We start from the raw sequence: 62582 nt of genomic DNA on the forward strand, positions 1-62582 counted from the left end.
AACACAACTTTTGAGCAGTGGAGTGAGTTATCCAAACAACATAACATATTCTTAATGAGAATCTAGGACCTCGGTCATGTGTACTAAGCGCCTTATCCTCCAACCTGAAGCCTCCTACTGGAGGGCTATGCAAAAATACAAAAGTGTTCCACTACTGGTACATCACTTCAAAAATTTACATGCCTTACTTGGTTCAAGCAATCTTGCTGACATTAAAAACTAAATAGAGTATCAAATCATTAGGAGAGTAATGCACCTTGAATATGCTAACTCGCTTTCTGATGTACACATATTTGGTGTAGACTCGGAAAGAATCTTGCTTCTTCTATTTGATTCACCAGGGAAACCAGCACTGGACATATCTTTATTCATGTTTGGTGTAGATGAGGGTGAATGACTTTCACGAAGGATGTTCCCATCAGACCATGATCTTTTGAAAAGTGACCTAGAAATGCAGACCAAGAGCGAATGTCATCATAAAGATTAGCACCAGCACATTACGCATGATATAGTTACAGAAAGTACATCTTGGACATTTCATAAGGTGTTTACTTATACCATATTGATTGAAGATAGTTCTTGATTTGAAGACATTAAGATACTCACAACTTGAATACCTCTCCCCACTCATTAAATTTCACCAATTAACACCACACCAAATGAATGGCATGACACTCTTTAAGATCAACATACACACATCATATTCCCTCTTTAAACATCAAGAACCGTATTCAAATACAACTGAAAGCAGATAATACAGGGATCCAACTATGGTCAGTGGCCTGTGGTTGATACTTCTAACTGTCGTTAAAACAATAGTGTAGCATACTGAACATAACTGTAAGAGTTGTACGAGTGATAAAATAACCACCCGCATACCAACGTTTAACTTGATAATCAGCTTCACCGTGAAATACATAGTTTGGATATGAAATTTTGTTAAGATTCCGCATCAAATTGGACTCTCAAAGAAAAGAAACGTCAAGTCTTAAATTCCTTCGTGAAATAACACTAGAAATAGAAGGATAGCTTCCATTAATAATTTTTTCATTCTTGGCGAAGGTCCAGCATTTTTATCGATTTGAATTCATACAAGTGTACTTACCTCTGGCAATATTGATTAGTAATTAGTTTAAGAATTCGCAATCAGCCACTTACTAAAAGTAATTAATATCTGACCTGATTACCATGTCTAGAAGGTATAGAAGAATTTTTAGCACTGGAATTGAAGAAAGTAGTCCACCAAAATGTTCACATGGGGATAGGTGATGTTCACCATAATATTCTAGCAGATATGTAGCTACCATTACTGGCTATACCTTCCATGTTGATCTGCATTTGATTGTCCATTTCTTCCCACATTGTAATGCTGATCTGAATCAAGCTCCCATAAATCAGGTCTATCAGGATGTGGTTCGAAATGCCCCAAAAATCTGCTCGATAACCATGACAGTGATGACACAATCAGTTAAAATTAGGTGAAATTGTGATGTAAACCTTGAAAAGCACACCAACAGACAGCTGACACAAGAAACAAAATATTGAAAGATAACGACATGAAGTAAATTATTTACTTTTTATGAAGGAAGTCAGAAGCGAGAAAACTACCTAATCAGCTATAATATGAAATCTCCAAGTACTCCGCCATCTAATTACCTATTTAATCTCTAAACATACATCAATATCTTGAAAATGCATAAAAATATGACAACTGTTAACTCACACATTAATTGCATTTTGTTTCTCAGCATCCATGTAGGCATTGTTATAATATCTCTGCAGTGTGCGCAAAAACTCCTGTGACTGTGTTGCTGCTTTCCATTGGCCTCTTCTCTGAGAGAAAATCTATGACAAAACACAACTTGGACGTGTTAATAGGTAAATCATTGAAGTCCTAACTGAAAGAAAGTTCTGGCTACAAGAAAAGAAATCCACAGAGTTCTGTTTTGTTTCCTCCCCTTGTGGAGCTACCAAAATCACAGAATAATTTTGTTTTATTGAAGGAATAGTTTGGTTATGGGGACCCCCAATTCGAAAAAGTGTGCAAGTACAGGGATTCAAAATCGCATATTCCTTTAAAGAACACAAAGGTTACATATATATATAAAAGAAGCTTGAGTAAATGATCATATCTACAATTAGATTCTTGAATGTCTCAATTCTAGTAGCCTTGATCGAAATGCTACTTAGTTGGAGAGGCTGGAATCTGTATTGATATAAGTCGTGATGTTTAAGTACATCTTTATAAAAGTACCTAATGTATGGGCATATACCCTAGTTAAAGGTTGATGACTGATATTAGGCCCCTTCCAAGTATAAGAATCTGTAGACAACCATATCTTATAATAACATCTTTATAAGTCAGGATATAAGTCGTGATGTTTAAGTACACCTTTATAGAAGTACCTAATGTATGGGCATATACCCTAATTAAAGGTTGATGACTGATATTAGGCCCCTTCCAAGTATAAGAATCTATAGACAACCATATCTTACAATAACATCCTATGGCATTCAACCAGTTATAAATACATAAGCTTCCATCATCGCACAAATAACTCTTAAAGAACGATTAACAGGATTGAGGAAAAGAGCTATTAACTTACCTTGTTGTGAGCAGCAGATCCACCATATTGGTAAGCAAGAGTATCACCCATTCTCTCATAAAATCCCATCAATTCTTCAGCCAAAGGATCATCAAGATCCATCTTCGTCGAGGTTATTACTCCTAAGGCACGCAGCTGTTGCCCTAAAGCAGCCAAGCCATATGCATACTGCGCAACATTTGTGCGATCCAAACAATCTATGCAATTAGTCCGAAGCACTCCCTTTTGGATCATTGGTGGCTTGACAGAAGGATTACTGTTCGTACTACTATTGCCGGCACTGGATTTTCTATCTGAGTTATCCGAATCCTCAGTCTCCTCATCATTATGCTTTCCATTCTCAGCATGAGAACTTGTTGAGGTAGCCATGCCAGGAGCAAAAACATTCCTGTATAAAATGCAACAAAGACTCAAGTTTAGCATCTATACTGGGTGCCAGTAATCACTGTAAGAGTAGTCAGATTATTCTGTTAACTATCTTGGGACTTCATCTTTCTTCACCACACTGTTAAGCCATCAAGAACTCTATTTTTATATACAGGTTACAATTCTAAATGCATGAAAAACTTGTAGTGGAATTTGGAACAGGTAAATGAACAGTAACACATTACATTGAGCATAAGTACTCCAGTACTAGTGTGAAGATAAGAATGTTATGTATTGTTATTATGGTCTCAGTAAGTTAGAATAATTGCATGAAAATCTTCATTATTGGAACAAGCAAATGAAACATTAACACATTACTTTGAGCACAAGTACTCCAGTACCTCGTGTGCAAATAAGATTATTATGTACTGTTTATTATGGTCTCAATAGTTAGAAGTAATGGCCATAATCAATAAACAACAGGCTGGCAAATTAATGATATCCAAGAATAACATTGGTACGAAATTTCTACAATAACGTACCAAGTTGGTAAGCAGGAAAATAGAAAGTCAAAGAGAACATAATAATTTGGTTCCATGTGGAATGTGCTACTTACTCATAACTAGGGCATTTAAGTTGCCCCCCTGATAGCATCTCTGGTGCGGCTTGACAATAGAAAAAACCTGTTAGTGTCAAAGCATATGTAGCCACCTTTCCCAACAGTAGCAACACATTTGTAGCTTTGCTGGTGAAAATCAGTAGTAGAAACATAAATCAGATCTCCACAAACATAAGTACATAATCAAGAGCAATATAAAAAAGAACATTAAATACCTTCGGGAATGTTTATGCAGATCCCAGTGGAGAAATTTAAGACGGTTCTCCTCAGAAAGATCTCTATTGATGACTTCTATAGCATTAGCAAACTCTGTGCGAAGAATGGATTCTCGTGGCTTCTTTTCATTTGTCTGTTAATAAAAAATTTGATATCAGGATCTATACTTGTACACATCCATATATTCCCTTTAAATAGAGGTTTCAGCAAATACAGATGATAAGGCAGTTATTAAAACTTGGCCTTGCATATTCAAACAAATAAAATTATGTCCATCTTGTTTCTGCAAAAGACTTGAATGTCAAAGCCGAACTAATTAAATTCTCTTGCCTTAATCAAATTCAAAATTATGATGGGATTCCCATATCTCTTGACAAGATTTTCAAAATGAAGCCTTGTAGCCTCATATGTTTGGTCCCTCTTTGACACTGCAAAAGAGAAGTCACGGCTTAGAGGATATATACATCTCGTAGATATGAAAAATGAAAAAATATAAATAAAGTAATTGTGCAAACATACATATAATATCCGGTTTGATATTTAGGCGGGAGGTCTCCTGTGACCAGAAGAGTGGTATTGACCCACGATTTTGGACCACAGAACTAATTTGCAAAGGCAGTCCTTCTGGAACATCCTCAATTAAAATTTGCTCAGTCTCGACATCATTTGCCACTCTGCCCCTCTCGTTGACACCTCGCTTCAGATATCTGCATTAATTATTTTTAGCTTTATATGGATGACTGAAAAGGACAGATATCTTACAAAAACTCTACACTGACCAATTTAGAGATCAAAGGGGCAGAGGGCAAAACTCTCAGAGAGAATAACAAGCAGGAAGTGGAACATTCATTTAATATGACCTAACTAAAAGGGAAAACTATAAGTTGATAAAGCCCAAGTTATGCAACAAACATTTTTCCAGTCAGGCAAAGCAACACCATAAAAGCTCCATTCCAAATTCATGGCGTTCATTGTATCTCAACTGATAGGAACAGTCGTATATATCTTCTATTACTATGTCATATGGACCTCCACTGTTTATAAGATTTTAATAACCACCAATGAGAAAATAATAATATTGTTCCTAGAATACTCTTTAGACCAGATAACCAGCTAGCGAGTGTCAAACCATTAAGAATCCAAAGCTCCTTTGTCTTTGACACAGCCAGAATGTGTAGTGCAATTTAATTTAGTTTGTTTTGCATTTTGATTGAGATTTGAGATTTCTCAACCCCTTTATAACACTTCACTTTATAGCATTAGATACCATCCAAACACAAACATGTTTCAAGCAGCACGTGCAAAAAACATCTCTATGCATTTCTTTACTGGCACGCCTTATAGACAAATGAATACATCAAGACAAAAAAAACTTTAGCAAAGAGCCATTTCTGTGTTGGTTTATGTATATACATACATATATATATATATATGTGTGTGTGTGTGTGTGTGTGTTTATTTATTTATTTTATTATAATAAACAATTTCCCATACTTTGAAGTAAATATCATAGGAGTTATGCATACTTCAGGAAGAATAAATTTAAGATGTGCCATGTTCTGCATTCCAAGCAGCAGAGTTTGAAGGTCCCTCGAGGATACAACTAATGCATGTTTGAAACAAAGTTCCATAAGAGAATATGTAACTTGGACTCAATTTATATACTCCAAAATTTTGTCACATTTACAATTGCAAAACTTACCTAGTACCAGCATAATGTCGTGAACGCCTGGCAATTAGAGTCAGCTTGAGATCCCTCCCTGATATAGAAAGCGTAGCCTGGGTTGGGTTCATCAAGATCATGCAATCACAATCAGATTCTAAATACTTTGAAAAAGTAAGCAATAAGCACAATCATTGTGACAAAACGGACGTGAAAAGCATCACCAAATTAATGTTATATAAGATTGATGAAATCTGGAAGTATATATATTTTAAGCCGAAGCATTGACTTGTGAATTTTATGCAACCTCACCTGCTTAAAAAAGCCATAGACCAAGGCAACAGTCCATAAAGTGTTCTGAAGAATATTCCGTATTCCACGAGTCAGAAATTCATTCCACACAAACATAGTTTCATACAAGACTTGCCCTGTCTCGTTATCACACATGTTCCTCTGGAGACTTCTCATCACATGGTAGGAGTAACTAAAGTAGAAATCCTTAGTAAGATCCACCATGCACAAGAGCTTCTTGTATCTATGACACCAATAAACTTACAATATTCAATAAACAATCAAGCAAAATCTCCTGAAATGCATACTAGATATTCAAAATCGGCAAGGAAAATTTGTAGAACCATTAACACCCATAATTTTTTCCATTTGCAAAGCATGGAAAATACTGTATAGAAAGTAAAAACAAAAAACATAGAATAGAATAAGGCATTAAGTTTTTATAAACTGCTTGTAAGAACTTCCGTGAATAATAGTACAGTAGTACTCTCTCCGTCCCCCTTCAAGTGTCTTGTTTTCCTTTTTGGGCCGTCCCACTTCAAATGTCCCATTTCTTTTTATGGAAAAAACTTAGACTCAATAAGTGAGAATCTTTGGGGTCCACATCTCCTTCTTAACTCTACACCACACCACTTAATAATCTAATTAACCTCCTCCTAAATAACCATGCCCAAAAGAAACAAGACGCTTGTAGTGGGACGGAGGGAAAATATTATATTCAAGAAAATTTCCATGTTGCGCAATCAAACAGCAGGCTACAATTTAGGCGACGCAAGTTAAGAGCATCATTTTTTGGCCTAAGAATCTTAAATGGAAATAAAGCAAACTGTGGATTACTAATCATTTAATAGGATTTGAACTGAGACTTAGAAGTACAAATAGCGTAGTGCTTGAAAAGTGGGGTAGACTCGCATTTAAATGCCCAAGTTCTAATACATGTCCAAATTCAGAAACTAGGGGAACAAGTTTCAACTAACAAGATTCCGACATCTTTGGTCTTGATTTCCCAGATTTTGAGAAAAGTAGCCAAAAATGTTTGGGAACAACAAATTAAGTAAAATCATTGGCTTAGATATCAAAGATCAAAACCACTAACATTCCCCCAACCCACCCCCACCCCTCCACAGAGAAAAAGAGAGAGATGCATATACATTGATGATCCTAAATCTCAATTCCAATACAATCAACAATTTACCATGCAGGTTATTTAGTTGCTGCAACCATTGTCATATCGGTAATGTCTTGTCTAGGGAGAGTGGTCGACTATCTGGTATAGAAGACACATGTCCAACCTATTTGGACAAGAAGTACTCTCTTAATACCATGCTCAATGTTAGTAGCTTCCAGAATCCATGAATTAAAAATTGGACAATTCCAATTATGATGGAAACGACTACTTTGAACTGAAGATGGACAAGATACATTTTATGTTACTACTTTAATAAGACATACTTAATACTTAAGTATTAGAAAACACCTGTTCCAACTACAAAAGTGCACAGCATTCTCGCTTGACAATCCCAATACCCAAAGCAATAACATCGTTTCTTAGACAGAAATACTATAAATACTTATAACTTTTTAATAAGGAGTGATCAGAAAATAAAATAAGTAGTGACGAAATGGCTCACAGCTTCTTTAAATTCAAAAAAATAGTTTTAACGAGCATATTACAAATGCAGAGAAGATATAACCTGTACTCATTCTTATAGTCGACCATGCCGGCTCTAACTGCCGAATTTGGCAAGGGAATTATCTCGCTTTTGGATATAGCATACACATTGTGACCACATATTACACCTATCTGCCTCCTTTTTGTTATGAGCACCATGTAATATGGCCCTAGAAATTTAATGAATCCTGAAAATTAAAGTAAAGAGAATGAGATTATCAGGACTATCAGCCTTAATCTGAATAGGACACAATTAGCACTAGAACGCACCAACGATGCCATAACAAGTAGTAACAAATTTAAGTCCTCCTGTAGCTCTGTTTCCTTCATGTATTCTTCTTAATAGATCTGAGCACTCCCGCTCAGTATATGTGGCAGAATCTTCACGAATGTTAAGCTCTGATGGTTCCAACCTATCAATTTTCAAAATTTTCCAAAAAGTTCTAGTTTTGTCCCTTCCTACCATATAAAAATTCTGCAACCAAAATTAGAAACAATCAGATGAAAATAAAAACCTGTTGGTTAGAAAGTTAGGTAAAGAGATATTCAGTACGGAGATGCTGGCATACATTAAATTGTAGTAACTATAAGGTACAATATTTATAATGTGAAGAAGATGTACGTATTATATTTAACATGGAGTTTCAAGGGGATAAGAAATTCGATGCGTGTAATGATAATAGTATGTTTTCTACATTGGCACAGAAATTTCATTTTGTCCAACAATGCAATCTAACAGTTTTAAATATGATCAGAGGAGGAGAAGGTAAATATGTGATGACAAAGTGCACTTCTAGTAGCCCTTTCTATTTCAGCACATCTGAAGGATCAAACTATATTCTCAGCAACTGAAAACAGCAGGCATTAAATAGGTTACAAAACCACATGGTTCAAAATGGTCAATTGGTACTCCAAATGCTAACAGAGAATGACGAGTTCTAACTAGTGAACCTAGCTCGCAGAAGGAAATATAACATCTTTTCATTTTATACTAAAAAAAGCTCTCTATGAGGGGTTTAAGCAAGACAAATATGCAAGTTCAGTCATGTCAAGACCACATCCAGAAATTCAATCAATTAAGCATATAGCTAGACATTGAATTGATTGACATTCATTCAACTTCGAACTTGTGTGTCTCGAAATCGGGAACCAAAACCCAGCAACCCAAAAAACATGTTTGATATGGCAATCCATCACAAAGATTTAACAATAACAAACAAAAGCTTCTAAGTAATCTCCGATTCATTTAGAGAAATCTCACAGCATGACATATAGCATTCCCGGATCAATATAAACAAATGATCAAGCTTTTACTGGATATGCCAACAAGAATCATCAACTGAAAAGACAATACCGTACCGATCGAGTCTCATAGAGTCTGAATTTCTGCATAAACCCCTCAGCAGGCGGAGCAGGAGGTGGAGAATCAGGCTGAACTTCATGCTGTTGTAGCTGTACAATTTCCGACACATCTTCCATTGCTTTCCAAATATTCTTCGCGATCCCCGAGCCTCGGCTCGGGAATCAATCACTCTGGCATTCAATTCAAACCAAAGTTCTTTCTCTACTTCCTCTCCCGACCTCTAAACCCCATCACCACCACCGTGGGTTGCTTCAGGTATAGCATTCCCCGAGAAAATCAAAATCAAGCCAGCGTTTGACTTTCTTCCCCAGCCTTTCTACTATCCAAACCCTAAAATTCAACAACTGTAGAAACGTGAATTACAAAAAAAAAAAAATCAGTAGCTGATCTTTAACCGAAGTTATCAAAGACTGAAACTCGCCAAACTTTGAACAAATTCACGCATCATTTTCCCGAAAAAAGCACCTAATCTTTACAAAACTGAAGTAGCTGAATACAAACGTGCCTGTGATAGTTGGAGCACACAAAAACCGAGGTTTCCAGAAGAAAGTCGGGGCCGAGAGAAGGAACAAAAGGGAATTGGTGGACGTGATGCGAGAAGAAAATTTCTGTTTGATGCAAATGATGATGATGATGATAATGATAAATGATGATGATGTACAGAGAGAGAGTGGTTATAGTTTTTGATTGATTCCAAAAAATTTAAGAGAGATAAAGATATAAGAGAGAGAGAGAGAGAGAGAGAGAGAGAGAGAGAGAGAGAGAGAGAGCAACAGCTTGGATCTGCAGAGGCAAAATGAAAACCACAACTTATTTAGTTGATGAATAAAAGAATATGCCTTTGCTTATATCTTTTGAAAACTTTTCTTCCTGCTATAATATTTTCCTAACTTTGACGATGAAGCGCAGTCTGTTGGTAAGACGCTTCCCCTCCAACCAATAGGTCGGGGGTTCGAGTCACCCTAGGAGCTAGAGTGTGAGTGGGTTTTTTCCTTTCTTTGGTTGTAACAAATTTAAAAAAAAATATTTTCCTAACTTTGTCTATCTTCTCTATCAATTTTGGCAACAATTAATGATTAAAAAAACAGGTTTTTCCCCCAACAAATACATTATCATGATAACTTTTTATGAGCACGAACACGATCCCTTCGATTTTCACAAATGTGAATGGATTGAGTCATTGAGATAAATTTATAATAAATTACAATATAATTTAGTTATTCGCCGATTCATAATTAGAGTTTCTTACTTGGAAAACTATTTTTTGCCCTCACTGTACAATGAAAATGGTTCTTATCGAATTCATGTTAATGTGGTGTCGTAAATCTTCCATCTATTTATATAAAAAATTATATACATGTAAGTTGGATTATATTTTACAACGATTATACATGAACCATGAGATTTAAAGTTGTAAGAATTAGTCGGATAATTACATGGACCATGAGATTTAATAACTTACCTACATATGTGTCAAATATATTGTGGTAAATCTTACATTTGCTATGATATTCACCACAAATTTGCTCGTTAGATAATATCCATGCTACAAAATTCATTAAGTGGATACTTTATAAAATAATGCGAAATCATAGAATCTATAAAATTTTAGACTACAAAAGTGATGTAATTTGCATATTAAAAATAACTATTCCATTATATGATCGTATATGGTATTAAAAAGAAAGCAGAATAGCAACTGATCAGTTTGAGATATGCATGGAGTAATTATTACTAAAGTAAGCCTAATTATTTTATGAACAATGTGGGGCTTATTACACTCTGAATTCCACATTAATTGGCTAAAAAAAATGGACGTAATTGGAAATAATTTTGAGATAAGCAACATTTGGGAATGAGGCATGGAGTAATAAATGTGAAATGTTTCGAATTTGTACAAATGGTCGCTGTTTCTATTTATCTGCACATGTATACTATTTTGATTTATTTTTTTTTATAAAAGAACCATTCAAAACTTAGACATTAAAATCCTTCCCATTCAATTTTGGACATATATAGTATTTATATAAATATTACAAAATATCGAATTATTTCCAAAAATTAAGAACATTCCAATATTTGTTAATTGATATATATATTTAAATAATAGTTTACGCGCATAATAGAAAATATGAGCAATTTCCATCAACTATTTGTTTCGATCGGAACTCAAACTGCATTAATCTATATATATTCAATATTTTATTGTCGATTCTTTGTGGTTATAAATACCAACTTTTTGAATTTTTTGTATACACGCTGGAGTGTTTTACTGAGCTTATAAGCTTAAACAATTTATAAGATATTTGAGAACTTATAGCTTTCGAAAAGTATTTATTAAAATAAATTTATAAATAAATTATAAATTATAAAAATAAGCTTCAATTAACTTCTAATTAAGCTCATAAAAAATAAGTTTCTTAATTCAAAGTTATTTTTTCAAAATCTCATAAGCAACAATTATTTTACATAAATATCTTTACTATAATTTCCATTGTATACCCTTCTAAATCCATCTCTTTTTAATTTTTCTCTATAATCCATAATTTTCTCTTTAGATTATAAGCTGAATTATTCAAATATTTTAAAACTTATAAGTTCTTAGACATTATATTATAAGCTCTTGAATCAAATTATAAGTTATTGGAGCTTATAAGCTATCTAAAATAAACTTTAGCTAAACACCCCCCTTAATCAAATTAAACTCAAACAAAGCTATATATATAATCTCGATTTTATATACGTATTTGTATGTAAGGGTGTGTTTACTTTGATGGAAAATGAGAGAATAAGTCTATTTTCACCCATTTTCACCATTTTCACATGTTTACTATGATGAAAAATTTTATCCGAATAGGATGAAAAATTTTCTCGGACAACTCCTTTTCACTCATTTATAATTCTCTCTAATGTTGGATAATATTATCCTAAGATAGATATATAAAAATATTTTCCAACATTTTCTCATCTTTTCATCTCTAGTAAACATATGATAAAAAAGAAGAAAAATATAATATTTTCTCATCTTTTTTTATACATCATTTTCCAATGAAAATTTTACAACCAACGTGAACACATCCTAATACTAATCATGGATAACACTAGTCACTGCTTATTAATCATAGTATTTGTATGTAACACTAGTCAGTGTATTAATTATTGATAATCTTAATATCCTATAAAAGGAAATTTTATATTCCTTTTGTCCATATATTGTCGATATCATTTTTTTTTCTCATACTTTTATATATCAATTACTATGATCCATCCACCCAAAATACCTATTACCTACCAACCAAACAACATTTAGGGGGGTGTATTCATTGTGGAATTTGATGGATTTCTATGGATTTTAAAAGTCTGGGTGTATTCGTTCACGACTTTTAAAAGTCTGCAGAAATCTGGGTGTATTCGTTCAAGACTTTTAAAAATCCATATAAATCTGGGTGTATTCGTTCAAGACTTTTTAAAATCCATACAAATCTAGGTGTATTCGTTATTCCATTGACTTAAAATTCATAATGACTTTCATGGATTTCATCCAAAAAATACACACGACGAAATCCGGCCAAGAACCACGAGAATTGAAATCCATGAAATTTTAAGCGAGCGCTGAGTTCCAGCGCCCGCGGCCAAGAAGCCAGCGAGCGCTGGAACTCAGCATCCGTTGAGAAAGTCCAGCGTTCGCTGGGTTTGAGCGATCGCTGGAAACACATAGAAATTAAGTTAGTAATCTGCACAAAGCAATTTTCTCAAAGTCCAGCGCTCGCTGGTACTTTGCTTCTGTCAATTGGTTTGCTCCTCTTGACTGATAGAAGAAAACTGAATTAGCATTCATATGTTCTTACAATAGGCTGACCATACACTCAATACGTCACGGAAGAGATGGGTCTGTGGCCCGGAATTTTCTTCTTTTTCATTGCGCTGATTGAGATGGGTGTGCGCGGGCGTTGGGTGCAGGATAGCTTGATCTCCCTCAATCGGAACAAGCGATCAACCTCGATCTCGAGCTGCTTCTGCAACATCCCTCTGTCAACGATCTCCTTCATCTGGGAATCCAGAAAGAGGGATCTCTCTCTCAGCATCTCATCAGTTCTCTCCTTATCAATCCGCAGTCTCTCGAGCTTCTCGCGGATGGCGCTCAGCTCCTCCGCTAGAGATGCATCCAACAACTCGATCTCAAAACACTCTTTTTTTACAGGGGTGGAGAAAATATTCTCCTTGTTATTCTCATCTGCCTCGAAACAAACTGCAGCTGCAGCTTTTATATTTGGCTTCGTGTCCAAAGGATTCGACCACGAGTTCTTCGGTTGGAGCGGTTTGCGGCCGCTTCTCGGCCGCTGATGCCCGGAGATTGGAGATTGAACTACCAGCATTTATTTTTCTCTTTGGGAAAAACAAGTTAAAAGGTGTGTGTGTGCGTCTGTGGGTGTGTGTGAGAGAAAGAGAGAGAGGGAGAGAGAGAGAGAGAGAAAAAGTAGAGAGAGAAGAAGGCAGTGGCATCTCCTAAGAAATTCACTAGAGATGTGGGTGAAGAATCCTAGCTTTTTGGCGATGCAATCTAGAAACGAAAATGGGTCACAGGATTCATCTTCCATTCCAGAGTGGAAAGAACTAAAATCTCCATTCTCTGAATCATTTTGGCCTCGAAAACATAATTGGAGTCCTCCACCTGCAAATTAATTCATGAGAGAGAGAGAGGAAGCTGAAATTGAGGACCTCGTTTCCAGCGCTCGCTGGAACTCAGCGTCGCTGGGTTTCCAGCGGGTGCTGGGACTCCGCGGGCGCTGGGTCTCTTCTAGCGGGCGTTGGTTCTCCGCGGGCGCTGGTTTCATGGAATTCAATTCCAAAATTATCCCGTAAAGTCTTCGAAAATCAGTGAAAATCGGGGTGAAATTCAACCACGAATTCTTTGAAAGTAGTCTAGAATCTATGTGAATTCCATGGAATTTAAATTCCATGGACTTTTTAAAGTCTGTGGAAATCCACAACGAATACACCCCCCTTAAACTTCATAGTGTGCAGTACTTTTCTCTATCGTGGCAATTTAAATTTTATAATAATTAGAGTTTTTTTTAAGTAAAAAATGTTTATTGTTGCAACTCATAGCTTTACAACACACCCTTTACCAGGAACTGGTCAGACAAGTTAGTAAATTAAACTATGGAAACGTGTTAATATCTCCAATTGACCATATCCAGCTATTTATTTTGAAATGTCTCATAATCAGAATCAAAATCAAACAAAATTAATAATAGTAACAATTATTAATATTATTATTAATGGAGGTCAAGGGCCGACCACCTGCAGCAGTGTTCCACGTAACAGCTGTGAAGATACGGGTGTTTTGTTGGGGCATGACTTATCAACTAGAACTAGAAAAGCTGATAAAATAAATAAAAAGAAAAGAAAAGGTAAAATATAAGATCATAAATATAAAAATGTGATTGTTACTTGTTTAGGTTTGAAATAAATAAAAAGTCTATTTCAATGATTGAGGGTTTCTTTATTTTGGGTGTCGAAATGGAAGATGTGAACATGAGCCCACGTCTAGAAACTTGGAAGGGTAATATGCTCTCTCTCTCTCTCTCACACACACACACATCTCCAATAATTGTCCTCTTAATTGATAACACGATATACGAATTGTGGTTCTTAATGAATGTTTTGATAGTATTTATTAGATCGGAAAGAGATTTTGTAGATAGTGTATTACGAAGGCTACTTGTAGGTCGAATTGTTGTTCATTAGAGATTAGAGATCTTATTATATGCATATGTAGTTATATAGGGTAATATATAGTGTGTCAAAACTAGCTCAATATTTTTTTTGGGGTTCGCATTTAATAATGTAGGATAAATTCAGTGGTTTCTTTTCAAAATTAAAAAATAAAATGTTTTCCGAAAATGAAAATGTATATATATTTTTGCGTGTAGATGGAAATTAAGTACATTTGTACGAATAATTGAAAGTGGTTTTTTTTCTTCATTTCTTTTCTTTTACTACCGTGTGTGGTTTACCTTTATTTTAGGTTATACACACCTTTTATTTTAGATCATATGTATTTGTCACTATGTAATAAGAATATACCACGTATGAGGAATACATTAATGTAAAAATTAACTTATTAGAACGTATACAATTGTCATTTTTCTTTTATTAAAAACAAAACATATACTTAGATTCCTAGTTACGTTAATGTCTCCCTTTCTTTTTATTCAGTTTGTCTCTTTTCTCTTGCTTATCGGGAGAGGTGGTGGGATGACAAAACCTACGTAAAGACAAAATGTTAACAATGTGAAAAGTATGACTCATACTAAATCGAAATACTACAATGAAATTTTATTCAAATGTAAATTCAAGGATCTAAAGTTTGCATGATTTGTTTATAACTTTAATTAGTGAAAGTGCAAAGGCTTAAACTAAAAAGTAAATAAAATATTACTCTCTCCCTCCCTAAAAAGTATACATTATTTTTTGTGACTTAAGTTTTAATAAATGTTAAATGACTGTGTTGTGAGTGAAAAAATAAACCTATTTTATTAATAGTGTTTGTGGTGTAGTAAGTTAAAATGAAAAACACGCTCTTGTGGGATATTGAAATGACAAAAATGCACACTCTTATGCGACATAAATAACATATATTATTACTAGTATAAGTTATATTTAGTTCATAATTTGGTTATCTCTTGTTTATAATATATTTTATGTGTTTATGCACATCAAAAGATGTGATTTTCATTGGATCACATATATCTATCTATGTATAATATTATATGCAAAGAGAGGTTCAAATGAAAACCTTTAAGTAAAATGAGAACATGTGATCAATTTTAGTCCTTCGATCATAAAGATCTGCAGTGGATGCATTATTTAAGTGGATGAATGTGTTAAGGGCCGGTTTAGGTTCAAGCATTTGTCGACCCTGAACCGCCGGTTCGGGCGCGTAGGCCACTCAATTTTAATATTTATATTTAAATTGAGCTCAAGCCCTTAATTATTATTATCCCCCCCCCCTTTAGACAACTCTCTTTTGGAATTATTATAATGAATTAGTTATTTAGTTAGTATTAGTTAGTTTACTTATTCAATTTTGAAAATTGTAATTTGTATCCTTGTAATATTTTTTTTGTACATAGAATAAATTCAATAAAGATATCAATTTTTATGCATTATTTTGATTGTCAATGTGTTAGAATTATTTTTCTTTTATTGTATTTCAATTTTCAACACAAGTCATTTAATTTAAAAAAATATTTTGATTGTCAACTTTATAAATTTATAACTTGTTATAAATTTAAAAAAAATGACATGATATTAATTAAGATGACACGAGTATTACTTAAGAATTAAGATGACATAAAAAATATTATTTAAAAAATATATTAATTGTCATGTTTATAAATTTTCAACACAAGTCATTTAATTTAAAAATATGACATAAAAAATATTACATGTTTATATTTTCAATTTCAACCCATGTTATATTTTATATTTTAAGTTGAATAAAAATTTTAAAATTTCATCACAAATCATTTAATTTCATTAAAAAATACAAAAAAAAAATTAAAAGGAAAAAAGCCTGTGAACCGCCGGTTTTCGGCTCGGCCCGGAACCGGCGGTTCAGGGTCCGAAAATCGGTCCTTCAAATTTTAGGCGGGCTGGTTCAGGTTCATGAAATTTTTGAAACTGAACCGCGGTTCGGGCCCGGAACCGGCGGTTCCTGAACCGGTGGCACCTATGCTTGAGATGCGACAGCTTCGAGGATGATGGTCGACTCCTCCTGATCGCCTCGAGTGTATGCTCATTGCCATGTCGTTGGACAATTCTTCCACGCCCAATGCATGCAATCGAGGCTCCCTAGCATTCCCGGGAAGTCGTGCTTCGCTTCGGGCAGTGCTAAAAGCCTTTGGCAGTCAGCGGAAGTCGGCCTCCTCAAGTATTTCTCGTCGCCGCTTGATGAAGAGGATGCCATTTTTGTAGAGATTTTTTCGATATGGAGATTATTTTTTAGAAGTGAATTGAATGGAATAGAAATGAGGTATATATAGATAATGTAAAAAGTTTTTTTTTTAAAAAGAATGAAAACCCTATACTACCGTTGGATTCAAACGGTCTGATTTTAAAAAAAAAACTATCAAACGGCAGAAAATTTGAAAAAAAAAACATAATTTTTAATTTTTTTTTAAAAGGGCGGACGCGCCAAATCACTTCGCCCTTCGCCCTGTGTCACCGTGGAGACGCGGCCTCTACCTCTCCCAGGTCGCCAGCGCGGACGTGTCGCCGTCAACGCGCATCGACCCGGGGTGCCAAGGCCGCGCTGCGGATGCTCTTATGCATGCGCCCTGGCACACGTTAGTGAAATAAGATTTGAATCTGTATTTGAGATAGAGTTTTGGTCAAATTTAGATCAACCATACTCGAAAATATCATGGTCAATGTTTGGATGAGGGTTAGGGTTTGAATTGGGTCTAGGCCGGGTTCGATTCGGATCCGATCCGATCTGCCCAATTCAACCCGTGCACGTAATGAGGAGACTGCATGAAAGCTTTTATCATAAAATAATAGTACATTTTTAAAGAAACCATGAATATTTGAATTTATTATGTTTACATAGTTAAGAAAATTCATTTATGCTTGATTTAGCTTGCAAAACTTCAATATATTTGATAAATAAAATCAAGTTATAAATCGATAACAAATTAATCGAATTCAAAATAAACAACTCTCTGTTCGATTCAATATAACTCTCTCTACTAAGGACACGTTCTTTTTAATTGATAAATTTATCATGAGAAAATGAGGAATAACAAAAATTTCTCACTTTAAATGTCTCATTTCTTTTCCCTCATTTTTTCTACAAAAGTGAATTTCATCATTTCTTATTCCTTCTTTTCACTATAAGAAGGGATAATATGAAGTGAAAAGGAAAAATGAAAAATGGTGAAATTCTCTTATACAGAAAATGAGGAAAAAGAAAATTGAGATTTAAAAGAGAATTTTTTATTATCCCTTATTTTCTCATGATAAATTTATCACTCTAATAGTATAAAACATAAGAACTCTTATTCCCGTCAATTAAATCATGATTTCTTAAGATGGTATTCAAATTCAAGTGGCTAAAGCAATCAAGTCCAGTCCAATATAATTAGTTAATCCTAACCGGTCCAAAAATTACAAATTGCAATTTGTAAATATAGTAAAACTTCTATTGAGTCATATCTTCGACATTACAAAAAAATTATTCCTAAATGAGGGTAATTTTAAATAGAGGTTTTAGATGAAAACTTTTTCTTTTCTTTTCTAATTTTAAAGTGCATGCAAAATCTGCACAAGTTATAATTTTAACAAACATAATATTGTTCATCCAAAAAAAAAAAAAAACATAATATTGTACATGCATCTACGTGATCAAATAGAGACATAATTAACTCAACCACTTAAAATAGTGCAGATACATGTATAATATGTTATGTGTGTCAAGTGTCAACCACTTAAAGTAGATGCATGTAACTTTTCATTAATTTGTTTTTTTCTTCACATTTTATAAATACTATGTACATTATACAATATTTGATCAATTACATCAAGTCAAACTTTTCCTTCAACCATATAATATAGCACCAAAAAGTAAAAAGGGAGCTCAAAATGAGTGAAAAAATTCGTGTCGAGTTGTGCAAAATGAAAGAAAATCAAAAGGATTTTGCAAAATGGTCGGAAGATATTCATAATCTCAAGTCATTGTCACATGTACCTGGGAAAAAATATGAATTAAGACAATGTAGAATTTATTTTTATTTATAATTAGTTCCAACTTGGGTCCGTAAATTTTTATTCCTGAATAAAATATTCTTTTGTAGAAGTTTTACTGTAATAGCTCTGAAAATTTTCGAAAAATTTCGGTCTGGGCTTATCGGCCCAACCCAAATAAGTCTGGTGTTTGGCGGAATTATAATACCTCCAAAATACAATTCGAAATAAAATATATATTTATTTTATATACATAATTAAATATTTATTAAAATAGATATTAACTAACTCCACACAAGTACATATTTTATGTAACAGTAACTAAAATGCTCCAGTTTTTTCTCCGATGAACTTGGTTTTGGTAAATAGCCTACCATTTTTTAGAAAATAAATCAGTGAGTAGTGACATACTTTATAAAAAACATTGTTAATCATGTGAAAGAATGATTTGTCAGGGCGTTTGGAATATTCATTTAACGAATGAGATATTATTCTGCATCAATTATAATTATTTCTCATTCAAAAAAAGAAAAAAAAATAGAAAAAGAACTATAATAAATACACCTTAATTAGTTGATAAAAACGTTAAACGTAATTTGGATAAATAATTTTTATTTTGAGGCCAGGATATTACCTTTTTTTTTATCATTAAGATGTAATAATGGTAAAATGGATATTCCTTAAGTCAAAGGTTAGAGGCTCAGATTAAACTTCACTATCGTTCGTTTCTATAAGTCTTGCTGTCATACTCATTCTTGGTTTTTCAAATGTGACTTTAGAGGGTGTTTGGTTAAGCTTATAAGCTCCTTAAAACAACTTATAAGCTGTTTAGGAGCTTATAAGCTCCTTCAAAGTGTTTGGCAAAATAAGCTCCTAAACAGCTTAAGCTCCCAAAAAAATAAGTTCATCTACCCCAACTTATTTTTTTATGATCTCATATGCAACAATCATTTTACAATTAATTTTCAACTATAATTTATTATTTTCATCATATATCATTCAAGTTCATTTTTCTTCGATTTTCTCTCTCTAAAAAAAACATTTTCTCTCTTTAGCAAAAAATTCTCTCTCTAGCTTATAAGCTCAATTATCCAAACACTTTGACAACTTATAAACTCTTAAAAATTACTACATCTTATAAGCTCCAAGAGCTTATAAGCTCTTTAAAATAAGCTTGGCCAAACACCCTCTAAGATGTTTTAAGAGTTAAGCTTATTTTAAAGAGCTTATAAGCACTTGGAGCTTATAAGATGTTTCATGAGCTTATAAGATATAATTTTTAAGAGCTTATAAGTTGTCAAAGTGTTTGAATAATTGAACTTATAAGCTAGAGAGAGAATTTTTTTGCAAGAGAGAGAAAATCAAAGAAAAATGAACTTGAATGATATATGATGAAACTTATTTTTTGAGTAGCTTATAAGCTCTTGGAATTATTTTTGGAGTTTATAAGCTGTTTAGGAGCTTATTTTGCCAAACACTTTGAAGAAACTTATAAGCTCTTAAACAGCTTATAAGTTGTTTTGAGGAACTTATAAGCTCAGCCAAACACCCTCTTACGTCTCACGTGATTTGCATATATTGCACAAAAACGTGGATTTACATGTGGACATAAAAAAACATATCTATATTCTTAAAGCCTACAATTTGCATTATTACAACCTAACTACTTGGAGTTGGACTTGAAAGATAAGTGCCCTCATTTGATTTGTAGCACGTGCTTTTGTATAAGTATAATTGGATTGATATGATGATCGATATATTTGACAATTTCTAATTGGAATTGCCATTTTTTTTGTTGCAAAAATGATTAGCATAATAAGGAACTGAAACTCAGTCACTGATCAATCACTTAATTATAGTGATGAATACATACCACTCGGTGAATACAAGGTGAAAATCACTAAGGGGGGTGTATTCGTTGTGGATTTTAATAGATTTCTGTGGATTTTAAAAGTCTGGGTGTATTCGTTCCAGACTTTTAAAAGTCTGCAGAAATCTGGGTGTATTCGTTTAAGACTTTTAAAAGTCCATATAAATCTGGGTGTATTCGTTTCAGACTTTTTAAAATCCATACAAATCTAGGTGTATTCGTTATTCCATTGACTTAAAATCTGGAATGACTTTCATGGATTTCATCCAAAAAATACACACAACGAAATCCGGCCAAGAACCACGAGAATTGAAATCCATGAAATTTTAAGCGAGCGCTGAGTTCCAGCGCCCGCGGCCAAGAAGCCAGTGAGCGCTGGAACTCAGCCACCGTTGAGAGAGTCCAGCATATGCTGGATTCGAGCGAGTCTGAATTCTCTGCCTCTCTCTCTACGAGCGAGTCTGAATTCTTTGCCTTTTTAGTGCCCAATGCATTGCTCAACACTGGGTTTCCATGATGCCTTTTTGGTTTCCAGCGCTCGCTGGATTCCCAGCGGTCGCTGGGTTTCCAGCGGTGCTGGGACTCAACGGGCGTTGGCATCATGGATTTCAATTCCAGAATTATCCCCTAAATTCTTCGAAAATCAGTGAAAATCGGGGTGAAATCCAACCACGAATTCTTTGAAAGTCGTCTGGAATCTATGTGAATTCCATGGAATTTAAATTCCATGAACTTTTTAAAGTCTGTGGAAATCCACAACGAATACACCCCCCTAAATCAGGTATCTCTTTCTTTTTATTTTTCTTTTTGAGAGAGAGAGAGAGAGAGATGGTAACTCATAGCGACAACAATTAATTAAGATAGAGAATAACCTGCGGAGTCAAGGCCCAAAGATAGCGCAATAATGGCTACTTTATTTTTTCATTAAATATGTGTTAGTTTACTTTCGTTTTCGTTTCAATGAGATCATGTTCTTCAAGCCAGATTTTACTATACATGTCTGATCATATATACATAACAAAGTAGGTGCAAAATATTTATATCTTATGTCACATTCATATTCCTATTATTTATTTAACTCCCAATCACCCTATGCCAACCACACATGTGTAATTACTTCATATGTATATAATTCAAATAATGATTTTTTGTCACAGTTTAAAATCATTTATATTTTAAAAAATATTTATTTGTAAATTATTAAATTTTCAAGTTGTGTCGTGCACCTACTTGATAGATAGAGACTACAAATATTTCAGAAAAGAAAATTTATGGTAGTTATATATTCCTAAGTTATTTTTTTTATAAATCTAGAACTCTCACAATTAAATACTTTCTTATCTTTAGTTAATTTATTATCTCCGGAGGTTTTTATTTTGTTGGATGCTGTTGAATAAAGACGATTTATGCATGGTCCATGGATCAGTTATTTAATTATGATGCATTTACTTTGATGAAAAATGAGAGAAAAGATATATTTTCACTATTTTACTTTTAACTATTTTCATATGGTTATTATGATAAAAAGAATTATCCGGACATAATGGAATATTTTCTCGGACAACTTACTTTCTCTCCAGTATTGGGTAATATTTTCTCGGACAACTTATCTTTGGGTAGTGGTGTGAAAATATTTTTCAATATTTTCTCATCTTTTCATCTCTACTAAACATATGATAAAAAGGAGAAAAAAGATAATATTTTTCTCATCTTTTCTTATCCATCTTTTTCCAATCAAAATCTTACAACCAAAGTAAACGCACCTTAGGGGTCGGTACATATTAAACCCCAAAATATATCTATTTTTATCAAAATGTAATAAATTTTACAAAATATTTTTTAATATCTCATACTGTCGCGTTTGTATCAAAAGTGTATCGCACTTATTTTTTGGCCCCCAAAATCGAAATGTGGTTCGTTGAATGCTAATGTATGGTTTTATTTTATTTTTTAAAATGACACATTGCAAAGTGATAATATTATTTTTCAACTCCAGATTTACATAAATGCACAAACAACGTCGTTTTGTCATTTAAAAAATAAAATAAAAATTATACACATACATTGGCATTCAGCGAACCACATTCCGATTTTGAGGGCCAAAAGGGTAAAAGATGAGGGCGAGATGTTTTTGGTACAAACACGATAGTTTGAGATTTTAAAATATATTTCTTAAAGTTTAAGACATTTTTATAAAATTGATATAGTTTGAAGTTTTAAGTGAAATTCACCATTTAATTAGAGCGTATCTCAAGTTGTTCCATTACCAAGAAAATAAATATAACTACTCGCTAAAAATAAATGACAAATATTGATTGTCACATTGATGTTAGTGTGTGGGTGGTGGTTGATATTTTGACATGATCTCAAAAAAAATGCATGGAGCAAACACCTTTGTTATTTGCAGGGGCGATTATGGATTCCGGCGGAGTGATCGATAGTCCCAAATTTAAGATAAAGGGATCAACCTGTTTTTTGCAGCGATCTTTTAATTTCTAAGTGTTTTTCAACGATCTCTCGTGAAGTCTAGAGTAAGGCAATTTCTCTAAAAATTTCAATCGTATTTTATATTTTAAAATTTTTTTACCAACTATAAATAAAAGGTTCAAATTTAAGAATTCGCGTAAACCTATATTTTGTTAATCTTTGATAATTGAAATTTGACTAAATCTTAATTTTAATTTTTCTTTAAGGCAAGAAGATAATACCGTCTCCATCCACAAAAATAGATAGAAAATGTACAAAAATGAAAATAGATTGATTTGTGTGGAGGCCTTAAAATGACAAAAAAATGACTATTTTTTGTGGAATGAGGGAGTATATATTATTACTAAGGGTGCGTTTACTTCGGTTATAAAATTTTCATTGGAAAATGATGAATAAGAAAGTATCTTTTACTCCCCTTCTATGGTATGTTTACTAGAGATGAAAAAAAAACTTATCATATACTACATTTATCCTATACACTTGTTTACTTTGTTGGAAATGAGTGGATAAATTATTAAATTTATCATATTGGCCTCATTATATAAATTGTTGAAAACATATCTTAGACTGATCTCTCAGAGGTACAAGTGAAAACTTAAAAAAAATTAAAATATTGAAAAATATTTTCACACCACTACCCGAAAATAATATTTATCCAACATAGTGAAAATGAATTGCCCGAGAAAATATTTCACACTACTCGAAAAAAAAAATTCTATCGTAATAAACATGTCAAAATTATGAAAATATAATTAAAATATATAGTACTATTATTCAGATGATCTGTTGTACATAATTATATGCACTAAACTTTGTACATTATAATAACAACTGATCTAGATCAACTCAATGTTTGCACACTTTAAACGGTGCAAATATACTATTTAAACAGAAAATTCATAAACAAAGGACTCGACTAAACGCCTAGATATAAATGATTTGATCGAAATTAAATAGCAAGTCAAAAGAATTCCAGTTTTTGCTGTAAACTTTGTGCTCCTCTGATCCTTGCCACAACCCACTCGTCTCTAGGTGAATTCTGGAATACAATTCAAGAAAAAACATATATATAAATCATGGGTTTAGAAAAATTTATACATTAAGAGTGCGTTTACTTTTATGGATAAATTTATTCATATATACATAATATTATCCCTCCATTTTTGGTGTGATAATATTATCCATCCTTGACGTGAAAATAAGGAAGAAAAAATGGTGAATTTATCTCCTTTGTGTAAGATGTAGAAAAAGAAAGGAGACATTTAAAGACATAAATTTTTGTTATTCATCATTTTTCATTGATAAATTTATCCATCAATGTAAAAGCACCGTAAATACAATAAATAAACAAAAAATGGTCAAATTAAGTCTTAATACCTCATCTTTGTTGAAGTATCTATGTACTAATCGATATTCTTCCATTTTCCAAGATGTCTTTTTTGATTTGGAGTTATAAAAAGTAGAGTGAAGTTTATAAGCAAAAACATTTCCATGAGCATCGAAAATGGCTTCTTCTTTTCCATCACATCTCCAGAAGCCAATATTGCCTTCTCCAACTTGTCTCATTTTGATAATTCTTCCGTGAAAATATTGGTCGTGATTAATAAATAAATAGCACTCTGTTTCCAAACTGCATAGGTCTCTCTTGAAGCAAACATTATCAACTGCGTACATCAAAATGGCTAATCAAACAAAAATAAAAAACCTAAAGAAAAAATAAATAACCTAAAGAATATGTGGGTTTAATTCCGGTAATCCTATTCTTATACAAATTAGACAATAGAAATAGAAAATCGAACTAAAACTATTAAAAGACTTCGTAAATAAAAATGTCACCATATATATATGAAGTTTTTTTAAAAATTATGTATGAAATATGTGGGTTTAATTCCGGATATTTGGCCCAAATTAATGGTAAAATCGAACTAAAACTATTACTAAAGACTTAGTAAATAAAAATGTCACCGTATATGAAGTTTTTTTCAAAATTATGTATGAAATATGTGGGTTTAATTCCGGATATTTGGCCCTAATTAATGGTAATCCCATTCATAACAAATTAGACAATGAAAATAGAAAATCGAACTAAAACTATTACGTACTAAAGACTTAGTAAATAAAAATGTCACCATATATATATATATATGAAGTTTTTTAAAAATTATGTAGGAGTATATGATATAAAGTGAGGGGGTGAGCTAAAATAAAAAAACACCTTAAAATAAAAAATAAGAATAATTTTATGCTTTTAGATCATCAAGATCTACGGTGAATTCATGATCCTGAGTTCGAATTAAGATATTTTTAATTTTAAGAGTTGTTTTTAGTCTAGCCCTTCCAAGTTATATATATTTTTTAAAAAACCAAAAGACATATAAATGTATTTTGAAAAGTTTGAATGAATTTACGTGTAAATTCCCCTACTTATATACTACATTATTAATTTTTTTTCCAGAAAAAGTAACGTAGATTATCAAAATAGTATATAAGACTCTAGGCCAAAAGTGAGGTACACGTCTTGCACAAGCGTAAGGTAATTGTTGTTTATTTCGCCAACTTAACCGATCCTTATCCTAGCTAGGGTTTTCAATCGGATGTCTGTGTGGGAAATAATGTTTGATTGGTAGAAAAAAAAATAAAGAAATCTTTAGATGCATGTACATACCAAGATTGTTTGGATGGTGTTTATAAAACTCGGTTGCATCAATCTCCTTAATAATCTGAGCTGGTAGAGATCTGAAAGCCACTTTTCTGGACAAATACGATATGATAAGTTCTTCGTCGGTCGGCATAAACCGCCACCCCATCGGAACCTCCATTATTGAATCTCCGTTGCCATCGACATCGACGCCTACCTTTGCAGACGTAAAACGGCAATCCATCTTCGGAAGTACGGCCATGACGATTCAATTAATTTGAGCGTGACTGAGATTAATGATGTATATAGCTAGGTTAATTTGAGATTCGACAAAAGTTTCAAATCTGTGGAACTATTTGAATAGGTTAATTTGAGATTCATATATATGCATTATAACGGCGAGTGGTTAATTAGTGTTGGAAGTCTAGTTTAAGCTGATACTCTATATTGGAAATGTAGGAGACTTCATCTGTTTGGAGTTGTTATGTATATCATTAATTACTAGCTAATTAGATACGCGCTGGAATCAATACTAGTGTAGTATTTCCTTTTATAGTGGCACTCGCACTATAGTTACTATATGTATACGTTAAATTCATAAGAGAGGGTGAATATTAATCTATGTGCCCAAATTAATAGTGTAGTATTTCCTTTTTTGTTTTGAATGAAGGTTGAATTTTCAAATTGGGAGTGTGTATCTTCAAGATTAATTGGTGAATCGGGAGACGGCAAGTAACCAGTCTCCTTTGCCAAGTAGAAATCGCTATCATGTAGGAGTTAGTTTTTTTTTTTTTTTTTTTCGTTAACTTCAAATTGTTCGTTTTTAATCACATAAAACATTAGATTAAGGTGAATTGTATATATTTATTTTATTTAATACTTCATATACGTTTTCTAAAATTATACTGCACGTATATGTTCTTAATAAATTAACAAACAAAATAATCCTTTCATGTATAAATTCGTGTTCGAGTATAAAAATAATAAACTTGATTTGTCAAAGAAGTAAAGATATTTTGCAAAGAATATTCGAGAAACAACCCAAGATCTATGTTGCACAGGTACGGAGGTGCGGATGCGGGGACGATACAATATGAGTATGGGGATACGGGTTTTTAAAAAGTATAGGGTGCGATTCGGCAATGATACATCTAATTATTAAAATTTTATGATATATAATGCTTATAAAATATATACAATTTAAATTTTCTTAAATTAATTATATGTAATTTACATTTTATTTTACCCAAAAGTTAAGCATTTTCGATTATATAAGTTAATTGAGAAACAATATAACGATTCAAATATTATTAGTCCAATATATAAGTCATAACTGAAAATAAAATTATTAAAATAACCTTGTGTAGGCCTTTCGTGCACGAGATACGTGAATTTCGCCTATGGAATTTGCGAATCCGATTTATTTTTATAAATTATTTTAAAAGATACACCACGTGGCGAATCGGGTGCGAATCCGACGAGAATCCGAGAGAATCGCACCCTAAAAGAATCTGATTCGTCGTACATGCTAAGTTTTGAAGAATCCGTGCATCATAGCCCAAGATGAATGAAAATGACTTAAAATTTCGGAGTATTATTCATATAGTCATATTGAGTAATCACTACAAGAAAACACGCCGTCTGCGACCGATATTAACGACCGAAAATTTCGGTCGTTAAAAAGGCGGGCGTAACGACCGTTTTTTTTTTAAATTTAACGACCGTTTTTGTTATTCATTTTTTATTTAAATGTTTTTTAAAACAACAGCCGAAAAAATCGGTCGTTAACTTTCAACGACGTCTACAACGACCGATTTTCGGTCGTTGAGTAAATAATTTAATTTTCCATTAAATTTAATCTGACGACCGTACTAATCGGTCGTCAAAACGGTCGATAACTTATATTCTGAATTTTTTTATTTCTGTATAAATTTTAACGACCGTTTCCTAAACGGTCGTTCATTTTTATAATTAATTTTTTATTAATTATTATTAACGACCGAAAATCGGTCGTTAATATTGATAAAAAAAATAATATAGTTATTTATTATTTTTAACGACCGAATTTCGGTCGTTAAATATCGAATTTTTTTTAAAAATAAATTAATATTGTCAACGACCGATATTTCAGTCGTAATTTAAATTTTGGTCGTTGAAGTTGCGGGTTTAACTTAGGGTTTCCTCTTTCTTCCCCAATTTCTCCCTTTGCCGATTTCCTTCGCCGATTCTCGTCGATTCCTGCTTGCTTCCCTCCCTGACGCCACCCGCTTCCCTCCCCGACGACGCCCCCCTCCACCGTTAAAATCCTCCGCCCCGATTTCCTCTGCTTGTTTCCTGCGCCGTCGCGCTGCTCACGGCCACCGTCCCCGCCGCGCCTACTTTCCGCCGTCCGACGAGTTTGCTTGTGACGCCGCCGACCCTGCTGCCCTGTTGCTGCCACTGCCGTCCACATCACCGGTGAGTGTGTGTGTTTATTATTATTATCTTCTAAGGCTAATCCCGCCCTAATTCCCAGCCCCTGCCCTTGCAGGACCTTCCTTGCCGTCACTGGAAAACCACTGTCCTCGCCGGACCACCTCTGCCGTCGCGGGAGTGGCTTCTTCTCCGACGAATGAGTCGGTTTCTCTTCCTCTTTCTCAAGTCGCCTCTTTCTCACAATCAATTGAAGAAGAGGGGAAGTGAGCCTTCATCTCATTTCTGAAATCGAACCTGACGTAGCCTTCCTCTCAAATCTGGCGATGCTTGCTGTTTCTGAGGTCCGTCGGACGCCTTGTTGACGTTGACGTCCTCCTCTTTATTTGAGAAAACTCCGGCAATGGTGAGGTGCAAGAGCTCTAATTCTCCAATCCAACCTCATTCAACAAAATGATGTCGTTTTATGACTAATAATTTCAAAGAAACGTGAGGCAAAACGACGTCGCTTTGATTATCGGAATTTCATGCCACGTAGATAAGTCCGCCTGCCAAGTCAGCTTCAATTTTGTCGGAAAACTACATTGAGTGCAAAAACCGATTGGAGGCTTAGTTGTGATATATTGTGGCAGAATTTTTGAAACTGATGCAAAACGCGAGAGGGCATATAGTTATAGGATTTAGCGGTATTTAGCCCTATGTATGTATGTATGTATGTATGTATGTATGTATGTATGTATGTATGTATGTATGTATGTATGTATGTATATATATGTATATATATATGAATGGTTAGGTTCTAGCAAGAATACTATTTTTTTGAGAAAGTATATAGTATTGAATAAGATAGTATAAAATGTTAAATAACGATATTCAATTAATTAATTAATAAAAATTTTGCTCCCTGCATGATTCGAACTCAGATAAAATTTTGTGCCTTCGAATAAATATTAGCCATAGAAATTGAAAATCTAACGTTCTAAATTCATTCTTATTTCTCACCACATTCTCATTAGAACAATTCCCTATATATATATAAGTTAAACAAATTGTCTAAATTTTTTTCGTCCAAACTTTATCAATATCACTATTAATAACGATTAATTTAACTATTAATTACATTAATATATTTATATATATAGATATATGTATATGTAATTAATTCGTTTAAATTTTTTCTAAATTAATTAACCAATTTAATTTAGTGTCAATCAATGGATTTTCAATTTCAATTTTAATAATTTGTGTAGATATTCACATATTTTTTATTTAAAGATAATTAATTTAGATACAAAACTAGCACGCATCTTATAAGTGTAGATATTACTATACGTGTATACATTAAAAAGCAAATTCTCCTGTACAACTTGTACGGTTGTACCATACAATATGATGGTGCAAAGAAAACATATATATTAATGGATGAGAGTAATCCCTAACTGAGTATCTAGCTCAGTTGATTATAACATGCGTCTTGTATCTACAAGGTTACGAGTTTGAATCTGACATGCAACGACATAATTTTTCCTTCTTCAATTCGGTCCAATTCGCCTGGACCATTTTTTTTGTCTAAACCCTTTCCGACCACATTCTAAAGTATCATTTGCATGCATTAAAAATATCATTTTCTGTTATTAGAAGTATCATTACAAAGTATCATTTGCAAATGATCATTTAAGGACCTATGCTAATGCAATCTAATTTCATAACCAAAATAAACCAGACACACATAACAATACCCCTCTTAAGCTCTAAGAATGTATTCTTGCTTTCATCATCGACTCCCACACCAGAAGATGCATTTTTCTGACCAAGTTTATCAAACACAATCATAAATCTATCCTAAACTCTTAAATTCAAGTGATTTTAAAATGTTAAAAAAGAGTTAGAAACAGAATTTCACAATAATGAATTGCATTGCCATCAATATTTCCTCACAACTTGATATTACAACATCTAATCTATCATTGGATCCGAGAAAAACAACTAAAAAATTAGACATGGGAAGGGTGAATCTAAGCAAGCAAGATCGTGAAGAATAAACAGAATTGGATACAACGTATGACGAATTCGAGTGGTGAGCGACCAGCTTTTATAGCGGCGTGGCAGAAGGCTTCTTCCCAGAGCTAGCGGCGCTCCAACATCATCAAGCAGGGATGTCAAAGGCCGCCGATGTGCGGTGTCATAGCCAAAACCCATCTTCGTCGCCTCGTGAGTGGTTAACGATTCCTCTTGAGCTTGTTGACGATGGTGATGACTGAAGATTGGGAGAGGGAAAGAGAACGATATTAAGAGGGAGAGAGAGAGGAAAATAGTGGTTGATATTAGGGTTTAGGGTGAGTAGGGGGAGTCTGGGTGGTTGGGTCTAAGCGGGTCGAGGGCCGGGTCCAACACATTTGTATGGTACAACTTGTTTTACATGATACCACCTCATATTAAAATATGGTAGTCAAATTAGATACTCCCTCCGTCCTATAAAAATATGCATAGTTTGGGACGACACAGGTTTTAAGAAAACCTATAAAGTGTAGTGTAAGTGGAGAAAATGTCTCACATTGATTGTGATGTTTAGTGAGAGAATTATTACTATAAATGGGTTAGCATGTTTTTATGGGACGAACGAAAAAAGAAAACTATGCATGTTTTTATGGGATGGAGGGAGTATATCTTATGTATCTGCTGTAGAATTTATTGCATTCGCTGTCAAATTTACTGCGTTAAAAAAAAAAAAAAGAATCGCTCCCTTCAGGATTAGAACACAGATACTGCATTCATTCACCAAGATGATGTATTCACCGTAAATTTTGATGATCGAATGACTGTAAATGGTACTATGTTCTTATTTTATTTAGTGGTTCTTATTTGAACTTCTCTCTCTCTCTCTCTCTCTCTCTATATATATATATATATATATATATATATAGGGTGCGGTTATAGTGAGAACCACACTTATTGTGAGAACATAAGAATCATTAAAATCAATGCATCTACTATATAAATTAATGCATTCGCTATTAAATTTAATGCATCCGAAAATAATAAATTTTTTGCTCCATTCAGGATTCGAACCCAGGATCTGCATTCATCCACCAACATGATGCATCCACCGTAGATCTTGATGATCGAATGGTTTAAAATGGTTCTCTATTCTAATTTTATTTAGTGGTTCTTATTTGAACCTCTCCCTATATACATACATATATATATATATATATATATATATATAGAGATAGGGAATGACTACCGTGAAAACACTTCTTAAAATAAAAATAAAAATATTTTTTAATGTACGAATTTTATGTAGAACACGTATGAATTCATCCAACAAGGTTACGAATTGTGAAAAATAAATTTTTGCTACCTTTGGAATTCGAACTCAGGACCACAAATTCATCCAACAGGGTTACAAATCAACCGTAGATCTTGATGATCTAAGGGCTGAAAATTGTTTATATTTTATATTTTAAGAAGTGTTTTTATTTTAGCCCATAAAAACACTTCTTAAAATATTGTTCTTAAGTATATACTATATAGATCTAAATTTGGACCACAATTTATGTTTATGTGGCGCACTAAGAACTCGACATATGACACAAGCCTTCCAAGTCAAAATACACGAAGGGTAAAATAAGAATACAAATAAGAATTTGTATTCATGTTTTACCCCTCCATGTATTTGACTTGGAAGGCCTATGTCACGTGTCACGTTTATATATTTGCATTACAACTTTATAGAATTGGTAAAATACTGAAATTCACTAATAATTTGTGAATTTATAGCCAATTAACGTCTTAAAAAAATATATTATGAAATACATATCTATAAAAAGTAATTAAAATTCTTTCAAAATATTTTGGTGAAATTTTTTAAAAAATATCTAAATAAATAATGATCATTAGATAAGATAAAAAGATATTTTGTCAAGATCTTCGTCATTCATTTTATGTGGCACCAACTATAAAATTAGAGCTATTTTATACAATATAAGAAATTTATTGTAGAATTTTTATTTTCTAAATATAATATATTTAAAAAATATAAATTATTTTTTAATTAAATAGGTAATACTGTGCATAATGAATCGCACGAAAATAAAACTAGTTTGTAATAAAGTGAAAGTATTGAAAGACAAAAAAAAAAGTTTTATATTGTTGATTCAATGTCACTCCCATAGTAATAATTATTTTACATTACAATTAGATCATTTGTGTAGTATATTTCTTTCTAAATTTTTAACAATTAAACATTCCTTAATAAATTTTCGACAATTAAATCATTTGTGTACTATATTCATTTCTAAATTTTCAACAATTAAACATTACATACAGGAGATAATGTCAGTGTTTGAAACTAAATTATCCAAAAAAGAACTTACAAACTTGTTATGAACCCAAAATGAATTTTAAGAAATTACGAATCAAAGAAATTTTAAGAGTTATCTAAAAACAAATATTGAAATATATTTCAAATTATTGTAACAAAAAATGTCAACTTAATTGAGCATTCAAATCAATTTTAAATACGCATCCATGTGGTGTATACAAAAATATGTAGTATTATTTTGAAGTTTAAAATTAGCACCATAATCACTAAACATGTCCCTAAACATCATTACAGTAAAAACAAACATTGTCCTAATTTCACATGGCAATTTTTTCAAGGCAAATAAATCTCTTACTTCAGAATTTTAACGGTTGTTCTTCATCAGAGACGAACTTGGTTACTCATGGCTCGATTATAAATAAAGGCTGCAAAAGAAAAATAAATTATAAGAAAGCGATATAGCAGGTATATGGATGATTTTCATATATCGACTTATATTCTCATTACTATTAATTTGTGCATTACTTGAAGGAAATATGACCAGTTTCGATATCAAAGCTTTTTTAGTATTGTATTAGTAGATTCCCACACAACCACACGACTACAACTATGATACGAAATTCAAAATGTAATTGCGATGATACGAAATCCAAAATGCAATTGCGAATAAGGGTGGAAAAAGAAAACGATTTACCATATTCAAAATGGAATTGCAAATAAGAGTGGAAAAAGAAAACAATTTACCATATCTAAGCTGACTGGTTTTCCGTCATCTACAAGAATCTCAACTACGGTGCCAGAGTGATCAGCCTGAAAAAATAAATGAATAAATAAATAAAGATATCCCAAGATTATTGTATCTTGGAATGTCATATAGAAAGAAATTTTTGAAACGAAGATGAGCAATTTTCAACACTCAAAAGACATGTTAGAAATTTTTGAAATGAAGATGAGCAATTTTTAGCACTTAGAAGACATGGAATTGAATATCTGAAATGCAAAGAAAATAGGTATAATTAGCTGAACAAGTTTATATTACTTCCAGATAACAAAATCATAAAGCTGCCACATGTTAATATATTTCGAGAATTTCATCATCGCTACAACATTTTTAAGCAATATAGAATCAACAATCTCTCGGAGCTTATCCATAAACCTTCAAAAGATCCCTCAAGCTGAATCACCTAATTCAAGTATTTCATGTACTTCAAACTTCAAACTACTTATGCAGACATGTATCCACCAATAAACAAGAACATAGAAATGCGAATAAATGCTTTGCAAGAGATTGAAGCTCACCTCAATATCATTCATCAGTTTCATAGCCTCAATAATGCATATTACCTGTCCCTTTTGCACCTTATCCCCAACCTAGAAAATCCAGGAAAAAAGAAAAAGCAAATATACAATCATGTAGTAGCTAACAACCAGAGTTTCATGTATCAGATAAAAATAAAACGGTTTTCACTGTTTTTTTTTTTGTCTTTGTTAACTTAGATTAAAATAAAGTTCAGCAGTTTTAAACATAAAAGTATTGGGTATGTATTATGTCAGGCACCATTGCAACAATACTCAGAAGATAAAACATTAAGAATACTCAGAAGATTTAGATATGGAAAAATGAGAAAGTCCCCTCCCAGACACATACTCCGAGCTCACAACATATACGTCTCTAGTGATATATGAGAAATAGGCATTATTATATATGTAAATATCTACTATATGTAACTTTAGATAGATATCTTCGTGTATGTTGTATTTCATGCAAACCTTCACAAAAGGTGGTGCACCAGGAGCTGGAGAACGGTAGAAGTTTCCAGCCATTGGGCATTTAAATGGGGGACATGATGATTTTGATTTTGTTGGTGCAGGTGCTGAAGTGGGAGATGACGGTCTAGAGGCCACAGATGCTGGAGCAGGAGTGCTTGGTGATAGTTCAGACTGGTATGTAGGAGGTGGCGTAAAGTAAACAGGAGCTGGAATTGATGGCTGCGGCAGTGCTTCCTTTTTCCGGATAAGAATTTCACAATCCAATTGTTTAAGCTGCAACTCCACAATATCTTTTGAATCTACAAGCCTGGCCATGCGAGGAAATGGAAAAGTTTTGATATAGAGTGAATGAGAAAGCTACCAGATTCTAATGCAATTTGGTTAACATACTTGACAAGATCTGACACTTGGTTCATAAAAGTTGAAACAGAAGATGCATCAGGAACTTCATCTGGCTTTTCAGATTCTAGAATAGGCACTCTCTCTAGAGCTGGGGTAGCATTTGAAACTTTTTCGACCACAACCTAGTTGAAGTAGGGAATAATCTTAGCTCTATCCTTGAAGTTGAGGAAACTCAAGTATAGAAGAACTGAAAAGCAAATAAAGAAAACGGAAACTGGCTATACCAACATCACGGTTTATCTTACCTGACTAAGCTGAGCACAGACCTTAAAGGCATCTGATTGGCTGCGGCTACATCCCTGCTGAAAAGGAGGAACTTTAAGCTTATCGTTGTTATCTACAAATAAAACTTCATTGTTTCTATCTTCTCTACACTGCAATGTTCAACGATATTCCCACAACTAAACTTGTTAAAGGACAGGAAATACTCAGAGAAACCCAAGTCCTTCCATCTCCAGCTTAGGTTGATCTGTGAAATTGAACAACATCTAAACACTGGGACATTAATGCAACCTATATTCAACCACTAACTCTTTCAGTTCCATTTAGAAAGCAATGGTTAGATATTAAACTCATGTACAATATTCATGATACTTTGCCACTAAACCAAGAATTTACTTTTCAAATTATGGAAACACATTAACCATCAATTGGATTGTGCATAAATCTGTGAAGAGATCAAGATTGCTATGCGAAACTGAACATGCATAAAAGAAATCTTTATGTGTTATCTGAACAAGCGCTCTCAGATTTCCGACTTCTTTTGAATCTTCATACAGTCTTGATAAATCACTTCATAAAAAGGCTTGTAATTTAGTGACTAATTTTTATTTTTATTTTCCACCGGAACTAATTGAATATCTGGAATGTGTTAATTGTGGGCTGTCATAGTCACTCAAAGGAGGCTACTACATGAATTTATTATTAATTTGAGAATGTCTATTACTGCATCAAGATGAACGTATTGACTTCACTGCTGATGGAGATTGGAGACCAATGGTTAGCACGATGCCTTCTCCTTGTTTTCATGTTGTCGTATTCACATGAAATAGATATATACTGTTTATATCACATGTCAGTTCATACAAACTCAACTCAACTTTATGTTTAAATAGCCGTATGTATGACTTGCAATCAAAATTCACAGCGGAATCAAAGTTCAAGACACTTTAGCAGTTCAACTAAGCTAGAGTATTACTCAAATTCAATCTACAAAATTGCATTCATACATGATACTACTTGCATAACTTAACTAAACAGCTAGAGAAAGCAATTTTTCCAGAACTAAAAAGAAAGGACCTGAAACTGAGTTGTTGTTGTCAGTGCAGGAGTTGATCTGGAATCAGATCGAGGAAAGGAAGCAACACAGTGCCGTCTTTGAGCCGGCTGAGATGAAGCGGGCAGCAGAGGCGAAACCTTCGGGCAAGGGACGCTAAAAGACGCCATTGATGATTGTTGGTTCACCAACAAAAGTAAACAATAAATGAGCGGAAAGAAATTGCAGTGGTAGATGTGAATCCGAGGGAAGAATTAGTAGGGAGAAGTGGGCGATAAGAATGAAGTCGTGAGAGAGGAGGCGATGCGGTCGAGGGTGTCGGAGAGGGAACGGTGTCGTTTTCATGTGGCCGCTTTTCCCTCCATAAGGCCGATTCAATGTGGTGGTTTAACCAACGTGGAACTATCCACATTTTCGGCCCATTTAATAATTGCCGGGGACATTTCTAACTAACACAAGTTTTCTACCTATTTCAAATTTTGGTTAAATACCAAAGACAATCCAAGCTTCTCACCCTTGGAGTAAAAATAATTCTATGAAAATTAATCTATCTATTTAATGGACGTTGAACGATTGTTCAAAAATAAATTTTTATTTTTTTAAATATGTGGGGACCACTCCAACATTTAGAGATGTGCAGCAAGATTTCACCTATATCTCTCTTCTTCATCCTCCCCTTGGCCTGGATGTACCCCCATTCGTACCAGAGCCGCGACAACGATGTGTAAGTGATGGAGCGTCATCCGTGATGCCTCCACGTGCTCCGACGACAGCTGCAGATTTTTCTGTAACTCGTCGATCACCGCCCGCCCCCGATTAGAGTGTAGAGGAAGAGGAGCTGCTCTGACGCCAGAAGTACCAAGGGGATCGTCGTGATGTTCGATTTCAGCGTTTTTGTCGGCGATCACCATCAGATCTTTTGATAGGTTTATGCCGACCTTTCCCTGGGGATCTTCCTACTTGTACACGCACGTGTACGCCTTTGGTTGCGCCGCTTGTTGGAAAGGAGAATGCCAGTGGTACCCATGCGAAAGAGACAATTTGAGAGGAGCACTGCGCACTCCGAGCCCTTCTAATAATTATGGGTAATAATCTCAGTATTGATGACAAACTCGTTAGAATTAGGGTGAATCTGTAATAAATCCCTAGCTATGTCAATTGAAATCAAACCGGCACTACAACCCATGCCGGAGAGGTTGTAGCTCTTTATATTACTCCGAGTTTGTATTTCTTAACAATCATGGGAGATAGAGATGGAATGGGGGAGAAGAGGTTGTAGTTGACTATAAGAATGTCAATGTCTTTAGGCTTGATGGAGGTTTTGTGCATGAAGGAGTCGACGGTGGAAAAGATGATTATTTGAGCCTCTCTGCAGGCGGCTTCCATGGTGGGCGTGGGGGGAAATGTAGTGGATGGCCCTAGGGAGGTAGGTCTCCTGCTAAGATGGAGCGTTCGAGGATGCGCATTTGGAAGTCGATGCTTTTAGGATTGTCTTTGAGACCCCACGAACGACCACTTAACATATGTTATGTAGATAGATTAATTTGCATACTAATAGAAACCCTGGGATGTTAAACGCCACAAACGTCGTTATAGGATTATTTTTGCTCCAAGAGTGACAACCATGGGGTTGTATTTAGTATTTGACCCGTTAAATTTTTATATGTCACAATAAGTATAAATAATAATTTGAGTGTTTAATATGAATATATGTTTTTCCCACCATGTCTATTCGAGTTGGTATATATCTCCCAAAGATATCCTAGCTAGCTTATGCTCACTTTGTCTCACGATTGTTGTATCACTATTTGGACACGAAAATTAAGAATAAGATGTAAATTGATAAGGCGGTAGGACTCATACTATCACACTTTTTAAAGGGTTAATTGTTACTTCTTCTTCTTCTTTTTTTTTTAAAAAAAAAATGGGTGGGGTCAATAATAATGAGACAATCCAAAATAATAAGTGGGGACAACAATAGTGGGACCAAGGGAATATATTAACAATTTTCCATTATAATGTTATTTACCCCATTACAATATGTATTACTATTATTTTTATATATTTTGGGTAGGGTGAAGGGGTGTGCAGAAAGGCAAGAGCAAAATGCAACAACTAGTAATATATTTGTTGTACGATTGGAATTTTCAAATATATTATCTGTGTAGTTGTTGAATCGAATTGGCTCGAGTAAGTATGTTTTAGATTAATTTCGATTTGATCAAATTCTAGATTATGTATTTCCCAGTCATAGTTATCAAGCAAGTAAAATAAATAAATAATAATAATTGATTTAAATTAATAGTTGGTGCATATGTTCATTATTTTATCCATTTATTATTATACTTAGGTTTTTTTCCACCAAGTTTTGAACGATCTTGCTTTATTTCCTTTTTTCAGAGGAAAACGAAAAGAGTTGAATTTATTTAATTTTAGGTTATGTTTATCTACAGAATTTAAACAACTATATTGACAAAAGCTTTGTATTTGCCTATGTAGTAGTTTAGTTTGATTCTCGCGTTCGTGTATATATCAGTTGATTATCAACTACGACGCTTACGACCATATATAAATAACAAAGTACGAACTTATCAAACTTTGTTGAAATTATAACGATGATAACTTGGGGAAAATTGGCAATGATTATTTGGCCTGATAACAATAGAATAAAATAAAAACAATGCCTTGCAACTTTTATTGTAATCTTGCCAATTCTTTTTAGTTTTGAAAAAAATTAAATAAATGTCTTGTGTTGATTTTTAAAGGCTATTAGGCCATATATCGTATTTTTTATTTATGAAGAATTGGCAACGGTATATGAGATCTCGAACGCAAAGTTGAGTGCGACATCACATGTTGAATGTCGCCATGTAGCATTTAAGAAGTATTGCTATTGAGCTTCTAAAACATTGTATTTGACTCTTTATTTTAACTCAACTTTTTGAGTCCCCGTGACTAAGGCCTAAAGTGCAATTAAAGATGTGTTCTCTTTTGTTACAAATTTATCATTATAAGAAAAGTCCCTTTAAATCCCTCCTTTGTTTCCCTCATCAACGCATATATCTAAGATCAGTATTGTTGTGGAATTGTTCGGGAAGACAATCAACGCAGCAAGAACGTAAAAGAAAAGAACACGGAGGCGATTTACGTGGTTCGGATTTTTCAATCCTACATCCACGGTGCAGAAACAATCAATTTTATTTCACTATGAACACTCAAGAACTTTACAATTACAATTGAGAACACTCAACACTAGAAGAAGTGTATAGCCTACAAATCTATCAAGATTGTTATAATTCCTCACTCTCAACTAGTTTACAGTAATGGAAATTCTTAAGCTTCAACTCAACAACTAACCTAAGTATTTAAACAAAAGAAATAGCAGTTGAGAAGATTTGAGCTACGCGCCGACTTCTGGAATGAAGGAACAAATCCGTTGGATTTGTTGTAACTAACCTAAAACTGAACTCCCTTAACTCTTGCATATTTGCTAACTGATCCCTCAGCTATAGACTAAACACCCGCGCGTTTACCAGTCAGAGGACTCGAAGACACCAGAGGAAACAATATGCCAGCGGAGTCAAAGTCAGAGAACTCATGCCAGAGGAATCGAATGCCCGAATGCCAGAGCAGCGAAGTCACATCACCAGAGAACTCAGGTTCAGAGAACTCAAGTCCAGAGCCGTGCAAAGCATCACCAGAGAAATCAAATCCAGAGCAGCGAAATCTCCATTCCGCTGGTGACCCATTTCTCTGGCGAGACCAGAGAAACCGTGTAGACTAATTGTATGTAGATACTTTACTCACAATTCTCCACCTTATCTAATACAATTAGAATACACCGAACTACCTGCAAGAATTAGACAAACAACTTGCTCTCCTCGAGAGAGCTCATACCAATCAAAGAACAACACTTTTGGAACTTAACAGTTGGTAATGCTTTAGTAAGCACATCTGCAGTCGCAGCAAAGATGGAGGGAGAATGGAGGGAGGTGAGAAGGAGAAACGCAACTCCAAAGCGTGCGACGGCGGGAGCCCAGTTCAACACCAAGCTCAACGGTGGCCGTCCAGATATGACGAACATTGCGGAGGTTGACACCTTCTTTTTCACCAATTTCCCAGAAGGAACTTGGTTCGACTCGCTGAGCAGAAGCTTTAATAAGATTGGTAAGGTTATTGATCTTTTTTGCCCCAAGAAGAGAGACTCTAGAGGAAAACCCTTCGGTTTCGTTCGGTTTGAGAAGGGCCAAGACAAGGAAAGACTTCTCGAAGATTTGAATAATACCTGGTTTGGGAGTTACAAAATTAGAGCATACATCCCAAGGTTCGATAGACCTTCTGCAGGCGGAGGGAAGGTGCTAAAGGACTTTGGAAAACAAGATGGTGTCATGGAGAAGACTGTTCTCGCTGAAAAAGGAAAAAAGAGGAGCTCTTTCTACATACCCCCTAGAATGAGGGAGAATGGAAAATCTTATGCGGAAGTCATTGATGGAAAATCCAAACCCCCGCATCCTCCCGCTGATGAGGTTTTAGGTTTCCAATCAAATGAGGAGGACACGAATTGGCTCAAGCAAGCCTTTACGGGATTCGTCAAATCAGAGTTTGCATGGGAAGATATTGAAGAAGAAATTAACAGTGAATGCTCCCCTCTTTTAAAGGTTTCCACTTTGGGGGGAAATATGGTACTGATTCAAAGCAGGAACCTCTCGCCGGTCAGCGAACTTCTGAAGGAGATGGACGAATGAAGCAGCTTTTGGTTCGACTGGATCAGACCATGGAGGTATATCGACGTCTGCGCTCAGAGGTCTGTTTGGACCAAATGGCTGGGAGTTCCCTTGCAGGCATGGAACAATAGGTTTTTCGAATCTGTAGGGGCTCGACAGGGAATGGTTTTGAAGGTTCATGATTTAACAAAAAACAAAGAACGTCTGGACGCAGCCTATATCCAAATCTCTACTGGTCTCTCTTCCCTGAACAAAGTTTTGGAGTGCTTGATCGACGGAGCACATTTTAAAATCCGTATCGAGGAAGTTTCCGATCACCTCCTCCAGGAAATTTCCAACATCCTAGAAGAGACCTCCGAGTCTGAAGTTTTTTCGGAAGAAGAGGAAGAATTGGGCGTCTCTGTTTTTCCGGCTAAAGCTCAGATTCACGACAGCAAGGAATCTCCCGGCGGCGTCTCTTCTGGCCAAAGATCGGTTCAGATGGCCCATCCGTCCTCCCCCAATGGGTTTTCAGACGTTTCAGTTCCCGAGACGGATTGCATGCGGGCAGGTAACCAACAATCATTCGGGTCCAAGGTCCAAGAAACCCCCTATTAACGGTTACGCTGACACCTTGTACGAGGAGGCGCCATCTACAGGTGGCTCTCGCTCGGTTCCCAATGACAACCCTACTGCCTCGCCACATGTCCAACTAGTTGAGCCGAGTTCTTCAAGCCCAAACTTTGAAGTTGAGCCCACAAAGCTCTCCTCGGACGGGCCCCTAAAACCTTTTGTTTGTTCTAAAACTGGAGAAGACTCTCAGCCCATCAATGTTGGGCCGGATACAACCCATCTTCCCTCCGAGACTGCTTTACGTTCACCTAGCCCAACAGGAGTGGGAGCACTTGGGAGTAGACAAGAAAAGAAGGGGTGTAGACAAGCGACTCAAAAAAAGAAAATAAGAGGGGAGATCTCGATCAAATTGGGGCTGAATCGATTTCTGCATAAAAAAGGTAAGAAAATCTCCTCTAAATTCGGCTCTACAAGAATTGGAGAAGACAATGGAAAGGAGAATCAGGAGCTCCCCGAAGCAGAAGAGGAAATCCCGCTGGGAAACGGGGATCGGCCCCCAAGATTAGATTTGTTGGCTCCAATTTCAGTCTGCCCTTCTCAAAATCTTGATGAAGCCTTACAAATTTGGAAGTTCGGGAAGGAGCTCGGGCTACAGAGCAATCAGGAAGATTTAGCTATGGCAAAAGAAATCGCCGGTATTGAAGACGCAAAAAGGGCTCAGGAGACATCTAACCAAGGTTACCAATGAAAGTCTTGTCCTATAATATAAGAGAGCTGGGGAGCAAGTTAAAAAAAAGGGAGATCAGGGAAACAATCCAGAGCAAGGGAGTTGATGTTTGCTTCATTCAAGAAACAAAATTGGGGAATGGAGGCGACCTCGATCTTAAATCTTTGTGGGGCTTGGATAATCTTGGACATGCTGACCGAAAAGCTGAAGGGAGATCGGGAGGGATTCTCACTCTTTGGAATCCGTTGAAATTCACATGTTCCAGCCAGTGGGAAGTCGAAGGAGCTGTCTTCGTGAACGGTAGATGGAATTCAGGTAACATTGACTGTGTTTTGATTAATGTTTATGCGCCTCAAGCTTTTAATGTCAAAGAAAATCTGTGGGATGTTATTGGAGGGGTGGTGGAGCAGAATCGGGATTGTTGCATTTGTATTGCAGGTGATTTCAATTCAGTCAGGTTGGAGGCAGAAAGAGTGGGCAGGGGAATGCACTTCTCACGCAGAGATATTAAGACTTTCGACAACTTCATCAGAACTAATGAACTGGAAGACATTAGGCTGGCGGGTAGGTACTTCACTTGGTACCAACCACAGGGCTTTTGCAAATCAAAGCTTGATAGGTTTCTGGTTAATGAGAAATGGCTGGAGAAGTGGCCCAACACTTTAGCAAGGGGCTTGGCGAGAACGATCTCGGATCATTGCCCGATCGTGTTGGAAACAAAAGAGGTGGAGTGGGGTCCGAAGCCTTTCCGATTCATCAACGCGTGGACTAACCATCCAGACTTTGAGAAAGTAGTGAGGGAATCTTGGCAAAAAAATGGTATTTCGGGTTGGAGTTGCTTTGTCTTTAAAGAAAAATTGAAAAGACTGAAGGAGGATCTTAAGTCCTGGAACAAATCACACTTTGGTATGATTGAGGACAATATTTCGGGTCTAAAAGCTGATATATCCAAGTGGGATGCAATTGACGATGCTTTGGGGCTAGAGGAAAGCGAAATCTCGAAAAGAAATGAATCGGTGGCCAACTTGCTGATACAACTAAAGAATAGAGACATTCTGCTTTCTCAAAAAGCCAGAGTCGGATGGCTGAAGGAAGGGGATATTAATAGCGGGCTCTACCATAAAGCAATAAGGGGCAGAAGGATTAGGAACGGTTTCTCTGGTCTTTTTGTCAACGATAGATGGGTGGATGAGCCCTATGAAGTTAAAAAAGCTGTGAGAGATCATTTTGCAGCTCAGTTTAGACAAAGCTCTGGCCTCCGACCCTCTCTCCCTGATGATTTTTTCCAGAAAAAAATCCCGGTGGATTCAAGGGAGTGGCTCGAATCACAATTTTCTGAAGCTGAGATCAAAGCGGCGGTGTGGGAATGTGACAGCAATAAAAGTCCCGGCCCCGATGGTTTTAATTTCCACTTTCTGAAAAGTTGTTGGAACATCATCAAGGACGATCTCCGAGAGGTGTTCAAAGAGTTTCACAAAAACGGAAAGCTGGCCCGAGGTTGCAACCCTTCGTTCATCGTGCTTATCCCTAAGAAAGTGACGGCAGCCGAGTTGAAAGACTACCGGCCAATATCTCTCATCAATTGCCTCTACAAAGTTATAGCTAAACTCTTGGCTTCAAGGATGAAGCAGGTGATGCACTTTTTGATCTCAGACTGCCAAACTGCCTTTTTGGAAGGGAGGTTTATTCTCGATGGTGTGGTGGCGCTTAATGAGATCATTGAAGATGCGAAAAGGAGAAAGAAAGGCATCACCCTCTTCAAGGTGGACTTTGCTAAGGCGTATGATACTGTTAACTGGTCTTTTCTTGACTCTTTGCTTGACAAAATGAATTTTAGCCCCAAATGGAGAAGATGGATTTCAGGGTGTATCAGTTCAGCTTCGGCTAATGTGTTGGTGAACGGAAGCCCCTCGGGAGAGTTTAAGCTTGAGAGGGGACTGAGACAAGGCGATCCACTCTCACCTTTCCTTTTCCTTATAGTTGCTGAAGGTCTGAATCTGCTTATTGAAAGAGCTAAGTCCAAAGGTCTAGTGGAACCAGTCAAGGTGGGTAACAACGGCTTCAACATATCACATCTGCAATATGCAGATGATACGATGCTTGTGGCGTCAGATAAAAAAGAGAACGCTTGGGCTTTCAAAAGCATCCTTAAGCTTTTTGAATTGTTATCAGGGCTAAAGGTTAATTTTGACAAAAGCTGTTTCTTCGGGGTGGGAATTGACAAGGAAATTATTGTAGAAACAGCGGCGCAAATCAACTGCAATGTCGGGGTGCTGCCCACCAATTACCTTGGAGTTCCGATTGGGTCTCGCTTCTCTCGCACAACGGATTGGACCTTCGTGGTGGATAAGATTAAGAAGAAGATCGAGAAATGGAAAGATCGAAAGCTTTCCTTTGCAGGAAGGGTCACCTTAGCGAGATCAGTGCTGTCATCTCTTCCGATATTTCTTCTTTCCTTTTCTCTCCTCCCAAAGAAAACCTTGGCCGAGATTAGATCGCTGATTTGTAAGTTCATTTGGGGTGGAAGAGTTGAGGAGGCTAGGAAGATTCATTGGGTCAAGTGGGAGACACTTTGTGCAGATTTCGAAGAAGGGGGGTTCGGCCTTAAAGATCTGGATAGCTTCAACAAAGCTCTTATGAGTAAATGGATTTGGAGATTCTTAACTGAGAAAGAAACCTTTTGGGTTAAAGTGGTCAGGAACTGCAAGGGAGATATTGAATGGGACGAAGAAGGTTTTCGAATCAAAGGGAACAGGGGCAAGAGACCGAGCTGGTGGAATAGGGTGCTGGAGCTGAGCAGAGGGGTGAGGGGGACTTGGTTCAGAGAAAATCTGGAAAACCAACTCGGGGACAGAGAGACGATTTCCTTTTGGCATAATAATTGGGCTGGGGATAAGGCACTGAAGCAGCTCTTCCCAAGACTATTTCGTCTGAGTAACAATAAAGAAGGGACAATCAGTAGCATGGGGGAGTGGATTGACGGGGTGTGGGTCTGGTCTTTGAATTGGATCCGAGGCTTACGCGCGAGAGATGAAGAACAGGTGTCCTTCCTCAAAGCGCATATCAATAACTTTGCCTTGGTGGCTGGGAGAAACGATGAGTGGAAATGGAAAGCAAACTCCAATGGTGAGTTCACAGTTAAAACGGCGTACAGAGCTATTAGGAAGGCAGCTGCTTCGAACGAGACTGGGGGAAAAAAACTTGAGTTCTCTCTCATTTGGAACACTCCGGCAGCACACAAAGCTAAAACAACGGCGTGGAGAGTGTTGATGGGAAGAATGGCAACATGTGAAAATTTGCTGAAAAGGAACGTTATCATTCCGACCCAAGATATCACATGTGTACTCTGTCAAGAGAAGACCGAAGACTCAAATCACCTTTTCTTCTCCTGTCAAAAAACAACAGAAGTATGGTATGATCTCCTTTTGTGGAATGGGAAATCGGCAGCTTTACATTCAAGTGCGAGCAAGCATCTGATGGGCTTCTGCAATATCGGTCACAAGAAGGATATTCTTTCTCTGACTGGTATTTGGATTTGTACTGTCTGGTGCATTTGGAAAAAAAGGAACGAGGTTCGGTTCAACCATGGTAAGTGGAGCAGGGATGGAGTAACAGCTGAGATCAAGTCACACATTTGGAGTTGGAAGCAGGTGTTCTCTAAGTATGGGAGCTCAGCTGATCTTTCCTTCAGAGATTGGTTCAAAGCTGTTTCTCTTGCAAACTGATGTTGGGCTCGGTTCTGTCTAATCCCTCTTGTCCTTTTTTTTTCGGTCTCTCTGTGGGCTGTTGTTTTCCTTTATTGTGGGGGGTACTCCTGGTACCTTTCCATTGATTAATAAAATTCCCTTTTCCGATCAAAAAAAAAAAGTAAGCACATCTGCAGCATTATCATCAGTTGAAACTTTCTTGACTACCACATCACCTTTTTCCACCAAATCTCTCACAAAATGAAATTTAACATCTATATGTTTAGACCTCTCATGAAAAGATTGATGTTTAACGAGATGAATGGCACTTTGATTATCACAAAGAATAGAGACAACCTGTTGATTAATGCCTAACTCAGATAGCATACCTTTCAGCCATATACCTTCTTTCACTGCTTCTGTAACAGCAATAAATTCAGCTTCTGTAGTGGAAAGAGCTACCACAGATTGTAGTGTAGATTTCCAGCTCACTGCTGTTCTATAAAGTGTAAATACATATCCAGATTGGGACTTCCTTGTATCTGTACTTCCTGCATAACCCGAGTCAGTAAAGCCAACTAAAACTTGTTCTAAATTAGTGGCTCCACCTTGAAACATAATTCCTTTATTAACAGTTGCTTTCAAGTATCTTAATACTCCTTTTAAAGCATCCCAGTGTGCCTTACATGTACCTGCTTACAAGACTTACAGCATAAGCCAAATCAGGCCGAGTACAAAGCATAGAATACATGATGCTTCCTACCAAATTTGCATAAAGAATAACACTCGTGTCTTTAATTTCTTCAATAGTAACAGGACATTGCTTATTAGACAATTGAATATGTTGAGCTATAGGAACCTGAGCAACTTTTGCTTCATTCATATTGAATTTTAACAAAACTTTCTTCAAGTAATCAGATTGAACAAGCATAAGTTTCATATTTTTCCTATCTCGCTTGATATCCATACCAAGAATTCTTCTAGCAGTCCCTAGATCTTTCATATCAAATTCAGCACTCAGTGATTGCTTTACTTTATCAATCTCATAACTAGAACTACTAGCAATAAGCATATCATCAACATACAAGAGTAAGTAAACAACCACAGACTCAGCAACTTCTTTCAAGTATACACATCTATCATGCAATGTTCTCTTGAAACCTATACTTATCATGAATTCATCAAACCTTTTATTCCACTGTCTTGGACTTTGCTTCAGTCCATACAAAGACTTTTTCAAGAGACATACCTGACCTTCACAGCCAGCTACTTCAAATCCCTCTGGTTGATTCATGTATATAGTTTCCTCTAACTCACCATTTAGAAAAGCTGTTTTAACATCCATCTGTTGCAATTCTAAATCTAGGTGTGCAGTTAGAGCAAGTATAAGTCTAATAGAGCAGTGTTTAACAACAGGAGAAAAGATTTCATTAAAGTCTATACCTTCTTGCTGAGAGAAACCTCTAGCAACTAACCTTGCTTTATACCTAATTACCTCAATGCCTTTGTGAACCTCCACCTTTTTCTTGTATAACCATCTACATGTTACACATTTCTGGTTCTTAGGTCTGTCCACCAAGATCCAAGTCTTATTTTTCAATAAAGACTCTATTTCCTCCTCCATAGCTTTGATCCATTGCTTGCTTTCAGAGCACTGAATTGCTTCTTTATAAGACCTAGGCTCTCTGTAATTTACCTCTTCAGCTGCTGAGAAAGCAAAACTAACTTGATCTGCTTCAGAGTATCTGGCTGGAGGTTTGATTACTCTTCTAGCTCTGTCTCTCGCTAGATGATACTCACTGAGGTCCTCAGTATTAGCCTGTTGTTGATCATCTTCTTCCTGTTTTATACCTGTCACTTCTGATATTCTAGACACTTTATCATTAATAGGAGTGTTATCACTAGTCTTATCAGTATTTACTTCAACTCCTCTACCAGTAAACTCAGTAGTAGATTGCTCCTTAAGAGGCATTATGTTTTCTTTAAACACTACATCTCTACTGACTAGGAGTTTTTCCTTTCCAGATTCTATGCACCAGAGCCTATACCCTTTAACCCTTGTTGGATATCCCACCATAACACATTTCAATGCTCGGGGTTCCAACTTATCCTGCCTAACATGCATATATGCTAAGCATCCAAATTTCCTCAAGTTTGAGTAATCTGCAGCCCTACCAGTCCACAGTTCTTCAGGGGTTTTAAAATCAATAGCACTAGAAGGGCATCTATTTATAAGATAAGCAGCAGTGGTAACTGCTTCTCCCCAAAATTTAGGTGGCAAACATGAGCTAGAGAGCATACACCTAACTCTCTCAAGGAGAGTTCTATTCATTCTCTCTACAACCCCATTCTGTTGAGGATTTCCAGGTACTGATTTATGTCTTTTAATTCCCCTATCCTTACAAAATTCTTCAAATTTTCCAGAGGTGAATTCTAAGCCATTATCAGTCCTTAAACATTTCAATTTACATCCCTTTTCATTCTCAACAGCACTACACCACTCAACAAATTTATCAAAGGCATCAGACTTGTGTTTTAAAATGTAAACCCAGACTTTCCTAGAGAAATCATCTATTAGAGACATGAAATATACACCTCCACCTATAGTGGTGGTTTTGGATGGACCCCACAGATCACAATGAACATATTGAATAGGTGCAGATGAAACATGTTTGCCAACAGGATATGGGAGTTTCTTGCTTTTACTTAATTCACATGCATCACAAGTGTTCAGTTTTTCATCAGCAGATAAACTCAGTATACCCTGTTTCTTTAGTTCAATTAACCCTTTTTCACTAACATGCCCCAGTCTCTCATGCCACAATTCAATATCACAAGTAGAGGCAATTTCAGACTCACCAACAATAGTTTCAGCAACTAAATGATACAAAGTCTGTTTTCTGGTTCCTTTCAACACAATTTTATCTTCCTTTAAAACATATATATCATTAACACATGATTTAAACTCATAGCCTTTCATTTGTAGTGATCCAAGGGATATCAAATTCCTTTTTAGACTAGGAATATATCTAACTTCAGTTAGGAGCCTTACAGAATTATCATGTAGCTTTAACTTGATTGAACCAATGCCTCTGACAGGGCAGACTTGGTTGTTCCCCAAAACTACAGATCCCAGGTCCTTCATCTGCAAATCAACAAACCAATTCAAGTTAGGACACATATGGAAAGAACACCCTGAATCTAATATCCAACTATTCTTAGTTTTAGAAGATGTGATGTTTAAAGCTTCAGCTTCTTGGATATTTTCAGCAAGGTCGGCAGTGTCTGATGAGCCTTTTTGAGCTTGTTTTCTTTTCCAGCTGTAGCAGTCTTTCTTGATATGCCCTGGTTTCTTGCAGAAGTGGCACTTCTTGGTTTCCTTCTCATCATCCTCCTTCTTCCCTGATCCTCCCTTCTTTTCTTTGAAGGGCTTCTTGAATTTTGCTTTGTTGAACTTTGCTTTGACATTGAGGCTTTCACTTACGGTTTCTTGCCTGCCATCAGATGCCTTTTGCAACTCCCTAGATTTCAAGGCATTCATGACTTCATCCAGGGAGATAGCAGTTTCCCTCCCATACAGCATGGCATCCCTCATGTTGTCATAGGATTTGGGCAGGGCACTCAGGAGCTGGATTGCCTTGTCTTCATCTTCTAGCTTTACATCAATATCAGCCAAATCATCAACGACTTTATTGAATTCATCCAGTTGATCAGATAGATTCTTCTCCTCTGAAACTATGAAGGAATACAACCTCTTCTTCAAGAAGAGCCGATTTGCCAGAGACTTAGTCATGTAAAGACTCTCCAGTTTAACCCATACTGCAGCTGCAGTGTCTTCTTTTGACACTTCTCTCAGCACTTTATCTCCCAGATGTAGGATGATAGTGCTATGAGCCTTCTTTTGCATTTCAGCGAACTTCGCCTTCCCATCTCCTTCTTTAGGTGCCTTTTCTTGAGTCAGAACATCATCAAGGCCCTGTTGAATGAGAACGGCCCTCATCTTCATTCTCCACAGGGAGAAATCATTCTTCCCTGTGAATTTCTCGGTGTCGAATTTAGCAATCGACATTTGGTAGTGAAAAGAATGGCGATTCCTCCGCCGATCAAGAACTCCACCGAATCAGACTTCCTCCGTTTCAAAACTCGAACAGTTGGTGTGCATCGATCTTCCGCTTCCCACAGACGGCGCCACTTGTTGTGGAATTGTTCGGGAAGACAATCAACGCAGCAAGAACGTAAAAAAAAAGAACACGGAGGCGATTTACGTGGTTCGGATTTTTCAATCCTACATCCACGGTGCAGAAACAATCAATTCTATTTCACTATGAACACTCAAGAACTTTACAATTACAATTGAGAACACTCAACACTAGAAGAAGTGTATAGCCTACAAATCTATCAAGATTGCTATAATTCCTCACTCTCAACTAGTTTACAGTAATGGAAATTCTTAAGCTTCAACTCAACAACTAACCTAAGTATTTAAACAAAAGAAATAGCAGTTGAGAAGATTTGAGCTACGCGCCGACTTCTGGAATGAAGGAACAAATCCGTTGGATTTGTTGTAACTAACCTAAAACTGAACTCCCTTAACTCTTGCATATTTGCTAACTGATCCCTCAGCTATAGACTAAACACCCGCGCGTTTACCAGTCAGAGGACTCGAAGACACCAGAGGAAACAATATGCCAGCGGAGTCAAAGTCAGAGAACTCATGCCAGAGGAATCGAATGCCCGAATGCCAGAGCAGCGAAGTCACATCACCAGAGAACTCAGGTTCAGAGAACTAAGTCCAGAGCCGTGCAAAGCATCACCAGAGAAATCAAATCTAGAGCAGCGAAATCTCCATTCCGCTGGTGACCCATTTCTCTGGCGAGACCAGAGAAACCGTGTAGACTAATTGTATGTAGATACTTTACTCACAAGTATTAATCTCCACAATATTAGAAAGAAAAAAAAATCCAAAATATTTCAATATTTATAATAAATTAAGTTTGTCAAGCCTCTTCCACAGAAAATGGAAATGTATTCCATGTAACCAAAAATAACTACATTCTTATAGACAATACTTGTAAGAAACCGCAGCCAAATGCATCAAAATCTTCATGGACTGCTGAAGAATCACATATTTTCTATTTTCAGTATCAGAAATGCCAAAATAATTTACAGTTTTAGACCCATTACAGTGTATGGTTTTCTTTGCTTCTTTCACCATTTCATATTCTTCGTTGTGTTTACTTAAACATCCATATTAAGCTCATTTGCTTCAAGCACTCGTCTTTCTGCATGTGTTGCTTTGCCTATACATGTTCAGAGAGAGAGAGAGCTAATTTATGTTAATAAAATGATAATAAATGCAACCAAAAAGTGTATTCACATGAATGTGGTTTACTAACTTTACCTCCTTAAATTGGCTTCATGCAGAAAATTGGCCTCACAACAACCATCCAAGGATCATGACTCTTCTCCAAATAATCACTGCAGACAGTTCCGGAAGAATCGGACTCCCTGTTCCCAACATTATCATGATCAAATATAGAACTTGAGGACGTAGTATCACTCACTCACGAAAATTGGCATAGTTGAGTACCTGCAGTGCAAAAACAATGTCTGCTCCGTCAACCTTTAATGTCACTCTTCTCAGCTTATCTTCTCGTGATTGTCCAAGTTTAAGAATTCCCTGCAATTTGAAATGTTTTATTTCCATGAGAATAAGAACATATGTAATACTCAGACATTGTCATGTAGATGTTTGTGTTTGCATGGTCATGAATAACATGTTTTACCTGGTCATCTAGCACCCTGCACATACTTGAAAGTTCCAATATGCCAACTGGAGGGATCGAAGTCGATTTACAAACATCCACGTAATATTTATTTAACTGCAGCAATATAAAGAGTGGCATACCAACGTCAGAAAGGTTAATACTGGTTCAAAAAATTGGTGGAAACTTGAAAGCATACTTCTCCGAGAGTTGTGTCCTTCTTTCCCCCTCGAAAAAGCTTCACAGCTGAGCAGAGTATGATCTGGGAAAATAGCTTTCATTATAAAAGCATATGGATATATAAAGAAAAGTATAAATTGTTCATTACTCATAAGACTGGTGATTAATTTGAATCAAAAGCTTGGACGAGGATTGACTTTGGATCGAACTATTTAACTACATAATGTTATGCCATCATGAAAAATCCCACCATATTGCAAACCTATCCTACCTGTTGATGTTGGGGCAGAGATATAATTGTGTCTACTACTGGCGATTTATACACCTTTGATAATGCAGCAGCAACATGATCTATTCTTACCTGCAAAAGTTCCCAAACCTTTAAAAAGACATAATTGAAATCTTCAAAGTGCATATATGAAATGAAGAGAGGTTTCACAACAGATGTTAAAACACTTTCACAATAGAACATTGTGGGAAGAAATGAGTAAACTAACTATATAATATAATGTTTCTCGTATTACTTACTTGATAAGACATAGTATCATTTCCAGCAGGCTTTTGTTGATCTTCAGTCCCATCTAATGATGATAACATAGAGTCGCCTATTAGCATTTCAATCGCACTCCTGAAAAAACACATTGAACAGTTCTTGTTATGGCAGTTCAGTGGGGACTTAAGCAACACATGGTCTTAATAGTAACCTAATACATTTTCCTAAGGGGCCTAAAATTATGGCATCTCTGTGCAACTGCTCTGGTTTGGAGTCAGTTGAACCTAACATACAAATAGGTATGCAAACATAAGTGTAAAAATATCAACCTGCACACTGCAAGAGCCTTTCTCATATCTCCGGATGCTGCAGCAACTTTCTGCAGAAGTAGAAGAACATCATTCCGAATATTTGTAAGACATGTCAACCTGACCCTTATTAAACACCAGTAAAGGAGCAAGAAATCTGAAGAGAGACTTTAAAAGAGAACCACATGTTTTAATGTTCCAGAAGAAAAGAAATTGAGCTTACCCTGGCACAAAGTTCCAGTGCTTGTGGCTGGAAAACGGTATAGGGAAGTGCCTGTCAAAAGTGCAGTTATGTTAGAGTGCATTATATTTATCCAAGCAAAACAAATTCTAAACTATGCCATCTCAGAGACTACTCCTTTAGATGCATTGTTGATGAGAAGATAGAACGTTCTTTCTATATTTAATTTTCTTTAACCTTCCATTTTCTTTCTATGCTATTCTTTTTATTTGCTTAGATGTGCTTAAAATTAGAGTATGCGAAGAAATGATTAGCAGAATAAAGTAAACAAGAGCCTTCAATCTTTTTTATCCCAGTAGGTCAACAAATGTCTTAGATTTGCATTCAGCGTTCAAAAGTATGTCATGGTAAAAGCTGGAAAATTAAAGGCTTACCCTTAGTCTTTCTTGAAGAATATTGATGATTTGATCTTTGGAGTAGGCACAAAAGGTTATGACCATAGGTTTACCTAGAAAACATATAATACATCAACCAAAAGCTGGGATATTTATGACAACTCTATAGAAAGTACATTCAAAAGAGAGAGGAAACTGCGCTAAGAAGCATAACACTGATTACTAATAAAGAGCACAGGCAAAAATTCACATGTAAGCTAAATCTGACATGAAGTATGTTCTCAAAGAATGAGGTTAGAAGAATTGAGAATGTGAGAAATCAGTAAACTCGATGTACGTAATACCGCAGAAATCCCTTTAGATTGCATTTCGATTGAAGGATTGTAGATCAATTTGATAGCATTGGTGGTTGTTTCCCTAGTAGATTGAAATTCACTAGTTTCATTTTGAATATTTCTTTGACAGATTTGGGTGGTGGATTTCAAGTACATAATACATTCATGTCAAATCCTTGAATTTTCAAACTCCACAAGCTTGAGACAACTTTGGGAGGAAAGCAAACAACAATGAGTGTTTTCAAGAACAAGAACATTCTTGTCTTACAATCTGGTTGGAAAATAATTCAGTAGATCCTCATAATTACATGATTTAGGACTACAACCTCCCACTGAGGAGAGAATTAATAAACAAAAAACAAATGCAGCCAAAATGAATGTAATTAGCAGATACTATAAATGGGCTGATTAAAAACAAGCACTCACAATTTAAAGATTGCAGTTTTGGGATAAACCTGTCGGCCAAGTCAATAGCATTAGCAACCCCTGCATACACAAGATAAAGAGATTAAAACCAACTCTCAGGGTGAATAACTTTATAACTTCAACCTTTTAAGATCTGTTTAATATACCTAGCAAAATACACCGGGAGAAAGGCATAGTTGTTAGCATGAAAAGATCATGAAGCACAGCTCGATCTTTGGTAATCAAATAATCTAGCTCATCAGCTATAACCAATCTGTAACCATTATTGAAGTATTGAGTGAGTTAAAAACAATACAATTCCAAAAACTTGAATTTTTCTCCTACTTAATGGCAACTAGAGACTTACAGAACCAAGAAATAAGCTGTACAAATGGGAACTATCATGCCTTAAGCTTAAGAAACAAGAAAATTGGCCATGCACTCACATCATCTTCATGCCAGGTGTCTGTTGAGAATACAAGTTTTGAATCTGCTGCAAAGATGATGTAGAACAACTAGATTTCTTCCCAGAATGATTTTGCTCGCGAATCTATAAGAGCAAGGTGTTAATACTCTGGGGTCCTGTTTTGAATTCACAAATACATAGCATCAACATACCTTGCTAAAAATCTCATTCATGTTTGCAAGAGAAGTGCAATTGATGGATAATATATCTGGAGGCTGTACACCTTCCTGGATCCCACAGAAAATAAAATGTAAGTGACTGTTAACAAGATGAATCTAATGACTCAAGCTCAAATTCGTTCCCTAATCAAGATCAAAGGAAAAATCTGATTGGGTTTCCTAATTCATGAAACTAACAATTTTTTAATTGGAAAGTCACATTTAATTGTCAGCCTGGACTCAAATTTTTACTTGGCAACCCAAAATTCAGATAGACATAGAATTGATGGCATTAGTGAATTATAGAATCGTAAGTTAACCATTGGATGATTGACAAAGAAATAATGAAACTGAGCAAATATATTACAAAATGAATATCATGCTATCCAAATATGCTATGTGAATAAGAAAAACCAAATTTAGATGCAGCAAGGATGAATACCCCATTTGCCCACTCGACAAGCATCTTTTTTACTTTTTCCATCGACAATGTCTTCCCAGTTCCCGGGCACCCACACACATACAGACTTCCAGCCTTCTCTTCCTTGACGCATTTCTTGCAGAAATCCAAGATCCGGCTCTGCTCATTTTCGCGGCAAACAACATTCATTGGGGCAGTTGATACATGCAATGCCTCATTAACAGCTCTTAGTTGCGTCTCCTCTACAAGCAAATACTGAATCATGTAAGAACTAACCAATTCGAAACAAATCATGCATAATCATACCTGAAACACCTATATACGTACTTATAAAATAACCCTCTTCTAATAATTAACACTAACCTCTTGGATCCCAAGTCTGTCTCTCGACAAAATCCTCAGATAATCGCTTCTTCTGAGGCGATCCACCCAAATGCAATGATGATTTCAGGCATTTTCGGATTACCTGTCGTAATTGGTGAAAATCCGAAGTGGAGTAAAATTTAAGACTAACTGAACATATTTGACATCGAGATCATCTTAAAAACAGCTAATATACCAGCATTGAAAAATACTATTGGTTTAAAAACAAAATATAACATCTCCCATCAAATTACAAAATCCGGACAACTGATAAATAACAATATAACATCGAGATTTATAGAGTGAGAGAGCTCACATCAATCTTCGGGGAACTATTAGGGCTGTCTTCTTTGCACAACCGAGGAGATTTACGCAGCGGCGATCCGATTGCAGCATCCGACTCGGATCTCAGACGGTTCTTCCTAGGAGTAACGGCAACTCTGGTCTCAGAGGCCGGATCTGACGACGGAGATTGACGGCGAGCTACGAAGGCGGGCATATCTGTTTTGGGATTGCTACCTGAAGCTGTAAAAGTGGGAAAAGGTTGAAGAAATTGAGAGTGCAGCTGTTGGATTGAGTATACAAATGCTTAATACGGCGGGAAATGAGTGCAATGGCGGGAAAGCATTAGAATTACGGGGCAGGTGTCTCGGGGTCCGAACCGAGTAGGTTGGGTAGGATATTGGTTTAATTGGAATTTTTAGGTCAATATCCAATTAGATTATAAACAAAAATATCATGAATTAGTAATCATATTAATTAAAAGCATGAAATATTTGGACAATAATGAAAATGTCTCGATAATCATTTTCCGACTTTGGAATGTGGATGTGGCTCAAATGTCACATGAATTTTATGTGAAATTTTGACTCAGTTAATTTAAAAATGAAGTAGTTTTCACGTCAGTGGAAAGTACAAAATCTTAAAATATGAGAGAGAATATGAAAGTTGGGATGAGGGTCCGGAGAATTTTTTATTTTCAGTTTCTTAAAATTCTTATTTTAATGACATGAAGTCCTATACATTTTGAAATTAATAGTAAATCGAAATTTCACATACATTTCATATGGCACCGACATTTGGAGCCAAAAAATGACCCATATATATTTTGTTATTTTATAGTTTATGCTTTTAATCAATGTCATCATTAATTCAATACTTTATAAATCACGATTTGAGTCCCCAAATCCTAGATTTATAACTTAAATATTCATCAATTAAGTAGAACAGATGAAAGCAAACATAAATATAAACCATCAAATCAAACTACAAAGTAAAAGGAAAATATAATTTTTACAAATCAAGCGTAAATCGTTCTTCTCTAAGCAATTATACATAATCAAAGTGTTTTAATTAGGGTGCTTTTCATATGAAAAGTGAAAGGAAATTACCGGTGATAATTGTCGTATATATATGAAGGATTACATTTAAAAATATGTAGAAAATTAAGTGAAAAACCGCCTCGATCAGTCTCAATTGGGAGGCATTCTTCATTGACCGAAGCTACTACCTCAATATCGCACAAATAAACTTTTCTGGTCAGTAAAGGCTAAGATCAACTGCGGCTAACAAGGGCTATTGTCATCTTCATGCTCAAATATTACACCCCCAGTCAGCCTACGCTCATTGTCAGATAGAGTTAATTTAATTTCATATCCTCTTCTTCATACATTTAATGACTTCGTCTTATTCTTAACTATTTTTCATGTTTTGATATTAATCTCATTCATTTTAAGCTCAAGTACTTGGAGAACGACAATCCACAAACTAAACTTGACAAAAGAATAAAAGTATCAATAGGAATATGATCATGAGAAAGATAATAAGACTTAGCTAGTCAGTTTGCCTAAAATAAAAAACTTAGCTGTCAGCAAAATAGGACTACATTGGAAGCTTTATTTCTTCTTGCATTTTCTGAATTTGTTTATTCATCTCACCAATTTCTTTTTATTGTGATATATATTACTAGTCCAACTATGTAAGCCTTAATTTAAAGAATTTTCCCTTTTGTGTCAACTCCGAAGAAGGAGATAATTTTTGCTATTAGCGAAAATTGATGGATTCTGAACTTTTCAAGGTATGTCCTTTCTACTCAATATATATAGAACTACATATGTCTAAAACAGTACATAATTATGTGCATGGCTTTTATAGTCTAAACATTAATATATCTATGTATTAAATCATCCAACCATTTTATAAATCTTTGCATTATTATTTTAATTTCCTCGGAACACAATGTTTGCACATACATATCTAGTGCTAAAGCAAACAAACCGAAGCAAAGAGAAGTGAGCATGATTGAGGGAGATCAAAATGCGTGCTCAAAATTTTGCGGATCAACATCGTCATCGACTATATCAGCAACGGTGATGGGGCTGAAAAAGAAGAGATCGCGGAGAGTATAGGGCTCGACAGCGGCCCGTGGCCCGTCCCATAGAGCTTGAGCAAACTGTTGATGAATCCTTTGTGTTGGATGAAAAGAATCCCACCAAACGTAGCCGTCGGTATCGTCGCACAGATCGTAAGCCGTCATCTTCTTCATTCCTCCACAGCTGAATATTCCCCCAAATGGCCCTGATCCGCAGCAAGCATTTTCCCCCTCTTTGAAACCTTTCATGCATGCATGATCGTGCATCGTCATACATTAATTAAATTACTGTGAGGTGTAATTAAAATGTCATTAGTTGTGCATGATTTACCGTAGTTGGAGGGACTGTTGATCCGATCGAGAAGCCAAGTGTAGAAATGGGAGTTGCTATACTTGAAATCTTTGAGAATGTATTCGAGATTTTTGAGGACAGTTGTGAGGGCATTGTTATGTGCCAAGGCAAGTGAATTAGCTTCTTCGAAACACCCTCCTTCGCCTCTTGGATTAATAGCTCTCATTACCGGCAAACACCCTAATGGGGATAGCCCCAAAAACCCAAATTTCCGACCACCTTTCTTGTACACTTCCTAATTAAACAAAGCCTCGTTTATATTTTTGGATCCATGATTAGTATATAAATCAATCTACATTTCAAAGTATAAGAAATTAACCTTTCGAGACTTGATATTATTTAAAAGTACTGGGCCGGGTTCGGCTCTTTAGTAAGAAGTCGAAAATTGATTTTTCAAGATTGGGCTGAAACCCAATCCTCCTTCAAAACCGAGTCGAACCGGATCTTTTCTAACACCTCTAACACACCTTATCAAATTATTTGAAAAATATAAATTAAGATAATATTTATGGACTTACTTGTATTGTCGATGTCAAATTTCCTACAACCATCCCGACATATTGTTCGGGATGGTAGAGTTGTTGCATGATAGGGTTCCCAAGATAGCCCCCCAAATAATCGTTGCTTCCGATGCTAAAAAAATAAACTGCATTCGATATGACTTCTTCTGCTTCGGAAGCTCCCAATTTCGCCGTCAAACGCTGCTCCACTTGTTCGAAATATTTCAATTGCGTCTTTAGATCAATTGCCTATAATCATGACACATACACACACATATGTCATTAATTATCAAAATTGTAGTAAAAAACATTTACTCCCTCCGTCCACGAAATGAATACACATATTTCCTTTTTCGTCCGTCCACGAAATGAGTACCCATTTCCCTTTTTGGCAAATGTACCTCACACATCTCTTTAATTAATATACTCAAAAAGTGGGATCCTTAAACTATTTACACTACACTCCATACATTTCTTAAAACCCGTGCCGTCCACAAATGGGTACTCATTTCGTGGACGGAGGGAGTATTTATTTACCTGTCCCTCGTTTGTAGTAGAAAGAATTCCACCTCCGCCAGATGCAAAGTTAATGCCATGGCTAAGATCATCAGATGCAGATGGATCCAAGAATGGTGGAATCACAGGCAGCTCAGCATATTCAGCTGTATATATATGTACACTACAAAATGAATAATGATCAAATAAATTAAACAATATAGATTTATATATGCGCAAGTATAACCTAAGTAATCTACGACGACGCGGCCGTCGGAGAAGCGCCCTGTGGGGCCCCCAAAGAGGCCGTTCCGACCGTAAGGGTCGTAGTTAGCTTTGTTTTCCGGTATGGTGTCGATGAAATTATTGTTTCCGGCATCGACGGATGAGTCTCCAAATATGAAAAACGCAGTAGTGTGTTTATCTGGTGCAGCACCAACTCCAGATAAGATCGCCGCTACTAGCCACACAAGAATCGCCATCTTTGCTGCTTTTAGTTCAGACTCACGAAAATACTTAAATACTAACACTAACATAAGATTAAGGAGTGAAGGCGTTTCCACCAATGCAAATCCTGCACATCATTGATTGGGACTAGTTCTATTCATCCTCTTTTTTAATACGTAGCCGTCTTGGAAAAGTTATCCATACTTTGAAATTTTCAGCACCAACGACACTATCTAATTCGTCCATTAGATTTCAGTCTGCAGAGTTTGGATAATAAAATAATGGTCGATATAGTTAATTAGGAGTAGAGCATTTTCTTGTTGATTATGCAAATTAATTAGTAGATTATGCGTGGGGAAGTATAGTCATCGGGCTTCAAATAGTTGCAACTTTTATGGGGTCCTAGATGTGGAACTCTTCAGATTCTATAACTATATAGCAATTCAATACATGATTATATATATATATATATATATGGGAGGGCTAGAATAAAAACACTCTTAAGTGTATAAAATATAAATGATTTTCAGCCCTAAGATCATCAAGATCTACGGTTGATTCGTAACCCTTTTGGATGAATTCGTGGTACTGGGTTCGAATCTCAAAGGTAGCAAAAATTTATTTTTCACAATTCGTAACCATGTTGGATGAATTCGTAACCCTGTTGGATAAAATTCGTACATTAAAAAACGTTTATATTTATATTTTAAGAAGTGTTATATATATATATATATATATATATATATATAGGGGGCGGTTATTCAATAAACCACCCTTATTTTAAGAATTACGAACCAACAAAAATGCATGAATTTTATGTATAACACGCATGAATAAACTGTATAAAGGCATGCATTGCGAAAAATAATTTTTTGCTACCTTTGGGATTCGAATTCAGGACCATGAATTTATCCAACAAGGTGATGAATTAACCGTAGATCTTGAGGATCTAAGGGCTGAAAATGATTCCTAATTTATATTTTAAGAAGCGTTCTTATTTTAGCCTTCCCCTATATATATATATATATATATATATGGGGGGCGGTTATTCAATAAACCACCCTTATTTTAAGAATTACGAACCAACAAAAATGCATGAATTTTATGTATAACACGCATGAATAAACTGTATAAAGGCATGAATTGCGAAAAATAATTTTTTGCTACCTTTGGGATTCGAACTCAGGACCATGAATTTATCCAACAAGGTGATGAATCAACCGTAGATCTTGATGATCTAAGGGCTGAAAATGGTTCCTAATTTATATTTTAAGAATCGTTCTTATTTTAGCCTTCCCCTATATATATATATATATATATATATATATATATATATATATATATATATATATATGCAGAAGGTATTATCACTTGTAGTGCTTTTGTAAAGGGAATTACCATATTAAAAAGGGGTATTAGATTGTAAATATTCGATTTTTTTTCATTTTTTGATTTTGCGTCCCAATTTTAAAAATTGTCTATAAATATTTGAATTTTGTATTTTTTTTTTCTAATTTTGTACCCGATGAATTTTTACCTCAACTCATTGCTGACATGACAACCGGATTGAGAGAAAAGTTTGAAGTGCATAATAAAGTCGATAAATTTGTTGTCAATATGGAATTAAGGATATGTAATTATATGTTTTGGGATGTCAATTTTGCTACAATATCAGCAACGATTTGAGAATAAAAATTCATCGGGTGCAAAATTAGAAAAAATACAAAATTTGTTATAAACTAGAGAGAAGCGAGAGAATCAATTAGAGAATACAAATGAAGTTGTATCTGAAGCTCACAACACACCCATATTTATAGGTGTTAAACCAAGTGTGAACGTCCGGTGTGAACGTTCACACACGTCCGGTGTGAACGGAGGACAGTCAACTCCGGTGGCTTGAAGATGTCAAGTGTTATTCTCCCTCTAGGTTTCTTGGTCAACACACATAAGATATATCTAGAAGATATATTTACAACACTTCCCCTTGATTGACCAATCCCTAAAATAAAAGATGTTGCCTCATTAAAACCTTGCTAGGAAAACCCAATGGGACAAAACCTAGTCGAAGGAAAAAGAGTACAACTGCTTCCCCTGAACTTGAGATCATTGAATATCTTTGAGTCGACGCATGCCGATCTCGTGTACCAACTTTCTGAATGTCGATGTTGGTAATGCCTTGGTGAATAAGTCCGCCAGATTTTCACTTGAGCGATTTTGTTGCACGTCGATATCGCCACCCTTTTGAAGGTCGTGTGTGTAGAAGAGCTTGGGAGAAATATGCTTCGTCCTATCTCCTTTGATGTATCCTTCCTTGAGTTGCGCGATGCAAGCAGCATTATCTTCATATAAAACAGTTGGTTTGGCCTTTGATGAAGCTAACCCGCACGACTCTTGGATATGACTCGTCACATTTCTCAACCATACACATTCTCGACTTGTTTCGTGGATTGCAATGATTTCAGAATGATTTGAGGATGTTGCAGTCAAGGTTTGTTTCACAGACTTCCATGATATAGCAGTTCCACCACATGTGAAAATATATCCAGTTTGTGACTTAGCTTCATGTGGATCGGATAAAAATCCTGCATCCGAATACCCCACTAGAGTATTATCAGAATTTTCTTGATAATATAATCCAAGGTCAATGGTACCCTTTAGATAACGTAGAATGTGCTTAACACCATTCCAATGTCTCAAAGTGGGTGCAGAGCTAAATCTTGCTAGAAGATTAACAGAAAAAGCTATATCTGGTCTAGTATTATTAGCCAGATAAGTTAATGCTCCAATTGCACTTAGATATGGTACTTCAGGACCAAGTATCGTTTCACCCTCTTCAATTGGTCGAAATGGATCTTTCTTAGTATCAAGAGATCTAACGACCATTGGTGATGCTAATGGATGTGCATTATCCATATAGAAGCGTTTTAACACTTTTTCTGTATATGTGGATTGATGGATAAACGTTCCTCCACGGATACGTTCCATTTGCAAACCAAGACAAAACTTTGTCTTTCAAATCTTTCATCTCAAATTCTTTCTTCAAATATTCAGCAGTTTTATTTAGCTCTTCAGGAGTCTCAATTAAATTTAAATCATCAACATAAACTGCTATGATTGCAAATCCACTTTCGGTTTTCTTAATGAAAACACAAGGGCAAATATTATCATTCTTGTATCTTTCTTTCAAAAGATACTCGCTCAGTCTATTGTACCACATACGACCAGACTGTTTCAACCCATACAACGATTTTTTTTTTTTTGCAGTTTAATTGAATACATGCTTTTGGGTTTTGACTGCAATTCTTCAGGCATTTTAAATCCTTCGGGAATTTTCATATATATGTCAGTATCTAATGACCCATATAGATAAGCAGTCACTACATCCATAAGGCGCATATCAAGCCTTTGTGACATAGCCAGACTAATCAAAATCTGAAATAATAGAGTTCATTACGGGAGATTATATTTTCTCATAATCAATTCCTGGTTTTGTGAGAAACCTTGTGCTACGAGTTTTGCTTTATATCTCGTAA

At 35.5% G+C, this 62582-nt stretch overlaps 5 protein-coding genes and 1 pseudogene across 8 annotated transcripts in view; all 6 read right to left on the reverse strand.

Annotated features, from left to right (window-relative positions):
• Positions 1-9618, reverse strand: part of LOC130988085 (phosphoinositide phosphatase SAC4-like) — a 12336-nt gene extending 2718 nt beyond the window's left edge. Inside the window, exons 1-14 of one of the 2 annotated variants that reach the window (XM_057911846.1) lie at positions 9302-9618; positions 8793-9140; positions 7704-7908; positions 7456-7621; positions 5783-6005; positions 5510-5586; positions 4327-4514; positions 4138-4235; positions 3807-3940; positions 3589-3717; positions 2607-2994; positions 1724-1845; positions 1320-1433; positions 257-445 (exon numbers count right to left, since the gene is read on the reverse strand). In XM_057911846.1, coding sequence (XP_057767829.1) covers positions 257-445; positions 1320-1433; positions 1724-1845; positions 2607-2994; positions 3589-3717; positions 3807-3940; positions 4138-4235; positions 4327-4514; positions 5510-5586; positions 5783-6005; positions 7456-7621; positions 7704-7908; positions 8793-8912 — 2153 coding nt within the window. In that variant the 5' untranslated portion in view covers positions 8913-9140; positions 9302-9618. The remainder of the gene's footprint in view (positions 1-256; positions 446-1319; positions 1434-1723; positions 1846-2606; positions 2995-3588; positions 3718-3806; positions 3941-4137; positions 4236-4326; positions 4515-5509; positions 5587-5782; positions 6006-7455; positions 7622-7703; positions 7909-8792; positions 9141-9301) is intronic. The other variant, XM_057911852.1, reaches the window with a different exon arrangement.
• Positions 9619-23649: 14031 nt separating this feature from the next.
• Positions 23650-25834, reverse strand: LOC130988107 (NAC domain-containing protein JA2-like). The gene is made up of 3 exons (XM_057911870.1): positions 25569-25834; positions 24281-24567; positions 23650-23942 (listed from the first exon to the last, which is right to left on the reverse strand). Exons 1-3 carry the CDS (start codon positions 25801-25803, stop codon positions 23865-23867), a joined length of 600 nt encoding a protein of 199 aa, XP_057767853.1. The 5' UTR covers positions 25804-25834; the 3' UTR covers positions 23650-23864.
• A 6592-nt stretch (positions 25835-32426) lies between these two features.
• LOC130988116 (biotin carboxyl carrier protein of acetyl-CoA carboxylase 2, chloroplastic-like) lies at positions 32427-36176 on the reverse strand. Of its 3 annotated transcripts, none has more exons than XM_057911898.1 (7): positions 35749-36176; positions 34695-34748; positions 34438-34571; positions 34048-34354; positions 33577-33648; positions 33022-33087; positions 32427-32702 (listed from the first exon to the last, which is right to left on the reverse strand). In XM_057911898.1, the coding sequence occupies exons 1-7, from the start codon at positions 35893-35895 to the stop codon at positions 32679-32681; spliced, it is 804 nt and encodes a 267-aa protein (XP_057767881.1). In that variant the 5' UTR covers positions 35896-36176; the 3' UTR covers positions 32427-32678. The 3 variants fall into 3 exon arrangements, with proteins under 3 accessions (XP_057767881.1, XP_057767873.1, XP_057767864.1); XM_057911890.1 differs by having other exon boundaries at positions 34695-34751; positions 35749-36173; XM_057911881.1 differs by lacking the exons at positions 32427-32702; positions 33022-33087; positions 33577-33648 and having other exon boundaries at positions 33798-34354; positions 35749-36136.
• LOC131009096 (3-ketoacyl-CoA synthase 5-like) lies at positions 35469-37248 on the reverse strand (annotated as a pseudogene).
• A 13116-nt stretch (positions 37249-50364) lies between these two features.
• Positions 50365-55450, reverse strand: LOC130988132 (cell division control protein 6 homolog B-like). The gene is made up of 17 exons (XM_057911908.1): positions 55201-55450; positions 54885-54987; positions 54543-54763; positions 54095-54169; positions 53923-54026; positions 53644-53750; positions 53498-53557; positions 52776-52849; positions 52384-52434; positions 52182-52231; positions 51888-51987; positions 51631-51720; positions 51379-51441; positions 51201-51296; positions 51005-51094; positions 50816-50922; positions 50365-50714 (listed from the first exon to the last, which is right to left on the reverse strand). Exons 1-16 carry the CDS (start codon positions 55381-55383, stop codon positions 50890-50892), a joined length of 1500 nt encoding a protein of 499 aa, XP_057767891.1. The 5' UTR covers positions 55384-55450; the 3' UTR covers positions 50365-50714; positions 50816-50889.
• A 1610-nt stretch (positions 55451-57060) lies between these two features.
• LOC130988143 (GDSL esterase/lipase 5-like) lies at positions 57061-59265 on the reverse strand. The gene is made up of 5 exons (XM_057911919.1): positions 58850-59265; positions 58645-58769; positions 58126-58356; positions 57587-57842; positions 57061-57497 (listed from the first exon to the last, which is right to left on the reverse strand). Exons 1-5 carry the CDS (start codon positions 59136-59138, stop codon positions 57196-57198), a joined length of 1203 nt encoding a protein of 400 aa, XP_057767902.1. The 5' UTR covers positions 59139-59265; the 3' UTR covers positions 57061-57195.
• Between the last annotated feature and the right edge of the window lie 3317 nt (positions 59266-62582).

This window comes from Salvia miltiorrhiza, chromosome 1 (assembly GCF_028751815.1).
Source record: "Salvia miltiorrhiza cultivar Shanhuang (shh) chromosome 1, IMPLAD_Smil_shh, whole genome shotgun sequence".
Lineage (NCBI taxonomy): Eukaryota > Viridiplantae > Streptophyta > Magnoliopsida > Lamiales > Lamiaceae > Salvia > Salvia miltiorrhiza.

Excerpts from the sequence above, each read along its gene's own strand:
- LOC130988107 (XM_057911870.1), bottom strand. The coding sequence starts at position 25,803 with ATGGCCGTACTTCCGAAGATGGATTGCCGTTTTACGTCTGCAAAGGTA. Across the intron at positions 24,568-25,568 it reads ACACCATCCAAACAATCTTG|TTGATAATGTTTGCTTCAAG; the intron begins GTATGTACATGC and ends TGATGTACGCAG. Across the intron at positions 23,943-24,280 it reads GATACTTCAACAAAGATGAG|AATTCACCTAGAGACGAGTG; the intron begins GTATTAAGACTT and ends ATTGTATTCCAG.
- LOC130988116 (XM_057911881.1), bottom strand. The coding sequence starts at position 35,895 with ATGGCGTCTTTTAGCGTCCCTTGCCCGAAGGTTTCGCCTCTGCTGCCC. Across the intron at positions 34,749-35,748 it reads CAACAACAACTCAGTTTCAG|GGATGTAGCCGCAGCCAATC; the intron begins GTCCTTTCTTTT and ends CCTTTTCAGCAG. Across the intron at positions 34,572-34,694 it reads TCTGTGCTCAGCTTAGTCAG|GTTGTGGTCGAAAAAGTTTC; the intron begins GTAAGATAAACC and ends TACTTCAACTAG.
- LOC130988132 (XM_057911908.1), bottom strand. The coding sequence starts at position 55,383 with ATGCCCGCCTTCGTAGCTCGCCGTCAATCTCCGTCGTCAGATCCGGCC. Across the intron at positions 54,027-54,094 it reads TGAATGAGATTTTTAGCAAG|ATTCGCGAGCAAAATCATTC; the intron begins GTATGTTGATGC and ends TTGCTCTTATAG. Across the intron at positions 52,435-52,775 it reads TTCTTCAAGAAAGACTAAGG|GCACTTCCCTATACCGTTTT; the intron begins GTAAGCCTTTAA and ends CACTTTTGACAG.
- LOC130988143 (XM_057911919.1), bottom strand. The coding sequence starts at position 59,138 with ATGTTAGTGTTAGTATTTAAGTATTTTCGTGAGTCTGAACTAAAAGCA. Across the intron at positions 58,770-58,849 it reads CGTCGTCGTAGATTACTTAG|CTGAATATGCTGAGCTGCCT; the intron begins GTTATACTTGCG and ends ATATATATACAG. Across the intron at positions 57,498-57,586 it reads CAACAGTCCCTCCAACTACG|GTTTCAAAGAGGGGGAAAAT; the intron begins GTAAATCATGCA and ends CATGCATGAAAG.